Below are 72,089 nucleotides of genomic sequence, written 5' to 3' on the forward strand. Positions count from 1 at the left end.
GTGAAAAACGGAGTGAAGTTTACTAAATGCTTTATAGGCTTTTGTTCGTAAACGTGTCATGCTTCACATTAGGATTACGACTCTACTCAATGCGGCTTTGTCTAATATTTGAGAACCTTTTTCTAAACCTTGACGTTTTGAATACCAAGTTTATTACGAGCAAAGGTACACCTAAATTTTTTTATCATACAACCAATATTTGAATAATATATTTGATAATAAAAAAACAAGAACTCCAGAAGAGTTAATTATTTGTACGGTAAGTAGAAGCACAATGAAATCACATACCACATTAAATTAGAAATTTATTGAATAATAAAATGTATTGAAAGATTCTTCAAAAATTCTTTTAATTCCTCATTCTTATGATAAATTGATTACACCAGCTAATGTTGGTGTCAAATCCCATAAATTCTACCAAGAGGTGAATTTGAGTCCCATTCACCGATCATGTAATATTATAAATAAATACATCTATGCAATTGTCACATGATCTTTTTGTCAACCGGTTGTTTGACATTGACAAGTTGCTCGCTCAAATATAAATTGAGTTACGAGCATAAATGTCAGATTATGTAATTAAGATAATATATCTTGATAGTATTGATTTATTTCCGAATTGATTATGCACTGAATGCCTACAAATGCATAGTTGAACTATGTTTTATGAGAACAAAGATTCACGTATTGATCCAACATATGATATTGCATGCTTCAATATTGATATACATCAGACCAATAAACTATGATTGATTCTCTCCTTTCAATTGGTTTAGGATCAAGGAGAGTAAACAAGCAACTAAGAAATATGTTGAATTATCATATGATCTTCATTTAAAAGATATTTCATGTCAATTACAAAAGCATTTGCTGACCCAAAAATAATCTCACATTTCAACAAAAATGCTCCTATCTAATGTCCCGGAAGGAGAACGTCTGCATCATGCATGATGCAGAGTAGACCAATCAGTTCCAATTGCAATAATCAAGGAGCAAATCATCATAATGATAAAAGCAATGTGCTCTAAAGAGCCTATGATATAACACTTCATGAAACCTCAAGAGTGTTCAAGTAACTGAAAATAATAAAGTGATAAGATCTCAAAAAGCTATGTTGTAGTATAAACTGATATGAAATGACATCTTCTCAACAATATCTATAGTACAATATAGCATACAGCATTGTAAAGTTTATGAAAATTTGTATTCTATGACATCAAGCTTATTTGGCCTGTAGTCAAGACACTAGAAAATGTCATGCTTTTAATAATAATGGATGTTTTCATTGAAATGATGCATCTTGATTAGATAAAGATTAATTTGACCTACATTTCTGACACCAGAAGAAGTCATACTTTAAATATTAATGGATATTGTCACCTGGCAAAATTTGTAAGAAATTTTTTTAGGATTCAAAATGCCTGCAGCATTTACAAGTCTTTTCGCAAGCTTGTTCATAATCCTTGTATGGAACAAGTCAAGCAAAGGGACTAGTGACCTGAAGTGTGATACTAAAGTACCCACAGTCTAATACAAAGACAAATGTTGCAATCATGACTCTATTAAAGTGTGGCTTCATAAATTGAGGCAAAACGAAGTACATTTCACCAAAATTATTCTTCATGAGTAGTGATATTGACGTCTAATAAATTCTTTCAAGCGATAACCCAGTAAATTTATTCATCAAATACTTACCAACTTCAACGCATGAGAAAATGGTATACAAAATTAAAATGCAGAAACTTCAACAACTAAATTGTGGTCCTTACCAAGGGGAGTAAAATACACGTACCCCTTTTTTCTTAAACAAAGGTTTTTGGCACTAGGTTTTCCTAGTAAGGTTTTTCATGAGCCAGCTAGCTGATGCGTATGACTATCTGTGTACTCTCTCTTTCACTGGGACTTTTTTCCCATTGAGTGTTTTCCTTGTAAAGTTTAACGAGGAACATTTATCTATTAATGAACATCCAAGGAGTATTATGTGTACATTGTATTATAGATGTCTATTCAGTACTACTAGCAGGTCCTACAAGCAACTTACAACTAGTTTCCTTCAAGCAGGATGCAATGAGACAATAAGCAATGCAAATTATTCGAATAACTCTGTACATTTTCTCTACATGGACATCTAAGGAGGATTGTTGTAAAAGAATGTAGATGATCCATGTGAAATCGGATCGACTCATATTTCTGCGGCCAAGGAACAACATAATAATAGCCTTTGTAGTTATCAAAAAAGAGAATTATGAATAAAGAATATAGAGACTACACTTGTCTCCTCTCTTCATGTTTTATTAATTTAGTTTATTAATTAAGATGAAGTAAATTAACAAAGTGAGGCATGTCAAACTAGATTAAAGCAAGGAACCACCTAACAGTAGGAGCAGATTCTTAAGCATTGTGGATGATTTTTGCATAAACCGAAGTGTTTACATCAGTGTTGAGGTGGGAAAGAAGATGTTGAACATCTGGACGCAAATTTTCTGCTGCTCTTCCAAAAAGAGCCAAAATTTCTGATCTGGGTTTACTAGATGCCACCTCGTAATGAATAACATGATGCCTGATTCAGGTATGAATTGGAAAAGTGTAAAAAATAAATAAATAAATACATCAAATCAATTACCAAAAAACAAGAAGTTTCTTTTCTTACAGGAAGTCGATAAGATCACTTATTTCCGTTGCTTCAATAGGTGCTGACAGCTGTGAGTTCTTCCCAAACACATCCACCAAAATATTCAAAAGCAGCGACACTGTCTGTTTTCCAACATATGAAACAATTGATCAACATCTCCATACAGACACATATTTATACTTCCATGACACTCTGTCTTTGATGAAATCCATAATCAAAAATCTATATCAACTTAAATCTTTATAATAATGTTGATAAACTTTTATGCAAGTTCAAAGCTACACTAACTTTAATATTCATTTCAATATGGCTTAAGGAAGGGGAACCTTGGAATAACTGGTAAAGTTGTTGCAATGTGACAAAGAGGTCATGGGTACAAGTCTTGTAAAGAGTCTCCGACATATATGCAAGTTAAGGTTCCGTACATTAGACCCTTTTTTCTTATATATATATATATATATATATATATATATATATGTTCTTAAAAAGTAATTTATTTTGGTAGTACATATTTTTCAAAAAAATGATAAAAGCCAACTAAGCCAATAAGCCCGACAAAGCAAGAAAACCAACATAATATGTTTGATTTGTTTCCAATATTTGCAAAGGTACCTTAATTGGTTTAATTTCCATTGGGGAAAATGTTTGACTTAATCAGAACCTCAAACACCCCTAGTCGTAATAATCAACGCTGGTTAGGATAGTAGAATAAGGCTTTGATCCCTCTTGCATCTAGTGAAGATAGGATTCTAGTTTCATTGGTCTGAACTACGACATTTCTTTTAGAACATGAAGAACAAGATGACTTTTTTTTGTTCTACTTGCGTGTGAAATTAAGATGTTTTATTTGGAAGGAGATAGTCCTATTTTTTGATCAAAACAGAAGTACAAGAACTTTTGGATAAAAGAGAACCTTTTTTATAAGTAGAAAAAGAACTAGAGAAAGAAGTAATAGAAGCGAGACAGAAATTTATCAGATTAAAAAGAAAGAACTTTCAGGGTAGGGACTCAAACCCTTGGATCTAGTAAAGAAATTTTTAGAGTAGAGAATAAGAAGTTCAAAGTAGAAATTTAAAAATTTGACTCTGATGGAAATACGATGAGAGGAGTGACACCGATCGCGTATAGTAATAGCAGTGTCGGTCGTCAATGAAATAGTGGTGCCACAACACAGTAATAGCAATGTCAGTCATCAAAGAAATAGTGGTGCCACAACAGCTGCCAGATAGATGAACAATGCTTGAAAGGTGAGAAATGCATCGCTTGTTGGAGAGAGGAACTGTACTAGATACCGAAAGGAAGGAGAAGAGACAAAAAAAGAATAAGAAAGGGTTGCGGCAGCCAGTAAACAAAGAAATCTCCTCTTTTTCTTAAGATGCTGAAATCCCAAAGCTATTATAAATAGTTGTTGATTCAATGGAACTTCCTCCTAGAGCAGGACATATTATTTCTTACTTCTGATTCACTCCGCTTCAAAGGAAGCTAACTTCAATAAATTGTCTTCATTTCGGATTGCAAGATGCAAGAAAATTGTTGGCAATTGGTCGGCAATGTCTGCTGGTAGTGGAAGCTACTTGTGTCTCCATCAAGATCTTAGAGGGCTTAATTATATGTTAAACAATGAGAAAAGAAAAGATGTTGGCAATGAAAATGATGAATTTCTTGATAATTCCCAGAAGCATGCTGGGGTTTAATAAATTTATAAAAGTAATCCTGAAAAGTAAAGTAATTCTTTCTCTAATGACAAAATTTTAGGAAGCATTTGGACTTAGAATTTTACCCTTTTTTTCCTGAAGAATTATTTCATTTTTTTCAAAATCAATGTTTGTCCATGAAAATTCCAAATACAATTTCATGTCTTTTTAGGAAAAGAACATTCAAACAACGAAATATTATTTACAAACATTATAATCACACAAATCCATCTTCAACTCGACTTTAAAATCCCAAATAAAGTCAAAAATATTCGTAATAGCATGTAGTAGCTCGTGTATGGATCTAATCTATGACATTATGTGACTATCTATTTTGAGATATTACTCTTTTAGAGCAGATTTGAAGGTATGTTTTAGGATAATTAGTCAAGTTGGGTGATTTTTCTAGTTTGTAGAAATTGGGGAGTATAAACCATATCTAGAAAAGGTACATGAATTCTAAATATTCTTTGTAAAACGTGTGCCCAAACACAACTCCAACTGCAAAAACTACAAATAAAGTAAAAACCATTTGTTACACAGCCAAACCCCAACTTAAGAACTCTAAATCATTCCGATATATGTAATGAATGGGGACTTCCCACAATAATAATTTCCTAATTTTTAACAATTCTGAAAATGCTAACACTATAAATCACTTCTTTCTTATACCGAAGTGCCTTTGAGAGCAATTTTTGTTGCACCACTCAGCAACTTCTTTGTACCATATTTGAGACTAAAGCAGGTGTGGTGGCTAATTCATCTTAAGATAAAATATAGGCAGCACGGTGCTTAAAATGGGCATAATCAGTTTGATATGTTGGAATGTAAGCTAGGCTTGTATAACCCACGTGAGTATGAGGTGAAAGGGAAGACAACACCAGCACCTTCCATCTATTTTTGTTTGCTTCCAGAGATGTTTAAGAGGTAATTATCCGGGTGAAGGGATGGACAGGGGACAAGGGTAGGCAAGGGATTGTGGAATTTTATACTTCATACTTGGTAACTAAGTTAGCTCTTTCATGTTTTCTTTTTACATGGCAAAACAAGGACTATTATGCAGGAGAACGGTCAAACATGAGCATATAATATCTCAGCCTATGAAATTAAGAAAAGATGAGAAAATAATCTAGGTTTCTTGGAATACTGTAAATCAAAATTCAAATCCCCTTAACCCCCTACTGATCCTACATTAAGAGTAAAATGAACATAAACTCGAAAGAAGTTGTACCTTACTGAAAAGGGTATGAGCGTTTACCAACCTCGGAAGCAAGGGACCCATAATGCGAAATGATATTCTTAATACTGCAACAGATGTCACAGGCCTAAGGTGCTTAATGATAAGATGAGTTCCCTCGAGCCATTCTTGTGGGAGGTTACAGAAGAAAGCATGTAGCAGTGCGACAATATTACCTAAAAGACCAACGATAAAATCAGTGGACCGAAATTCCATGAAGCAAAAGACAATGTTAAGAAAGGCAAATAGCAGCTAAATTGTAAGTAGAAAAGGAAAAAGAATACTGTTGAAAGAAAAGCATGATGCAATAATATAGCTACCTCAAATGCAGTGTTATGAAACACAATCACTTTTCGCTTAAAACGACTGAAGTAAGGTGAGGGTTAATGCACTTCAGTATGTCAACATAAGTTGGGTCCAATGATGCGATCACATTTGCGCTCAAATGCAGGTAACTTGAGGCGAGAAGCGGATGTTTGTTCGAGCATTTTTTTTTCATTGAGATGATTGTTCAAGGAACAAAACCTTGAACTGCTTTAGGGGTAATATTTAATGAAAGATTAGGAAGAGACTAAATTAAGGTCCCCCTAGAATGATGCTTAGTAATGGATTGGAGTGTCAGTTACGCCCGAAATAATTAAAACCTATGCTTCTTAAATCTATCAAAATCATCATCGTGCCCGTGTCGAAACTACACGATTTGGGTGTGGCTATGGGATCCACACTAGATATGGTTAACCTAGCTTGGGTGCTTTGACTACATCTAAGACCTTAGAAATATAGTTCGACTAGAAATATTGTTAGGATAGTAATAGGTACATACAATCCTTAGTATGTAGTGTCCAACTTAGAAAAGGATTGTATTGTAGTGTCCTAGATGGAAAAGGTGTCTATTGAAGTGTCTATACATAGGGTGTCTCTGTAATAATCTAGAAACAACAATTCAATAATATTCTTTTCCTTTATTTCTCGCATATATCATATTATATTTACATAAAATAGAAGAGCTTTGCTATTATATGGATAACTTATGAAAAAAATATGAAGTGTTCACACAGATTTTAATTATACTAGTGTCAATTTAATAAATTCAATAAACTGTCAAATACATACCAGGCACTTTAATTGAGATCTGTCAGCTTTTAGCTTAAATTATTCAAACTCAAGGTTTCAGATGGGTGGATCCGGCAAGGCTCCGGACCACACCCAATAGGGGAGGATATCATCTATTACAATGCAGGGTTCGAGTCCTACGACATTACGAGATGCAAAGACGAGGGTGGAAAATGGTTTGAATGGGTGGAGCGTAAAAGAAAATTAATGAGAGGAGTGAAAGTTAGCATTAAAGTCCTGAAATGGTTAGTTGCAGTATTTATTGAGGCTTTAAAGACACACGGAAGGACAGTAAAGAGGTGGAACATGAAAGACCACTTTGCAGAATTTTATTGCACTCTTAAATACAATGCAAGTGGAAGATACATCAGCTTTATAGCATTACAAGGTCAAAACAAGTCTGTCATAATAACTCCGGAGTCCACACCCAAAAAAGGCTGGGGGAATATAGCTCACAAGATTGTTGGGTTCATTTATGAGCCAATCAAAACACAGGGAACAGCAGTGAAGGACAGAAAACAGCTTCACAAGTCTTAAAAAGAAGTCCTCTTCCAAGATAGATGGATGACGGAGGCAACAGATAAGGCCGAAATACAGAGTACAGCGAACAAAGTAAGAATCACAGGTGGTGAATCGCAACCATTCAATGATCTCTTGAATAGGTGCATCATAGGAAAATTTCAATGCCAAGCAGACGAAACCCCTAGTTTGAACGATGTAAGAAGATCGGCTTGTAATTCGTGGAAGTTGGTGATACAAGTCAAAGTGTATGCCATGCATGATGGGTATTTCATGTTTGAATTGCAATACAAAGTGGTAGCAGAGCATGTCTTAACAGGTAAGTGGGTGTGGAGGAAGATGAAGTGGGGCTTGAATGGTAGAAACGAACGACAGGCTGCTGGCCGGCAGAGGTAAGGAGAGATTGGGTATGGATTAGGTTGCTGGGTTTACCTATGAATTTGTGGTCACAAAAAGTATTCAAGGAGATCGCTACTATATGTGGAGGCTTTATCAAGACGGAGGATGAGACTTCTCTAAAGAATCACCTTCATTGGGCCAGAATCAAAGTACGAAGCGATGGTGAGAGGATTCCCAGAGAGGTAGAAGCAACATGTGATGGCTTCACTTACATCATCCCGGTGTGGTGCAAAGCTCCAGTTACAGTAAGACTATCAGAGGAGAGGAGAGAGGAGAAAGGCAAATACACACTGGTCAATACCCAGGATCAGCGTTTGCAGAAGATAAAGGAGGCTCAACCGGCGAAAAAGGTGGATGGGCACGTGGGGACTTCAATTGAGGGGACTCGCATGCAAGTGGGCCTGAGATTTACAGGAGGGGAAAATAATGTGTATAGCAGGAAAAAATTAGCTCAAAACGAACTTTTGGGCCCAAAAACTTTGGGCCAAAATTTTTTGCACCCAATTGTTGTGGAAAATTCTAGAGCCCCAACATCAATAACGTATCTTGTAGATAAAATAAATATCGAGATATCAGCAAACAAAGCAAAGGAAAATAAATTCAACGCCAGATCACGCAATGGAATAGAGGCCGAGGGGAACTGGAAGTCGCGAGACAGAGTGTGGAAATGGCAGTCATGAATAGAGAAGAATTGGGGGAGAAGAGTATAACGGTAATTGTACAACCACTGGAGGAGGAGAATTTAGAAGGAGCTACGGAGGTATAGAGGAAGCTATTCCATTAGGTATCCAATTTCAAGAAGAAGACATGAGCACTTCGGATTGGATACAGCAAAATATAATCAAACTAAGCTCGGAATTTGGGGTTAATTTCAAAGGGTGTGAGGAGAGGCGAAGGAGTAGTTTATGAATATCGATAGCAATAAACAAGGAAACAGGGTAACAGAGTAAACAAACAACAGAGAAGAGGAAAGGAATATTAGAACTAAAAAGGCTGCAATTGGATTCTAAGTTCTATACCAATGGTACTAGAGGTAAAGGAAAGGGGGGGGGGGGGGGGGGGAGGGGGGGGGGGAAGGGTTTGGCCATTATGGATCAATGAATTTAAACATTGTGTCATGGAATGTGAGGGTCTGAATTGTGGGAGGAAAAGGAATATTATCAGGAACATGATAAGAACTTGGAAAGCAGATGTGGTATGTTTTCAAGAGACAAAAATGGAGGGGAAGGGTTTGGCCATTATGGATCAATGAATTTAAACATTGTGTCATGGAATGTGAGGGTCTGAATTGTGGGAGGAAAAGGAATATTATCAGGAACATGATAAGAACTTGGAAAGCAGATGTGGTATGTTTTCAAGAGACAAAAATGGAGGGGGAGATTGCTAATGAAGTTAAGGAAATCTGGGGTAGTAGGTGGGCAGATTACGTGCAACTCGAAGCTAGTGGGACCAAGGGAGGCATAATAATTATGTGGGATAAAAGAAGATGGGATGGGGAAGTGAGTAGTGTGGATGCGTATTCAGTTTTTGTTTGTTTCTCTAGGGAGAATCTGGATTTTAAAATGGCATCTAACAGGTGTCTACGCACCGAATGATAGAGCAGAAAGGGAAGAAACTTGGTGGGAGTTAAGGACAACAAGAGGTCTATTCACGGGCCCTTGGGTCCTATGTGGGGACTTCAACATTGTGAGGTATCCTTTTGAGAAGTACAACTGTAACAAAATCAATAGGGCAATGATAGAGCTATCAGAGTTCATTGAAGACATGGAATTAATGGACTTAGATTTAGCAAGGGGGAGAGTTCACTTGGAGAAGAGGTGACAGACACTCCACAGTAGCAAGGCTAGACAGGTTTCTGATCTCTAAAGAATGGGACTCAAATTTCAGGAACATTAAACAATTTGTCTTACAGAGAATGGTCTCTAATCACTCCCCATTAATCCTACAATGTGGAGAATGGGGACAACCAAATCATATTTCAAGTTTGAAAATTGGTGGTTGACTACTGATGGATTCAATGATAGAATTATGATCTGGTGGGAGTATTTTCGCTTCCATGAAAAACCAGACTTTGTACTTGTAGCAAAGCTAAGGGCCTTGAAAGCTAAGTTGAAAGAGTGGAGCAAGACCACTCAAGGCAATCTGAGTCAACAGAAGCAATTGGTACTAAACCAGTTAGTGGAATTTGAAATGATACAGGACCAGAGAATTTTGGAGGAAGAGGAGATAGCTTCCAAATTGGCTCTTACTGTTGGGTTTGAGGAGATAGCAAAAAAAGAGGAAACAACATGGAACAGAGGAGATCTAGGGCAATATGGCTTAAACAGAGGGATAGGAATACAAGCTTCTTCCACGAAACAGCAATAGAAGAGTCAACACTATTGATAAGATTAAAGTCGGAGATGAGATATTGACTGAGCCCGCTGAGATACAAAAGGAGATCACAGAGTACTATGAGAAGTTATATGCTGAAACCTAGGACTGGAGACCAGACTTAGAAATGTTAGGGTGCCCTACGATTGATAAGATGACAATAACCAATTGATGGCCCCTTTTGGAAGCACAGGAAATCCTAGAAGGCATCAAAGCCTGTGTCGTTGACAAGGCCCCTGGCCCAGATGGTTTCTCCATGGCTTTCTTTAGCCAATTATGAGAAGTCATCAAAAAAGAAGTGGTGGAAGTAATTCAAAACTTCCATGAGGATAGGGTATTCGAGAAGAGTATAAGTGCTACTTTTGTGACCTCGATACCAAAAAAGACGGGGGCTGTGGAACTAACACTATGTTTGGATCATTGTTATCCATTGTATTGTATTGTATCGTTACTATACCTACAATGTCTGTTTTGATTGTTACTTAAAATATATTGTACTGTATTGTTAAATTTCGTTGTTACTTAACAATGGAACTTCCTATTTAATGGAACAACCAATTTGGTGTGTTCCCATTGTTACTTAATTTATTTTTCCAATTATATATTTACATAATATTTCAAGATACTATTTTACCCTTTACCTTAATAATTTAGACTTAGTCAAACCTCTTACCTTAGAACAATTAAGGATATTTAAGTAAATTTATAAATTACAATACAGTACGATACAATTCAAACCAAACAATTAAAATGTTATTAAACAACAATAAACAATATAATCTAGTCAAACATTGTATTTACCATACAATACAATGCAATAGAGTACAATATAAAACAATACATTATGAAACAATGAGTAACAATGATCCTAACAAACTGTAAATGACTTCAGACCAATAAGTCTAATATAAGGAGTGTACAAGATAATTGCAAAACTATTGGCCGGAAGATTGAAAAAAGTGATACATAAGCTAGTGGATAGTCAACAAATGGCTTTTTTCAAGAAAGGGATGCACTATTTATAGCCAATGAAAGTGTAGACTCCAGGGAGAGAGACAAGCAACAAGGGTCCTATGTAAATTGGATATCCAGAAGGCATTTGATCATTTGGATTGGAACTTTTTGATGAATCTATTACATAGGATAGGATTTGGACCAAAATGGCTAAAATGGACTCTATTCTGATTAATAGAAACCCATGTCATGAGCTTTTTCTTATCATATAGAGGTCTGACATAAGGGGACCCCTTATCCCCCTTTCTCTTTATCTTAGCCATGGAAGGACTAAACAACCTATTCCAGACAGCAAAAGTAAAGGGCTGCATAAGAGGTTTCCAAGTGGGAAATAACACAAGAAATAACCTAGAGATTACTCATCTACAATATGCAGATGATACTCTAGTTTTTTGCAGTAGAGGAGTAGATGTTGATTTTGAAGGTCATCTTCAATATTTTTGAGGCTGTTTCAGGTCTGCACATAAACTGCAGCAAGAGTTTCATCTATCCGGTCAACATAGTGATCAATATTGAAGAATTAACCAACATACTAGGAGGGAAAGTGGGTGAATTACCAACAACCTACTTGGGAATGCCTTTGGGGTCTAAGAGCAAGTCAAAAGAAATATGGAGTGGAGTATTTGAGAAATGTGAAAGGAAGCTTGCAAACTGGAAGTGTCAATATTTATCTTCAGGTGGCAGACTAACTCTAGTTAACACTGTCATAAATGCCCTTCCCTCGTACATGATGTCATTATTCCCTATACCAGCCAAGGTAACCAGGAGGTTGGATGTGATTAGGAGGAACTTCCTATGGCATGGAAGCGAAGATAAGAGAAAGTCCCAATTGGTCAAATGGGAGGAGTTGCTGGTAAGTAAGAGAGGGGGTGGACTCAATATCAGGGAACTGAAAACCCAAAACAAAAGTTTGATGATCAAATGGTTGTGGAAATTTGTCAAACCAGAAGTATCTCTATGGAAGGAAGTAATAATAGAAAAATTTGGCATGGAGGATAAATGGACGAGGTGTTCACCAACCCTTACAACTGTAGTGTATGGAGGTCTATCAGGAACCTGTGGCAGCTGGTTAAAGAGAGAACAAGCTGCAAGGTGCGCAATGGAGAAAAAGTAGCTTTTTGGAATGACATTGGTGTGGACAGGAAGCACTCAAACATGCTTTCCCTGTACTACATAGTTTGAGCCAAGGACAAGAAGCAACAGTGGCAGAGTTATGGACAGGACAAGGGTGGAACCTGTATCTAAGAAGGGGCCTAAATGATTGGGAGATGACAACCATAGCAAGATTTCATGATACAATGCAAATGACTACCAAGCTGACAAGAGAGAAAGATTGACTAGTATGGAAGAGGGAGAGTTTACTGTAAAATCAGCATACAGAGAACTCAGGTCTATGGAGGAGCAGCATGCAGACGGCCCTGGAGGATGATCTGGAGAACAGAAAATCACAAAAAGGTGAATTACTTCACATGGCTCTTGGCAAAGCAGGCACCTTGACACATGAAAACTTAAACAAGAGGAAACCCACTCAACGTTCTAGTTTCTATCTATGTGAACAACAGGTCGAGACAGTCAACCATCTCTTTTAACATTGCAAATGGACTAGTGGCAGATGTTCATCCAAAAGAGGAAGATTAAGTGGACAAAGCCTGGGAGTATTATAGAAGTCCTACAATGCTGGAACAAGGATGGAAATGCAAGAAAAAATGAGAAGAGATGGAGTACTGTCCCAGCTTGCATTTGGTGGACAATTGGAAGGAAAGGAATCAAAGATGTTTTGAAGGAAAACAGAACAATATCCAGAAGATAAAGACTAATTATTGCCTAGGGCTTTATTATTTTTGGTGTAAGCAAGTAGTGATAGGAGATGCTGAAAATGTTCTTAATATTACTGACTGGTTGTACCTAGAAGACCCTAGGAATGATATAAGTAAAACTTTTTGGAGGGGGACTACACTTTGATGTAGTATACCTATGGATATATAAAATTAACATTACCTTTCTCAAACAAAAAATGTTGTAATATACAATACATAATTTGTATCTTAACACCCATAACAATAGTCCCCAATTCTAAAGACGGCAAGGTTATTCCGAGCGAGAATCTTACAACCCAACATACACTTGTCATTGGATTTAGATGCCATGAGGAAGAGGAAGAAGGAGTAGGAGGTTGCATGTAATCAGCCAAAGATTAGATAGGGAGGCCTTATACTAGGGTTAGAGCTCATGAGATTGGGACGAAGTTGGTGGCAAATGGGCCTTGGGAGATAGCAAAACCGCTAATAGTAAGTGGGCTACAATAGATTGTTGTGTCAAGGAAGCAAGTACAGAGGTATTAAGGGGTATTGAGGGGCAACTCTTGTGGGCATAATAGTGAGCATCAAGGGGATTTTCGGTGGAATGGACAGGTCCACGAAAAAGTTGGAGACCAAGAAGTTTGCGTACACAATACTAGTGGAAAGGTTAGACGAGGAGAACAAGAGGAATAGTGAAAGGTATAAGAAGACAAAGAAGGGAGCAAACATGACAGCTGAAACAGAAACTTATACCATATGAGAGAAGAAGATGAAAGCCATCCTAAAGAAATTATTTGTTTGCATCAAAGTTCATGGTCAAGGCCGACAATGTGGCCACTAGCTATTTCCAACCACAAGAAGTTCATAGTGAAGCAAGGTAGGTGGCAGGATATCTTGGTTATATTTGATTATGTATTGAGTACAAGCAAGGCAAGGACCACGTTGTGGTTGATATTTGGAATAGAACGTCTGAGCTTGTACCATAGCCAGTTGTGACATTCGAGATGCTATTAGCTGCTCAAGGCAAGACAAAAGACTGGATGGAAGAACAATTTTTCACCACAAGTTGTTCTTTTTCTTTTCTTTTTTTTTTTTGGGTGGGGGGAGGGGAGGCACGACATTCCCAAAGTTAAAGTTTGAAAAATTAGACGGTAAATCATAAAGAAAGCCACAACACATTGTAGGTCGAGCACCTGATATCTCAAGATGACGATGTTCTTTCGAACTTGATGTTATAGTGTTGGCACAAGCTTTTTAGAAGTATAGCAACCTGATTGGCTTGCCTCTAAATTTTTCCAACTACATAACATTTCTATTCATTCAACTTCCAGCATCATGGGCAATCTTGATAGATTTTCTACTGAAAAATCAGAAACTGGATTATTTACAAATTGACAGAGGATATGATTATCTTTGTTTCCTAACATTCTACTAGTAAGCAGATGTTTAGTTTGAATAACTTGAACATGTTTTCTCTGGTGAAAGCAGTAGGAGGATGAACAGGAGATCGAAGAGAATCAGCAAGGGGAAGGTTGGAGGAGAAAGTGGCGTATCATCAAGTTTTGCTACTCCTTTTCTTTTACTTTTTTTTATTTTTATAATCAAAATTCTGTTAATAGAAACATTTTCCTCTGGTTTCTGTTAACTTCAAGCAGTAAAAATGTCTGTATTGTTCTTTTGAAGTCTACATATGAGTAGTTAAATAATATGGAACTAAAACCGGTATGACACATTACTTCAGAGTCCAAGATCATTATTTTTACCTACTTTTTTTCACCTAGAATTTTTGGATTTTCATGATCAGCAAACTAATCAATAGAGGTCAATCGATAGAGAGAAAAAAGGGAGTGGGCAAATAAACAAGTATAGCTATACCAGATTGGTTAAGAAAGCATACCAATGGCTGTTGAGGTATTATCCTGTGCAGCCCAGGTGGGATCTAGTAGAGCATAACTAACAGCCGATTCTAATTCACCCACAGACCTTTTAGCATCAGTAAGCCACCAACTTTCTTTTATTATGCGTGCAGCTTCAACATATAGCTGCACATGAAATTCTGGAGGAAGTTGTGCCAAAAGAAGACCACATGCTTGGATTAACAAGCAAGACAGCTGCTGGCAAGTATAACCACTGCGTGAAACAAAATTAGAAGTATTCAATCCTGAAAGTGATGGAGTCGTCCTAGTTGCACCCAAAGAATCAGTGCTTCCTCCTGAAGGAGAAGTAGGCAAAATAGAGCCTTGTCCTGAACTACCAGGAGCTCCATGAAGCCCATTGCTGGATTGAACAAGGGTTGGTTGTATGTGAACAACAATTTGAACTAGAGATGAGACAATCTGTGATGGTGAAACAGGAAGAGAAAGTAATTCTATGACAGCTGTTTCAAGAGTAAGCTGGGTGGATATCCCAGGGTCTTGCATCTGATAATAAGGTTTCTGCCCGTCAAAAGAATTAGTTGTCCCAGATTGTGATGTTGCTGGGATCTTTCCATGGGGAGCACGGGTAGAATTATTTGCAAAATCTCCCATCACTGCACATTTGGAGCTATTATTTAAAGCGGGAATAACATGATTCACCAGTCCTAACAAAAGAGTAGCGAAGTAGTCCAATGGTGGGCACATGGCTGCATTTGATGAGTTGATATGTTGCGGGAATGACTCTGAAAATGGTATCTGCATAGAAGAAAAGAAAAAGAGAATGATTCAATAATTACTAAAAGAGAAGGTAAAACAAACTAGCAAGTTACGGAGCATCAACCACCATCACCTTTTTAATATCTAAGATATTCAGTATACGGAGTATTAGCTTTCCAGGAAGATGACCATAGAAATAAGAAAGTATATCACGAACAAACGTAAAGTTCAGAGGATAGTAATGAAGGAAGGGTGAATAAACTTGAAGAATTCTATCAGCCGCATCCATAGCGTCATTTTCAATGAGTCTATATATGATAAGGGGGATGACTGGAAGCAGGCGTGCAGCAATATCATCAAAAAATGTTGGATACCTGAAACCACAAGCAAATCAAGTATAAGTTGGAGTTTTAATAACAGGTTTTTTTAACAGTTTTAGCACCAATTAGAATTGTTCATTCTATTTTCCTAGAATAGAAATTATAACCACTACTGTTGGCTGCTTTCTTTACTCATCTGATAATTTTAATACGAAAGATAACCTGCTTATCTATGACTACTAAAAAAGGGGAAGTTATTGCTCTGCACAGGCCGAATCACCATAAGCTGAAGTTTCGTAGTTTCTGTTGCAGTATTTAATATTTTTAAAATACAGTGATATTCACATTTGTCTTCTCTAAGAACTGTATTAGCAGTCAAACTTTAGAAATCAAATGCCATTTATAATAAAAAGAACAAGAAATAACATAATCAAATGTATTAGTGCTTAGTTAGGATAAAATATGGGAGAATTTTGAGCAATAAAACAAATGGTTTTAATTTAAAGCATCATAGATATCTTCTAATCGCTTTGACTGATCACTGCATAAGAAATTCACTTTTTCCTAAAAAGATGAATATGTTCTAAATTATCCTTGATAAAACTGTACCCATTTAATATGATTTTTTCATTATGTCAAAATTTACTTATCTAACTAAGGGTATTTCAAAAAAATGAAAATAATGTTTTCTTGATTATGTAACAGAACATTTATATTAGAAGTAAAAATAAAAGTTAAAAATACCATATAATATGGATCATAGACAATAAAAAGAAATAAAGTTAATTAGTTAAAGCCTGAAGGAGAGCTCAAGAAGTTGCTAGGTGTAATAAATAAGGGTTCATTTGGTAGCTGAATTGGAAGTGAGTTATGCAGGTATCAAATATTGCATAACCAATACCATGTTTGGTAGTTGGTTATGAGGTAAGTTATTCATGTATCAAATTAAAACGGTGATTGATTTGCGATTTAGAAACATGCATAAATAATACTCGTATAAGTTACAAGAGAATCTAAGTATTATTTTATGCAAGTATACATAAATTATCTCGTTGTTTGGTCATCAAAAAATACATAAATTACCTTGTAACTAATTCATGCATTGCTAATACCGGTATAATTCTAATTAGCTACCAAACAACCACTAATTGTTTTGATGATTTATTTTTGAATTTTTTGATGATTTTGAATCAGCTCAAATGTTATTAAGCCAATCATGTGATTTTATATCATCTAAAAATGACCAAACTGCATAGATGTAAAAGCCTGCTTTGGCATCAAACTCGTCTTATAAGACAGTGATAATTTTGAAAATCAGATAGTTCCTTGAGAATTTACCTTTAAACCCTTTTATCCTTATGCATTTGGACTATATATTTAAAAGACCCAGTAAGAGAGAACAAGTCAGATAATTATTAATGACAAAAACACTCATGTATCTTCAATCATTTTGAAAACTAGGGTTCCTTAGGACTCATTTTAACCCTGTTAATCCTTCACACTCTTCTACTATTAGCCTGCTAAATATAAAAGACCTTGGAAGTGCATAAAGTTTGTACTCAGAAAACAGTATCATACGTGGATTGTAATTCTATGGATGACTTCAAACTGAGCTATCCTTGAAGTAAACTCTTTTCAATAAAAGATGTGTCTAGTTTTCCGATGTCAGCAACTAAACATATCTGAAAGAGTGATAGTCTTAAAGTATGTGATATTGTCGTGGCTATAGAGGAAAACATTTGCAAAAATCTCAAGGGAGCTGAACAAACTGTACTACAAAAACTAGAAAATTTATCACTTGTTCATCTCATTGAACTAGAAATAGTGGAAGAATGTGTATCCTGAGAAGTAGTTTTCTGAAGAAGTCTTTCCGCATCTTATCAAATTTCTAAAGGGAGAAGAATACATAAGATATGGACATTCAGAGTCCTCATGTGTCCCATATGTGTCTGATGTATGTGAGATGACATGAATTTATGTACCCCAAAAATTTACAGTATTAAATGAATCGTTAGACGGACAGTGAACGCGTAATACCCTGAATCACGAACAAGTTTCAAATGATATAAAGATCAAGTTCAAGGCAACAAACATGTGTTACAGGATGTTTGGCGGAACCAGGGTCTAAACAAAAGGGGAAGCCGGGTGCACCACGCCTGGGTTTGGGGAAGACCGAACCACATTAAGTCCATTGTGAACACCCTTACCAACCATTACTGCGAGAGTGAGTTTCCATGGCTTGAACTTGTGACCCTTTGATCACACAACGACAACATCTACAAAAACAGGATGTCAAATAAAAGTAAAACCAAGTTGCTAGTACTACTGTGGGCCTCCTATGACATGGACATATTAAACTTCGTACTTCAGGAAGATAGAGGCAGAAAGTTCATATTGATAAAGCAGTGGAAGAAATTCCCATGCCGTAGAAGATGCAGAAAAAAGCTGTCAGTGAGCCAAGTACAGGTAGTTTCTTCTGCGACGCATACCACGGCACAAAGGGTTTTGCATACTTGTAATGGTCTCCTCATTTAGGTTCAAAAACTGCATTTTCATATTGGCTCACGTTTATGGAAAAAAAGCCACATAGTATACAGCTACTTGAAAAGATTAAATTCGGACTCAGTAATCTACCAAGAAGATTTTAGCAGACAGAAGGAAATAGACAAATTTTCATGAGTAAACTTGAATTTAGTCTTGAATTTTGAACCTGTAGCCTAAGAACTGAAGTTAGTTGTGTAAATAATCATGGGCAGCAAAGGGTATGGGAACCATAGTGTTGAATTCACGATGTTTATTATGTTTCCTTGCTAGAATATGGAAGGAACTACTATTGATGATTAGCAATAGCTTTGGTAGTAGAAATCAAGGGATTAGGTGTGCAGGCACCTAACCTTCTTAGACTTGTTCTCAAAGGCATGATATTGTAGAGAATAACAAAAGAAAATATAATTGGAAAAACCTTCTGCTAGCCAAGATCGTTAATTATGGTAGGAAGATTCCACTGAAGAGAGGAAGCTATGAAAGGAGAAGGAAGAATTAAGATAGTAGAACTTTGTTATGGATGAAGACTTTTTGAATTGGCACGAATTGCTTCGAGGTGGATATTTTTCTTTTGGGTTAACTACAAAGGACTGCCACCCCTATTTATACTTGTGTAGGGATGCTCTAGATACATCTACAAGAATAATCATGACAACTTAATCTTCTAACTATTTAACAAGAATCTGGAACTTCCAAACATATCGTAAAGATATGTATCCAAGACACTACATTAGTTCATTCTGGAAGCTTTCTTAAAAATATGTTCAGAAATGCAAGAAAGTTGTTGGATAGGTCAGAAGCTGCTGGAACTTCTCCGGAAAACGAAAAGTAATTGGAACTTGGCAGCAAGCAGATAGGAAGTGCTTGGAAGAGTAGGGCCATCTCAACGAAGTAGGAACAGATCAAAACAAGTTTCAAATTCAATAGTTTGTGCATTAGTAATTTTAGAATCATATTTACTCGACCACCATGAGGCCAAGCAGTAATTCCAATGGCAGCCGCAAAACACCACTACCAGCATAGAAACAACAACAATCATCACAAAAACATGCAGAGCAGAGAAGTGGAGTGTGGGGGCAAAAAGAAGCAAAAACTAGTGGGGAAGTGAGTGGAACATTGGGTATAGCAAGTGGGTCAACAGATTCTTGCAGAGAATATGTCGATTAGATCTCATAAATTCAAGTTCGTATGAGAAGACGGTGACTGAAAATTAACTCTTGCTGGCGTAGACTGTCGAAAGTTGAGGATTTAATCTAGTTGGAATTAGTTTTTCAATTCTTGCTTGAGTTTCAGAGTGAGCGTTCATGGTGGTTGAGGCCTGATAATAATGAATGTTCTAGATAAAGAAGATGACTTAAGAAAATGGGTTTATTTGTGTGTAATGGGTAAACTGAGTGGGTTAAATGGGTAATGGGTAAATTGAGTGGGTTAAATGGGTAATGGGTAAATTGGGTGGGTTAAATGGGTATGGGTGGATATTGAATTTTGGGTTAAATAATTAATTAAATCAGGTTGAGCGGTAGGATTGCGACAGGTGTACTAAATAAGGTTTCCGTTAGTGGGAGGGGTAAATGTGCACTGATTTTCGGACGGTAGGGTATTAATGAACGAAAAGTATGACGAAGGGTATTTATATACTATTAACGATAGTTCGGGGTTATATTTGTCCTTTTTCCCTTAAAAGAATTTGGAGTTTGCTACACCACTTGGGTGTAAATGTGTGTGATAATGTTATTCAAGGACTTGATAGAACAGTGATCACATATTTAAGAGAAGTGGTAACAATAAGCATGTGAATAATTTAAATATAACTAGAGGAATTTTTATGCATTTTCCAATGATCAGAGCTCAAAAGATGTGTGTTGCAGCAAATTATGTTTAATTGGATCGATTCTCCAAGATAAATGTCAAGTGGGTTTTGTTGTACTAGTCAACCAAGTTAGCCAGAGCCTCAGAAAACTTCAAGGATGACACTAAAAGTGTCACTATAAATTTTTCAGCACCGTGTGTACTTCTACACAAAGATGTAACAAAGCACCATCTCCATGTCAATTCAGACAAGATAGTAGGTTATTATCTTGGGTATCTAAATGCAATTCTAATACATCAAACAGATGAAGTTGAATCTCAATTGATTCGATCAGGAGAATCATATAAATCTGTCTGATCCAGTATCAGAAATACATTTGAACAAAAAAATGTAGAACTTTTATACTGATGATAAAACATTGAAAACTGAATCTGAGCTAAAAAGTTCATTTTGATCCAATTGAAGTTGTATCAAGTCAAACATGGGTGTATTTATTTACTCACTTTTACATAAAATAAATGTTAGTATAACAATGGTAATAGAAGCTATGCATAAGCATTGGACATAACCAAAGAGATACTTGGTTTGACGATTAAAATTTCGACATTCACCAACTATAACGAACTTTTTTATTGCACATGATAATGTCCAAGATGTTAAACAACATGTAATACCACAAGTGGGGTATGGGAGGTTCGAGTTTACACAGACCTTACCCCTACCTTAAGAGGTAAAGAGGTTGTTTCTGATAGACCTCCGGCTGAAGTATAAACATTTCAAACAACCAAACAAAAGAAAACACTGAAGAACAAAAAATGTTCACTTTGTTACCTCTCCTTCCATGACAGATAATTTCCAAGAGCTTTCTGCAATTCCACACGCTTGAAAGGTCCAGGGGAAAGCCAATGCTCAGGCGGGCCACGATTTAAGAGATAAACTTTCACTCTTTGTTGGAGCTCCTTACTGTCAAGTAAGTTAATCTGTTTGGAATTTTAACAAAATAAGTCACTATTCCAATAAATTGCAAATAACTACAACACTTACTTGAAAGTGATCACGGTGAGAAGGAAAGAGAAAATGAGAGAGAGCAAAGCTTGATTATTCTCTAAGCCATTGGAGTTCTAATAGAAAAGTGTGTGTTCTAAGAAGGGAAATAGAATTAAAAACATAATTACAGGAATAAATCAAGCTATAGTACATTTACATGATCTTAGCATATTCTAGAATATAAGGGATTCTAAGAGCATTCTTAATGTGAATGAAAAGCCCTTACAATCATGGTGAGGTTCATAATTAGAATGACCGCATATGCAGGAAGCGGAACATCCCATGGGAAACTGCAAACAGAAATGTTATGCAAACTGAACATAAATAAACTATTGTTTTCACTCTATAACACTTGAGATTTTTTCAGTCTTCTTTTTCTCATTTTTTGGATCATAACTCAAGTGAATTTCTCTTATTCATGCCATAATGAAGGAGAAACGGATATTAACACAGCAATTCTCTGCAGAAGTAAAATATCACTCTCTGGATACTGTAACGCCATTCCTTTTGTTCTCATTCCATAGTATTCGTCTTTCTATCATACTCAGAAAGGAGACGGAACATAACTTGTTTCAATAGGTCAGACAATAATTTGCAGTTGTTCTACCACTGTAGCATGAACCATGAAAATGGATTAGATTTTCCCTTTCTATAAATGGAAAGACAGACGCCAATCATTAGGAGAAATAATAGTGTTGAGCTAAGACTTCAAATAATTAGCAAAATGACTACATTCATTAACCTATGGGTGGAACTATGACGTTAGTGGGGCAGAAAGCTCAAGCTGTTGATGTCAACAGCAATAATAACCACTCACGAATAGTATGGACCCACTGCGAGCCAATAAACCAGATAGGCCTGGTATTATGCATTATCATGCATGATATAGAGAAATGAGATTCCATAAGCTTGGCATCTCATATTAATCAAATTCTTCAGAAAATTATTTATTTTTAGTAAAGGAATGAATATACTTTTGTTTCATTGAAATTCAGAGCCAGAGATCCCCCTCCCGCCTCATTTAGTTCTTCTCCGCAGTTCTTAATTGTGGAAGATAAACTTTCATACCCAAAATAAGCTGATTGGAATATAGTAACTGTGCAAGAAGAGTTACAGTTTGATTAGCTGAACTAGATAGTAAGAAATCATAGCCAAAGTGAAGATGATATCTTCTTCAAGCAAGCTAGTATTACCAGTTTGTCCTCATAAATGATAGCTTAAGAATGGAAGTATAAATTCTTATTGAAAAGGAATGAAACCAAACCCAAATCTAGAATAGAAAGCAAAGCATGACACCAAATACCATTTCCCCAGAATACAAACTTAGTATTGAGAGCAGAGAAAAAGTCAAAGAATACTATAATATAAACAAATAATGTAAAAACATCAACACAAGAATTGATGATGATATGCTTAGACCACTGTTACCAACAGACAGATGAATTAAGACAAGAAACTAATTGAGAAAGATCATAGACAACATACTACAATGCGCAAAGCATGTGGATCATCATCACGGTCAATAAGTGCCAGCAGTAGGATATCTGGAGGCAAAAGCTCATGGTTCCAGATGAAAACTGAAAGGTTTCCACAGGCTTTTAGCATAAGATCCTGAGGAATAAAAAGTGATGGACGACATAAGGCAAAAGCAAGGCAAGGAGAGTAGATCCTCCATGAAAATCTGATAGGAATAAATAAACCTGCAAGGGATGTCCACGCTGTAGTTCCAAGTGAATATGATGAAGCAGGACATCTACCATTGTATAAATATTTGCAGTCACCTCTTCAGGAGAAAACTCTCTCAAAACACGTCCCTGTCCAATTATTAGCAGGAATGCCATCATGAGAAAGATGTAATTTTTGTTCGGGATATCTCCATATGAGAAAGAAGTTGATCAGCACTCATAAGCTTCTGATAACTTAAGGGAAAACAAAGTCGAGCCTTACAAGGTTTGTGCAGTTAATATTTTCTGGATGCCCATGCATTAGTATCCATGCACCAGCACAGAGATACTGGCGGTGCTGAGGAAAACTATGGTTAATATAAGTCACAACATATGAGGGATCAGCTGAGGGAGAAAGAAGCTGTGTGCATTGATTGATAACAGTTGTTTCTGCCTGCAAATAGAACACCTAGAAGTCAACTGTGAGCTTTCAAAATAATAGCATATTCCGGGAAACATCTTGTCAAGTATTTGCAAAGCCTCTATCCAGGAAAATTTTATCTCTCTCTTTTTCTTTTTCTTTTTTGGTTAAGATAAAATTGTTTAATGATGCAAATCTATCATCTAAAACCATACTCTTTTCCTTTTTTTAATTCATTTTTACCTCAGGGATCACTCATCAAATTAAATCATACTTGTTTTTTTTTTCAATCTTTTTTACTTCCGGAGATCACTCATCAAATATAGCAATTTGAATCCTCAATAAGCAGCCTCGAAAAGATTCAATCATTAAGATTACAGCTTCAGAGCTGTTTGATAACTGATACTAACATTTCAAGTCCACAGTCTAAAACAAGTGTGACTAAACAATTTTAAAGCTTTGAACGTTGAGTGCAGAAATAGAAGCCATGATTTCTGAAATGTATCACTAAATGCAAATTTGAGCTATTCTCTATGATTAATAAGCAACTACAACGATACAAATTTAATAAGTACTTCAATTTCCATAATAAACAATTCAATGGTTCTTCAGAATTTTGCCATTTAACTCTCTAGTCATGGACAGTAATGTGGTAAGGGGCCGTTTGGTTACTTGTTAGAGTTATGAAGATATTAGTTATGCAGGTATTAGTTATGCATAGTTATGCGGGGCATTAGTTATGCAGGTATTAGTTATGTACGGTTTAGTTATGCAGGATTTAGTTATGTAGGTATTTGTTATGCAGGGTTTAGTTATGTGAGTATTAGGTACGCATTATTAGTTATATAAGGTATTATTTAGTTATGTAGAGATTGCATTCCATGAATTATTAACTATTGAATTTACTATCAATTAATTTATATTATTTACAAATACATAAGCAAGCAAATAGTATAAATGTGTAATTTACCATTTAAACACATGATAACTAATACCCACATAACTTATTCCACCTTCCATCCTGCATAATTTATACATTGATTCCTTCATAAGTTATGTAGGTATTAATTATGTAGGAGTACAAAAAAATGCAACCAAACACCGTATAAAATTAATACATAAATAACTTTTATAAAATTTTTAGAACTTATCAACCAATCATAGTATAAGTCATGTTGACTTTTCAATCTAATAAAAAACTTCTACCAAACATAGTATTACTAATACGATGTTCTATACATGAATAACATGCCTGTTATACCGTAAGTCTGTAACCAAACGGCCCCTAATGGATTTCCATTTTACATTGCCACAAAATCTAATTGCTTAACTTGTTCAGTTTTAAGTCCTGATAAAAGTCTGTCTTCAGGGTATCAAATAAATATGTAGACTTTCTGCAAACAGTTGACATTTGAATATGGCACCTGCATGAAATGCACAGGTAATTTCTGAAGGAAATAAATTTTGATAAACTTGAGTAAAATAAGTAGCAAGTAACTAGATAATACAAAGAATGAGCTTTATCATCTATATCAACTTTAAAAGACACAGATTATGTAGTTATGATGAGATATTTCATTTCATCTTTTTGTGCCATATTTCCTACTACTGTTGTTTTTGTTTTTTTGACAAGGAAATCTCAGACGCTAGCATTTGTGTATGCACAGGTTAAAAATCTTGCTCCTATGCAATAACTTGCACACCACATAGGAGAGGTATCCCGCACTAGGAAAGCCCGGTGCGACGAGCTCAACCCAGAACGGAAACCCCTTGCTTTTTTCGCTGGCAAGGGGTTTCAAACTTGAGGCCTCCAACATGGAAGTTCCAAGCCCAAACCACTGGGCCACCGCAAAGGATATTTTCTACTACTGTTTTTAAGGCTATGGAAATGCAGTTCAGCACCCTTCTCTTCTTTTTTCTACTTTAATTCAAACTTTTCTTGACTATGGTTTTCCTTCCATTACATGAACTAACATCCATAATGACCTTATTACCAAAGTGACATGGAGAAAACTTTGAAGATAAAGCAAACTCTTTGGGTTTGTTCGGTTTGCGGACAAAATTATCCTGGGATATAGTCCTGCAACTAATTTATCCCAGCTGGGAGGTGGAACAAAATAATACCAAATTGGTTGGGATAAGGTGGGATATCCCAGGATTAAGTTCGGGAGTAGATTTATACTATGTTTGGTTGATAGTTTAACCATCAACCAAACACAGTATTCTATTTACCCAAACTTAACCATGTGATATCCCATCTTATCTCGCGTACTAAACTTAATCATGGATAGCCTACCTTAAACCACAGAAAACATGGACCTAAGAAATAACTTATAAGAAGGTTTACATCTTTAGATAATTTGTATGAAGAGGAACTATCTCATGTACCTGCTGCCATGCTTGGATTGCCAAGCCCCTTTTATCCATTCGCCCACTCAAGGCATCACGTAAAATTGAAGGAAAATAGCGCAAAGTTTTCTCAGACCAGGTATGCTGGCTAGTTGCTAAGATTTGTTCCAGCATTGTTTGAAGATACAGTAACTGTTCGAACTCTCCAATTCCACGAGTTTTAATTATGATTGCAAGAGTAACAATTGTTATCCTATTTAAAGTCTCAGTAAACTCAGTTGGACCCTGCATATGGATTTAATAGTTAACAAAAAGTTCTAATTGGAGATACAGTGCATCCACAAAAGCTCAGCTGGAGGAAATATTCCCACCTTCCCTTCCCTCTTCACAAAGAAAAAGTCTCTCAACGACAAAATCAGATTCATACATAAGTTCTCAGCCAATCTGAAAATGCGATGATCTCCGCGTTTTCCCTTCAGTGTAGAAATCATTTTGGTGACATCATACATCAATGTCTTGCTCTTACCTTGGTACCTAGAAAAAAGCAGAAGTTTATAGACCAATTTACTTATTATCAGTTATCAAGTAACAGAATCCGAATAATTAACGAGATTCAGAAAGATGGTAACGTTATGAGCACTAGAGACATCAAACAGACCACAGATGTTCTAGCATAAAAGTAGCAATGTGAATGCACTTTTCTTTAGTAGAGCCAAATTGAACACCATTTGCAAACACAAGTAGAGAAGACAGATAATAGAGAAGAAGCTGATAAATTCAGAAGATGAGTAACTTCACTAACCTGTAGAGTGAAAGGAAACGATAATTAAGAATCTCAAACACCAAGATTGTGTTTCCTGGCTTGGTCAATGTGGTGGGATTCCTCGATGTCAGATGCTGAAATAGAAGTTCACATCAAAAGCAAAACAAAATGAACTCCAGCAGAAAAGTGTGCAAACAAAAACACGAGTTAGACTAACGAATTTTTCTACAAAAAAGAAAAATAACTACATGGACAGAAATTCTAGCAGCACTACATACTGGAAAGCCACAATCATCTGAATTTGCAAGAGACAAGAGGAAAGGATCACTAATATGTTGCACCGACTCACCATAAAAAATGAACAACCCTCCAATCAACAGAATACAAAACTTAAGTGATTCTACAGAAACACAAGAAATAAAGCAATTGAAGGCCAAATATATTGTCGCCATTCTGCACTAAAATTGACACAGTTTGCAAAGCGATGGCAAAGGGAGTTCCCTACAGGGAAGTTGCTAATTACAGGTAAGTGACAGCCCAAGGAAGGTCTATACAACAGTCTAATTCTGAGTATCCTGTCTTATTTGATATAAAACTGCATTATGAAGCTAGTTAACTATCATACAAAGGAAAAGCACCTCCATTGAGTAATGCTGGTGTTGCATGCATGCTAGGCATTTGTGAATCTCATATGTCTATATTTTTCGATCTCCTTTTTCTTCCCACACTTCAAAATTGCCCTCCCTCATCCAGTACCAAATTTCCTCGTACCTATATCAGTTGATTCCATCCTTACAGTCTTTTTTTGTTTCTTCTTGAACCTCCCAAAGTCTCGTCCTCCTCTTGACTGGTTCAAGCAGTGTAGTGACATTATTGTTGCCCTTCAATATGTAAAAGGTTGCCTGCTTTGCCAATGGCATTTTAATCCCTTCTTTTCAGCTGAGAAAAAGTTGAGCAACTACTCCCTGAACCACCCTCTTATGCTGGCCTTTATAGCCATTCTTTATCATCTTCTGTAATTCTACAACAATCTGAATTATAAGATCTCCAAGTCTCATTTTCACACGCCAATTGACGTAGTAGCTAATTGTTTCCCTCTTGATTACTTCCTGATCCTCCTTCAGTTCCCCATTCACTTTTAACTTATCAATCATGCAGTACCTTCTATTTGCATTCACGAAATGTGAAAGAATTTTGTATTTATCACCCATTTTGATCCATAAAGACCTGAACTTTTTCCTCCAAAAGGTTTCTTCAACTTTTGCCACATCCAGTTCTCTTAGTTTTTCAATGCCTTTTAGTGCCTTCAATTATTAAAGTACTGCAAACTTTGTTCTTTCTAGGTTACCAAATGAATTTCTGCTCCTCTCCTTCAAACTAATTTTTAGCACTTCAATGTTGGCTAGAAGAAAGATGATTACCCTAATTAGCAAATGAGACACACCATCCTTTTACCATTGCAAGAAATCCTCATCTCCATACCACGTAAATTCAAACTTGAAACAAGGTTTATTTTCATTGCCAAACTGCTGCTCTGTATACAATTAGGATCATGGTCTGAACAGGTTTTAGGTACCATATATTTGCATTCACTTTTAACTTATCTATCATGCCGTACCTTCTATTTGCATTCACGATCATGTGAAAGAATTTTGTATTATCATCCATTTTGATCCATAAAGACTTGAACTTTTTCATCCAAAAGGTTTCTTCAACTTTTGCCACATCCAGTTCTCATAGTTCTTCAATGCCTTTTAGTGCCTTCAATTATTGAAGTACTGCAAACTTTGTTCTTTCTAGGTTACCAATTGAATTTCTGCTCCTCTCCTTCAAACTAATTTTAGCACTTCAACGTTGGCTAGAAAAAAGATAATTACCCCTAATAGCAAATGAGACCCACCATCCCTTTACCATTGCAAGAAATCCTCATCTCCATACCACGTAACTTCAAACTAGAAATAAGGTTTATTTTCATTGCCAAACTGCTGCTCTGTATACAATTAGGATCATGGTCTGAACAGGTTTTAGGTAGCATAGATTTGTATTCACTTTTAACTTATCAATCGTGCCATACCTTCTCGGGCAGGGGGAGCCACTAAGTAATCCTGGAAGGTAAAGACGGCTGGTTAATTATCTCATAGTGACTAGACTTGACATCTTTTTTCCCGTGAGTGTTGTAAGACAGTTTATGACTTCCCCTTGTGATAGTCATTGGAATACAATTGTTCATATTTTGTGATATATAAAGTCGTTCCTGCTAAAGGACTACTCTTCAAGGATCAAGGCCATGAGCATATCACTAGATATACAAACGATTGGGCAGAATTTCTTCACCCTCTGATAGATGTTCGACATCGTATATTGTGTTTTACTAGGAGGTAATTTGGTGTCGGGGGAGAGCAAGACGGTATGGTTGCTCAATCCAGTGCAGAATCAAATATATTGAGCAATGGTTGCAGCAACTTGTGAGCTAGTTTGGATCAAGAAACTTTGCTGAGAGAGCTAAATTTTGGTGAAATTAGTCCAATGGAACTTGTGTATGATAGTCACGGCCCTTTATATTGCATCAAACCCAGTGCTTTCATGAAATTTGTGAAATCAAATGATCAGCTTGTAGATATGTTCACCAAGTTTCTAACCGGACCTCGTATTAATTAGATCTGTAACAAGCTAGGTCCATATGATTTGTATGCGCCAACTTGGGTGAGTGTTAAAATAGGAATAAGTTTATACAATGTTACTTAGAATTCGGAAGAGAAAATCCTAATTGGAAAAGGATTCCAATGTACTGTTTTTATATATTTTTAATGTAATAATGTAGATACAGAATTCAGTAATATTATTTTCCAATATTTCTCAGGATTCTCACGAAGTTTCTTTGCTTACTGAAGGTTAATACAATGAATGTAATTCCACAGAATTTGGGTAACATGCCAGAAAAATAAACATCAAAAAAGAAATATTAGAAGGGGGGAAGAGATGTTACGGTTAAGAGCGAACGAAACAATGAATGAGGGGAAATGAGCATCAACCTACAGTATGTTTCAACCATAGCGATGCTGGGCACAGCCTGCAATGAAATGAGAGGATGATATTAAACATTTTTAACGGGTGCAATGAAGCATCAAAAGAAAATAAGGTGGAAAATGCTGGCTACCTCCAGTCAAAATAGAGTTAGTATAACATTCCACGAATCAACATGACCCAAGACAAGAGTTAGTATAACATTCCACGAATCAACATGACCCAAGACAATAAAACCATAAGAAAGAGTGGGACAAGATTGACCTCCAAACTTTCAAAATTCTCAGCGTAGCGCTTACTGAAGTTTTTTTACATAAAGAAGAAATGTCATATGAGTTTATCAGTACCTGTCCAGAAAACATTGATTCTTCCAATTGAAAAGCCACTTTCAAGCATAAATTTATGGACAATCCTGATAACAATGATATCGGCAGGGGGCAAACTTCACGCATCACCATTAATCTCTCATTGGACTGCAAATTTGGTCCAGGTAAATGCTCAGTAACCCCCGCGGAGGTTAACCAGTTCATCACAGTTTCACAAGCAGGCTGAGCCATTGTGTAGGACACAACCCAAAACATCCCAATTGATCTATCATCCAAATTCATATAATCCATCATGCGTTCCCCTGATTTTATGCAAAAGATAAAACCAACAATGCTAATCATAAGAAATCTCAACAGAGAAGGGCTTGGGGAGGCAAAGTAATACTCAGTAGATATAAACTGAAGAATGCCCCGTTCCAGCCAACCTAGTTTAAACATAACGGCCGATCAGAGTTCACTAGAATTGGCTGCATGAAAGCGCAATGGAGAAGAGACTTGGACAGGAAAAGGCTATGCAACATTTAATTTAACTCATAGAGACAGGAAATGGTTGAGTAACATTTAATTTAAGAACACGACCTCAACATCTACTCCACAGAGACTTGGACGGCTGCATATCAATTGAACCCAGGTGATTCTGCTCAATTGCTTATTCGTTACAAACGTAATGTTACCTGAGCTCCTAAAATTATCTTCAGTTAAGGTTCAGCAGTTTCATTGCTGCTTGCCCTAGAAAAAGTGGTACTCCAACATCACATGAGAAACAAATTACCCTCAGTCTCCTCTATATGAGGTCACTTGACTAGATAATGAATTAGTTGGCCTTTAGATTTTTCTAAAATTAAGTAATAAATTTCATTAAAGAAAGGGCAAAAGCTTGCGCGTATACTACAAGTATAGCAAAAAAATAGAAAACCTTGCAGCAGACCTGTTTTTTTACAAATAACGCTCAATCATCTATACATGTAGGAATCTTATGGTGGCACCAAAAAGAAAGAAGGGAACATAGGGTACTCCTCAAGTGTACAAAGTATTTCTTTACTCCCTCAAAAGCTCTCATATTCCTCTCTCCATATGATCCACATAAGTACTAGAGGGGCAACATCTCATGCCCCGCGTCTTCTTTTCCTTCTTCTAAATGCACACCTAAACATTGTTTCTTTTTCAAAGTGTTTGTCAGCATCCACTCATGTCCAAACCATCTTAAATTTCCCATCATAAACAAGAAATTTCCTGACAATATAAAAAAGTGATACACATCTTCTCCTGATTCATTGCACATGAATACCAACTGATACAATCTGGAAGGAAAGAAATTATAGATGTTTTGAGGATATTACTAATCCAATGCAAAAAGTAAATAAAATTGCATTCATACTTTATATCTTTGGTGTAAAGAAGAGGGTATAGATGAGATAAAACAGCTAGTAGACTTCTTAGGCTTTCTGTAATTATGATTACTTCCACTGTAATTTTTTTTATGGTTGCTAGCATACCCACATTGCTGAGGAATACAACTTTATCCAGCTCAAAAAATAATTAACCTCTTCCTGAGATTTTCCACCTATAAGAGCACTCTCCTCAAAGCTAGCGAAGTGAAAAGGACACCTTTTTTGGTACCCAATCGATCCATACCAATATATGTGGAAAACCATACTCTAGTCAAAAGCTTCTCATAATACCAGTTTCAGAAAAAGCTTCTCATAATATGACTTCACCAAAAGAATGCAATTTCCATCCACCTGTCATCTCCATACGTCATGGTTATCCATAGTACTTTTTTGTTGAACCAAATCAATCAAGTTTTAATTCTTAAAATCCAGTCTTGCAAATTTCTCCTAAACAAATCCCAATGCACTTCTCCCCTTGTATACTCCATAACAATTGAACTGACATTTTTTTTGGAAAGAAACTCTATATACAAGTTAGAAAATATGATTATCAAGATGGTGTTCCCTCACAAACTAGATTCCCATAAACTCACCTTACTCCAATCACCTACTCTGAAATATACACACATTGAGCTCTTAAAAAAACACTTTTAGTCCTCTCCCTACTTTCAAAACCTCATACGTCTTCGCAGTCAACACTTCTCCAAAAAGCATTCACCTGTAAACCAAATCTTCATAGCCACTTTCGAAGTAGCGCCTTATTAAAGACCCTAAGATCTTTATCCCCAAGCCCACCCCAACATTTTGGTGTGGTGACAATTTACCAAATAACCTTTTTATCCCATAAGAAATCCCTCTTATGTTTTTCAATCTTCCCTATAACACTTACTTAACGATAAATGAAATATGTGGGAAAGCTCAACAGTGTATTCATTCACCCCCCCCCCCCCCCCCCCCACAATAAATTTATTTTATTTTTTGGTAAATTGTTGTGCATAACATTTCTATTTTCATTGTTTTAGTGGCTTCGGTGAAGTTAGTTACAAACCATGAAAATTCTAATGACTGATAGAGAGGAAATGAAGACCTTACTAAAAACTGAAGCAGACAATAGAGGGGAGGCAATAGATACACTGATGGTCAACACCTTATTTGTGAAATCATAAAAAAAATCACAAAATGAAGGAATTTGTTTTAAATTTGTACATTGTTTAACGTGTCGGTTAAAGGGTGAAGGCACCATAATTTTAGAGGTCCAAATTTTCCTAATGTTGTATATATTAAATTAATATTTTTATCATCAGCATGAATAAATTTTTTAGACAATTATGTATCTAATGGATATCGATATGTTAACCTCCTCAAATGTGATATTTGAAATTGTTACAAAAAGATATGTTAACAGCTACAACATGTAAATATAATTTAAGGGTGTAAAAATTGTTTACATTGGCAGTTAACTACTTAACTTAAACACATATATATTAGGTGAAATGGCATAATGAACACTTGTACTTGTATAATGTATTATGGACCGTTTTACGAAACCCTTAAATTCAATGAAACTCAACCTATTAAACCCCTCTGACCATTGACCAAGCTTATGTGGCAACTTAATTATTTAATTGGAGCAAATGCATGATTTCATGCACAAAAAGAGAGTAATGTAAAATTTTAGACCAAAAATAATTGAAAGAAAAATAGAATCAAAAGACCAAAAAAAAAATATATGGAAAATTAATTCACTTATTTCCTCTTTTCCCCACCCCACCCCTCCCCTCCCTATTTTTTTTTTCTTTCTACCATCACCCACACCATTCTTCCGCACTAACCCAAACTCACATTTCTCACTTTCTCCCCTTCCCCACCCTCTCCAGTTTCTTCTTCTCTTTTGTTTTTTTTACTTTCTTTTCTCCCCAAATTGCAATTGAAATTGTGGTATAGTTTGTGAGGTGACAGATCTGATCATTTTGGTAGGCAAAAAGTAACTGTTATATGCCTTTGAGAAATCAGATGGAGAATGTTGTGCAAATTGTGTACAAAAATTATGATTTATTAAGGTATTTTAGTGCTGATTTGTTGGCATTAATGTGGAAAAAGTGGTAAAGAAAATACGGCCGTAAGTTATGAATGATGAAAATATACAAAAGAAAGGTGTTTTTATGTTTTAGGGAAGTGGTGATAATGGTGAAGATGGAAGGTTGTGGTGATGAAGGGTGAATGAGGGAGGAATGGAATGTAAAAGAAGAAAAAATTGTATTCTAAAAAGAATAAAAAATAAGTGATATGTCATTTAAAATCTAATGTGGATGATGTGTCATTTAAAATCTGACGTGGATAACGAAGTGTCATTTTTGTTGAGCGTTTGAAGTTTACACAAACCCAAGGGGGTTTAAAATGCTAAGTTTCACTGAGTTTATGATTTTGTTAGCACATGGTCAACTAGAAGGGTCCAGATACAAACTCATACTATTTCGCCTATATATTAATTTGTTTTTTTAAAAAAAATAGTGTTTTAATGAAAAATGTAAAGTTTTTCATAGTAAAAAAGAAATCATTGAGCATAAATTGTGAAACAAAACAGTCTTTTCTGAAATCCCTAAACCATACATGAAAAAAATATTTCCTTGCCTTGTTTACTGATGCAACCAACATCACCAATGGGTCGACATTATTTTCATTTTCTTTTACCATTCTCTTTGAATAACATGTAATTTCTCTTTTAATCTTTGATATTTCCTGACCTTTTTCCAAATCACAGAAACAACTCTATAAAGTAAGAGATACCAAAGTAAATTGCCAACTAACTTCTAAAAAAGACAAAGCAAAAGAGTGATTTTATGCAGGCCTTACCACTACTTATCCGACGTAGAGAGATTTTTTCGAAGACCCTTAGCTCAAGCAAAATCAAAGCAATAATTCAACGAGAAAATGTATGTGGGCAAAACATGACAACTAACAGCAAAGCAATGAGGAGCAATATATGCAAGGAACTGTAACAAGAAGAAGGTATGATCACCTAAACATAATAAATCGCAGATTCATTTATTTTTAATAGCATATCCAATTCCACCCAGCCCAATTCAGTAGAAAATTGGATTTTTCAAGATAAAGAAACACAGTTCTGCCCAAAGACAATGCAAGGAGCAGAAAAGAATACTAAGAAGGAGATAACAGCTGATTCAAGCGGTATTTTGGGTGACGTGGCTATGCTAAATATGGGAGAATCAGAGGCGCAAGTTCCAATTGGGGAACTGATGATTGGGAGGGAGGAAAAGAGGCATGCAATATTGAAGACCAAAGAATATCAACCTCTAAAAGCAGAGCTACTATGTACGGAACAGCAACTTTTAATCACAGAAAAAAAGAGAGAAGTTTCTGCTTGGGTGAAACAGAATTTGATCAAACCGGGAAAATTGTTGGGGGCTGATTTCCAAGGTCATGAAGAGGAAGCCATGCAACTGTTACTACAGGTTGACAGGGCCATACACCAAAAAGTTGTAGCAGTATGCAAGAAGACAAGGTTCAAAGGTTCTAACGAATTGAAAAGTTTAGTAGCTTTTGCTGTGAAGTTCCAAAGTGGGGGGTGTAGAGATACGGGGAGAAACTTCCGAAATATTTCTTAATGCAATTGAAACTTGTCTCATGGAACTGAGGAGTTTGAATAGTAGTGAGAAACGGAGGGTTGTCAAGAACATTATGGGGGATTAGAAGAAATAAAGAAATATATCAGAGTTTGAATTTCAAAAATGCTCCCAGGCACATTCCCCAAGAATATGACCTAACCTATCTTCCATTCCCTTTCCCTCTCCGGTGATCCTTCTGATCACCGGAATCAGCCCCTCTCGTCCTCCTTCTCTTCTTTATCTCTCCCTCCTCTTTCTTTTGATACCCACTTCTCCATTTATTTTCATCCCTCTTCTCTATCTTCTGTTTCGTCTCTCTTCTGAAACCGTTTTCACCATTGACCTGATGGAAGAAGACACCATTTATTTTTGCTGTGGGCGTCAAGTCTTTCAATGTCTCAAGAATTTCAGGTACACAGGGGGACTTGTACAAATGGACCGAAAGGAATAGGAGGTGCGCCACTAGAACCCAGTTTACCAAGAGAACAATATGGTTGATGCAAAGGCTGAAAGAAGCTTCTTTAGTAAAAGGGAACTCGGTCAGAAGGTGGAAGAGGCGAGAAGTTTTCTCTGAAACTTATTGTGCAAGGAATTTCAATGTCTGGACCATACATCGGCATCATTAACTTGAAAGGCAGAAGAAGATCAGTGTTGGTAATCCCTGAAATAACCTTTAACTCAGGCTGGATGCTCATTGCAGCAAAGGTGGAAAGATTTATTATTTTCCACAAGAATGAGAAAGTTCCAGTGGAACCTAGATTGACTGACAAGAACATCCCTTACGCTCATGCCGTTCGAAGTAGTAAATGGTCCAATAGTGGGGGAAAGTTCGTTCAATGCAGAAGTTACATAGGGGAGAGTTGTAATACCTCAAAAATGACTTAGGCGAAGCTAGAGCCTAACATGGTTTTCATGAGTTTTTAAGGTTCTAAATTGGTCTATAATGTGGTTAATGAGGCAGTGTCTAAAGAGTTAGGTGCATTGGAAGTCAAACGTCAAGGGATGACTAAGACGTTCGACGACTTAGTGTGCCTCATGTGTGGTTATGTGCCTATATGTTTGTTTCATGACGTTAGAAAGGTTTGCCTTGAAACAACCTTGTGTGTTTTGGCATGTTTTGTCGAGTTTTACGTGTTCGTTTTGGATGAAATTCATGTCTTGGCATGTTCGTTTTGGATGAAATTCGGGTGGAAGTCCCCAAGGACCAACCAAGGTCCCTTGAGGAAGGACCCTTTCTTTGAGCCAAGGTTGTCTAGACCAGGCCCCAAATGACTGAGGCAAACGACGGCTCGTGGGACAGTCGATGCCCGTCGATGGGTGTCGTGGGTCAACATTTAGCCTAGGGAGCTCAAGCTCCACCAAACAACGAGAGGATAGGACGGTCCGTTTGTGGACAAATGGTCCGTCGACTGCCCAGTCGTCGATGGTGCTGTCAACTACACAGCTTCACTGTAATGTCTAGGGGTGAAATTGTAAATTCACCCCACGTCCAAATAAGAGAAAGGGCGGTTACTTGGGGGTACTTTAGGTATTCTAAACACATTTATAAGCCTTTAGCACTTAGGAGAATTCATTCTTCAAAATCAAAACTCAAAACCTCTAAAGAGCTCTCTAGAACTCCATTGAAGCTTGAAGGGAGATTGAAGCTTGAAGGTTGATTTCTCCACCAATTTCTCTCAAATTTCGGGGATTAGCTTCAATAAGGTATGGTTTTTGATCCTTGAAACTATATTCATCAAGGAGCCAATCGTCAAAGTGATTTTCAAAGAGGTCTTAAAGGATGAGTTTTCTAAATTGAAATATATCCAACAGTTCTTGCATTAAAGGTTTTAAAGCATTGAATATTGATTGAATTGTTATTAATTTGATGATTTTAACTCAAACCTATGAACCCATGTAATTGATGAACCCTAGTTTTTTACTACTATATGGGTTAAGTGATAGTGACTTAATACTTATGAATTCTAGTGTAGTTTTCTATGGGCTATTGAATGATGTAATAGTTGTATTCAATTGATGCCTAATTGTTCTTAGATTGATAAATCTATATTGAATTGACCTAGATTCATTGAGCATTATAGTTTATGTATTGGATTGATGTTATGGCCATGGATAAGGGCCTGGTGGTATTGAATTGGATGATTTAGACATGGATTGAAGTGGAGAGAATGGATTGATGGTACGCTGCCCTAATTCTCTTTATTTCATGTTAATTAGACTTTAATTATGTTGTGATTGGTATGGTCCACTTATGGTGGCGGTGCTATGTCCCTTACTTGCAATTGATGTGACCTTGTAGGTGTTACTTTATGGATTATGATGACCATGGCCTTGTCAGCAACTACTTGAAGTATTATGATGATTTGTGTACTTGATTTATGTGGAGTATGAGCATATCTATCTACAAGTGATTAAGTGAAAGTATGAGTTCTTCTATTGTTCCTAGGTGATCATGTTAGACAATGACTATGTCTTATGTGTGTAGTCTTAGAGTTGATGCATGATAATTCCTAATTGACTATATGAGTTTATGATGGTTATATTGATCATGATATAGTAATGTATAGGATGACATAAGGATGATAAGGGTCATTCCTAAGTGCTTCAAAGAATGATATGCTAATATGTAATAAAGTAAAGTATGTTGTGTCTTGTTTTGGTAGACTTGTGTCCCTTACTTGATACGTGTAAAAATGATATGTGAATATGAGATGCCTTGACTAGGTAAGCTTAGTGCACCCTTGTCATGTATGAATGAATGATATGTGAGACCTTAAAAGATGTTCATGGACGTGGACCTTAAACCTAGTGGTAAGGTTATGTTATGAACTTGGAGTTGAGAGTCGTAATGGTATCCTTCTTGTAATGAATGATGGACTTAGGGTTGATAGGCTAGAACGGCATCATATCATCCTTAGGAAAGTCATGATGAGCTATCCTCCTCACTATTTAAAGGTAGCCCTAGTGGACCTCTTTGGTAGGGTGAATGTGATTGGGTTATGAACTAGATATGGAACCTCTTCATGTGATCCTTTAATGTCAATTACTCTACGAGAACAAAGGCTAGCACCAGGTGATTATGTTATGGGAAGTAGCTCTACTTGAGAAGGAGACTAGAATACAATGTAGCTTTACTTGAGAATAAGAGTAGAGTACATAAAAGCCCTTCATATTCCTTAACCATGTGCCTACATAAGATGTGTCCTAGTTCTACCCTTAGCAAGTAGAACACCCTAATCGGAGTAGGTTAGAACTCCGGGTTCCATGTTTAGCTATCATGGTCTATGTCGGGGGATACCTACTAGCATTAGGGAAGTTTTATGAAGTTTAGGTGGTGGTATAGGACGTTATCTAGACATTGCACAATAGGCTTTGAAGATGTTAGTGAGAGTTCTTCTCTAAGACCATTACTTGAATGTCCTTGTGTGATGAATGAATCTTGAATGAACTAATGAATGTAATGACTTAAAAGTTAAGAAAGCATGTTAAAATGAATAAATACTTATCTAGAGTAGTTAAGCTGTGAAGAAGGCATAGGAATGGTCACTTAGTATCTCACCTAGATAAGTCTTAAGAATGACTCTAGTAAGGGAAGTTGGTTGATTATGTAGACATGATCTAAGCGTTCGGTAGTCTTAAGAATTATTTAGGTAATCTTGAAGAGGTCAATCATGGTCGTTATCTTCTTGATTTACTTAAGTAAGTCTTTTGATAACCTTAGGGAGGAGAATGTCATATTATATGTATGTTGTTGTATTAAAGGTAAATGATTCTATCTTAGGTAGTCTATAGGATCTCTTAAGAGTGTGAGAGGGATTGTATGGGTGGTCGCTTCACAACTCACTCAAGTGAACCTTAGAATCACCTTTGAAAGGAGGATCTCATGTTCATGTGGTTGATGTATTGTAAGTGTGTGTATCTCATTATAGGTGGTCTTAAGAATCACTTAGGTGTGCCTAGAGAAGGTGGGCGGTCTCTCTTTGTCTTACTTAAGTGAGTCTTAGGATAGCTTCTAGTGAGGGAATTGCATGCTATAAAGTGTCTATAATAAAGCTAAGAAACTTCACTGTAACAGTGAAGTATATCTGTAAGTTTTTTCTAAAAATGTGCTAAATTGATTATGTGATTTCTTATGTATTTCTAAGGTGTTAAATGTTGTTCTTATGATTATATTATGATATTTAAGTCAAAAAGAAACATATTTCCAATAAATGTCCGTTTTCATGATTTTATGCATTATGTCATACTTAGTACATGTGTTTGTACTAATTCCATGCTTTTATCTATCGCAAAAGTGATTCATAGGCTAAGGTTCTTTTGAGAGCTAAGCTTGGATTAGAAGATCGTTCAAGCAAGTTGAACTATGTCCTCATTTGACTCGAGGGCATAGATGTCTTTTATTTCTCTTATCGAAGTACTTTAATAGACTTAGAAGTACTTATGTCTATTGTGTATGGGTCGTGTCCCAAAGTATTCTTGTGTCTAAGCTAGCATTCATAGATTCCAAATATTCTTGGCAAATATTATTTGGGCGAAATTCTACCATGTGTTTGACCATAGTATTTGGGAAATATATTTCACTTTTTTAGAAAAATATAATTTATACCCATAAGTTGTAAAAATATCAAAACTAACCATAAGTTTGTATTACAAGTCAATTGAATCTTTGTTACAATAATAACAAATAGTGTTCATGACACTATAGCAATGTGGTAATTTTGAGTGAGTGCAACAAGCATCATTTCATACATCATGAAGTAGACCAGACACATAACTTTGTTATCTTGAACCGATTATTCATCATTTTCATCAATAATCATATTATCATTTTACATTCACAGAATATTTAATCACTACATTGGAATTAATGTAAAAAATTATGTAATACAACATAAGCAACAACTATGAAATTTGGCCCAAATACTAGAAAAAACTACTATTGGGGAATTTGGGATATTTGCCAAAATATTTGCCAAATAATGGCAAAGTGTATGGACAAACACTATTTGCCAAGTTTTAGACTCATTATAGGGATAGGTCAGTATTATTAGAGCCTCTTATGTCAATATCGTTTCCATTAGAACCTATGTACTATTCTACAAAAATAAAACAATTACCATTTTCAAAAAAGATAAACAACAGACTATATCAAATAACAAAAGCCAAAAGACTACATGAAAAAGCTAATACTACAACTGACACAAAACTCTATACTACCACCAAACCAAATACATGAATAGGCTATTAATAGGACAACTTTTAACTACCGACTAACCTCCGTACCCTACTGTCTAAGGTCATCTCTTTGATAAGCTGCAGATGTGTCATATGTAGTTGAATCACCTCCCCAATAATTCCTCTGCCCTACCTCTGCCTCTCCTCGACCCACTATATTAAATCTCTCACAACTCCTCATTGGGCCATCTACACATACCTTCTTCCAATGCACAAACCATCATTGTCTATGTTCCCTCATCTAGTCCACACGAAGGTCATTCCCACTTTCTCCTGGATATCCTCATTCCTAATCATATCGCTCCTAAATCCTAATATGCCCACAGATCCATTTCAACATTCTTATTTCCGCCACTTGCATTTTTTGTACCTAGGAGTTCGTAATTGGCCAACACTCTGCCGCATAAGAAAGCCTGTCTAACAGCACTCAATTAAACTTACACAAAAGTTTTAAAAAAAAGATGGAGAGAAAAGGATTGGAACTTTAATACAATCCCAAAAAGAAGCCTGAAGCCCTTGATAACTTCTTAACAAATAAGAAAAATCCAAAATTAGAAAATTTGGAATGTTTCAAGAGAGATTAAGAGGATTATATATTAGAAATTTGGAAAAGAATTACTAGAAGAGACCTATTAAAGTTATTTTTTCATAACTTAGCACATAAAAAATTACAAAAATAGAATTCAAATGAAATTATGTATGTTAAGTGTTCTTTTCTCATTTTTCTACAAAAACCTTAAAGCTTCTCATTGAAGTATTGTTTGAAGCAACACATACTTGTTGAGTCACCCATGCAATTTAATGAAATGAGTACCTTTGTTAACTTGTCTCCACCATTCATCAATTTGCTTTCCTTTTTGTAGCTGCTCGTTATTCAGGTATTCTCTTGTTGCTGTATTTAGTGTCCAAATGCGCAAGTTCTGACAACTGCTAATGAAATCAAGTAGGATACTTTGAGGATTATTGGGATCAGAGCTTTTCTCCTCTTTATGGAACGAAAGAATTTTTCTGGTCGTCTCCACCTAACAGCAAATTGTGAAAATCATAAAAACATACAACGATAGGCTATAACACCAAAAACATAATTTAATAACTTATATTCTCATGAAGAACAGGAAAAGAAAATAAGAAACAAAAATTATACAAGAAAATTGATATACAAAGCTTTAAACATGGAGACGAAACTGCAATGACGCATTTCTGGTTCAGCACCTGGATGGGGAATTTTCTTCTAAAATAATAGGAAACCTCAACCCCCACCCCCACCTCAACCCCCCACCCCTTCCAAGGAGCTATCAGTGGCTTTTCCCACTTGCCCCTTGATGACTCGAACCTTCTAACGGTGGAGGCCCCTTTCTCCTCCACCATATTTCCCAGAAATTCTTGAAATCGGAGACAGATAAATATGAAATCAATGCAATTAACCAGCACCTAAAACATCAAGGTCATTACCAAAACGATTATATTAAAGTTCAATCAGTTTGTATCTTCCTTAGGTGTAAAAAAGTAGTTATATCCAAGATGGAAAACCTTTCTTGAGTCTGTATTTAGAGCATTCATCACTAGTTCAACCCGAATAATTTGTGCAAGTAACCACGTAACATGGTTCGTCCTAAGTATTTGTTGATCACCCTCTTGAAGTCGAAATACTAATTTGTCCACGAACTCCACAAAATCAACGCATCCACTTTTCATGAGAAAAAAGAATATATCAGAGAATATAAGCCACTCCTGCCAGCAATTGATTTCTGCAGAAAGTAAGGAGAGTACATTAAAACTATCAAACTATGCCAATCATATAGGAGGAGAGAAACTTACTAGGAAATAGAGCAACTCATTAATATCAACAATATACTTATTAATGTATATAAGGCGTATAGGAAGTTTTAGAGTCAAAACGTCAAGGAACGTCCATGACGTCCGGAGACTAGTGCAAAAGGTGTTAGTGTGACTTAGCCTATTTCACGGGGTTTTAGGAGTTGGTATTTGATGAAATTTAGTGAAAGGTGTCTAACACATATTAGAGTAGGTTTAGGGTCGAAACAACTCCCCAAGAACCACCCTAGTGGAGGACCCTTGCATTTGACCCAAACCTGCCAAATGAGGCAATGCAGGCAGAAGCTACCTATGCTTGCCATTGACGGGGCGTAGGTGAAACAACAGGGCATCGATGCCTCCGTCGACGGACACTTAGCCATTTTCCAAAAATGGCCAAAATGCATAGTCTCTGTCACAAACTATGGATGGGCAGGACGGTTGGGGGGCATGGGCGTCGACTGACCTACGGACCGTAGGTCGGGGGTCTCGTAGGTCAGTTCTGTAATTTCGCTGGTGAGTTTTAATTGGTTCATTTAATTAGTAATTAGTTAGGGGTTTAATTAGGGGTTAAGGGGTAGTTAATTAAGTTAGATAAGTCACTATATAAACTACCCTAAGCCTAAACCCAAAATTAACACTTTCAATTCCTAAACACAAATTGCTCTTCCTTCTCCCTACTTTCTCTCTCCCAAGGAAGACTCCATAGAAGACCAAGGTCTAAGGGTTCTAGGGCAGGAAGAAGATCACTTTTCTCTATCGATCTCAAGTAATATCAAGGTATGGGAACTCTTCACCTTTGGGTTCTCTTTCCCCAAAGGGTTCTTCAGAAATTGGTTTTCAAAAAGACAATTTCATATGGGTTTCTTCCCAATTCGAATTTGTTCTTCTAAATTTTATTGTATATGTTTTCCTTTGGTTATTATGTTTGGATTATGATGTATTATTGTGCAATTATGCTAGTTCTTGATAATTTAACCTAGTATGAGGGATAGATCATGAATTGACCCTAATTCCTTAACCCTAGGTTATGACTAGTGTTGAATTGATTTGTAATGATACAATTGACTTGGTTATTGTGTTAATTACTATTGAATGATGTTATTACACCTGTTATTGGATGAAATAGGTTGGTTGATGGTAAGACCATGGATGATGACTATGGAAGGAGATTTGGTAAGTCTTTGTGATCTCAAACCTTTATTTCAATTGTGATGGCTTGTACTTGGTGATGAAGTTCAATTGAAGTATATCTTGTGATTAGACTAAGTAGGTGTGGTACAATGATGCAATTAGAATGTCTTGATTATGTGATTGTAAAATTATGCTTAAGATGTAGAGATATAAGGTTGGTTATGATTGCCTATGTGCATTATTACGACATAATGATGATAATGTGCAAATCTCAACACATGAGGGTTGTATAAAAGGATATTTTCATGCAACTCCTATTGATCTAATGACTATAACTTTACAAGAAGTAGTCTCCTATGACCTAAACTAAGTTATGATTGTTAAAGATATACATTTCAAAAGGGACTCTAGCTTAGCACCATGTGAACTAGTAGTGAGGAGTGTCCCTTCCCATGTAGGGAAGGTAGGTTCACTATTGTACTCATGAGATAGGAGACAATAATGCATGGTGCATAAAGAGGGTCCCATGTACATCTCCTAGTTCATAAACTATGTTGCCCCCACAGGAATACTAGCTAGTGGATCCACCTAGATGCTATGTTCATGAATGGTACCACCTTGGCGAGTAGTCCACCTTCTTTCGGTGTAGGGTTACATGGCACTGGATTCCACATTAGCTCGGCTAAGGAAATATGTTCCCGAGAGTAAAATGAAGTAATAAAGTGAACTCTAACTAGGAGGACTCAAGGGGTTTGACTTAGACTAGGTAAGGGTATGGGACTCTACCTATACATTGTACTAGTTGGCCTTGAGGGAAGTCCTAGAACAATGTTCTTATGTTCTTATGCTCTTATGAAATAAATGACATGCTTATATTGATTCTTCATGTTAATGGTCTATATTGCTAAATATGATGATGAATAATCATGATGCTATGTTATGTGAACTTAGACATTATTCATGATCCTTTGCTGGTTTGCTTGGTTGAGTGGAGTTATGGGGCTTCACTTGATCATTGCACTAGTAGGCTTAGTAAGGGGTTATGGGTAAGGGTTTTACTTGTGTTATAATTTTGTGAACTCATGAACATGCTTTGTTGTTATAACATGATGTTGGAGTTGCTTTGGCTATGAATTCAAATATGCTATACACGTGTTAACTTGACTATATTTGATGATGTTGGTCTTAAGTTGAATATACTATTGTCTTAAGGAATATATGATTATTGTCTTATTTGTGTTCTTGGTTGTGCATAGGCTTTTTAAAGTAACTTGGCATGGTTTTGAACAGATGTCCCCTTTAGCATGATTTCTAAGTTGTGTGTGCATATGTTTTCATACTTAGTACAAGTGATGTACTAACCCCTATTTCTCCCTTTTTACCAAACATTTTAGGTTCCAGTCGTTGAAGGGTTCGTGGCTAATTTGTAAGAAGGCTTGGATCATTTCTCCAAGTCTGGGTATGTCCTCAAGATCCGAGGATGGTACCTTTTCTCATTCTACCTATGTGACTTGCTATAGTCTAATGAATTCGTTTCACTCTTATTTTTCACGACATTGTTGTAAGCCCTGAGTGGCCATTATACATTTATGTAAGGGCTATGCCCGAATTGTTTCTATTCCGACTTAGATGGTTTTATATGGGACATCTCTATTAGACTCTATATTGTGTATATTGTATATGTGTCATAAAAACAGAAGCCTGTGTAAGCTTCCTATGCGAGGAGTCTATGTAAACTTCCTATGTATAGATTATGTGTAAGCAAGAGGTCTATGTAAAACTCATGTAGTAGGTGTATGATATGTAATGACGAATGCTAAGAGGCTAGTCTTAGTCCTCTTCGAGGACGCCGACGCCGGTTACATCTAAGGGGTGCTCCCCGGATGTGACAGTTCAAGAGACCATGTACTCCTCTAATACATCCTGGTTTCACCCACGTGATCCCCTTCAGGCTAGTGAAAATTCTCCATAGTTGTTCTGTCCATTTACAATGTAACAAGAGATGGTTGACTGTCTCAGCTTGCTCCCCACACAGATAACACTTAGAGGCCAACTGATAACCTCTCTTGTTCAGGTTCTCATGTGTTAGTGCCAAGTAAAGCAGTTCACTTTGTTAGGCACCTTTGGCTTCCATATCATCTTCCATGGATAATCTTTCTCCTGTCCCCCTGTCCTGTTGATGGCCTTGTGAGCAAACTTGACTGAGAAGTCACCTTTGTTGTCATCCTGCCATAATGACACATCATTTTCCTCGGGCATCGGAATTTTCCTTTATGTCGTGCCCTTGGATGGAGCTTTCTGAATTATCTGAGAAAACATTAATCTTTTATTTTCTATCAGATTATTCACGCGGCAGTGAAGATTGAGTTTCAGTCTCAATGCCAAAGCACTATGCTGGAGATACAGTACTCAACTACTAATATTAATAATAACATTAAAAGAAAGAAAAGGGGAAATCTGAGAAATGTACAAATTGGCAACTCGTATCACAATCTCAAGCAGAGTTTGAAGTATGAGAATATTGCCTGAATTCGTCAACTTCAATAATTCAACAATTCTTTCAATAACTGCCTCGCAAACCATTTCCGATGTAAACACAGCACCCGGAGTTGGAGCCTGGGCATGAACCCTGTGACAGGGAGCCACAAGAAGCACACGTCTCCACCAGTCTGGTGATGGAGTGTTCCGAAGTGCATGCTTTAAACAACGCAAAGCTCGCTCCCAATCCAGGCTTCCTTTTTGAATGGAAGCTGCAAGATCCTATTTTCCAAATAAATGCAAGTACATTTAAACAACAAAAATATTATTTAACCATAAAACAAAGAAATTATAGATAACAACTGGTCCATGTAAGATAAATAAAGTCCTCAACTGGTCCATGTAAGATAAATAAAGTTCTGGCCTGTATACCGTATGTCCCATGTACATATACATTAGCAGAAGGGAATAGAGAAGACTGATATGGGCATCATATGCCGTAGCTTTTTTTATTCAAGAACATCATTAGCTATAGCCTACAGTAATTTTATGCAGATTGAACCTGCCTTTGAGCCCAAGTTACATACTTCATCTCTTGGTCAAACACCTCGTGTGAAGCTCTTCTGAACTGAGATAAGCAGCGCAGCATCCATGAATGTTCCTCAAATATGAACAATAAGGCTCTGCTCAGTAGATAACGAATATTAACTGGATTTCTGGGTAACACCTACAACCCCCATCCTAAAGATAATGATGAATATACGTCATTGCAAGGACTTGAATGGATGACAATAACGATAGCATAAAGGCTATTTGGAGGCAGCCTATACTCCTTATTACCTTAAGCTACGAATAATCTGACTCCAAAACCACGCCCAATAGAGACGAAACACACTAAGATATTCATTCCGATATGCCTAAGCATGTAGGAAAAGTTGACTGCTACATGTGCTTCTAGGAAGTAGCAGGTTCCTGATGGACTAGTCAAAATGTGTGCAGCCTGACCTATGCACCACTGGCAGTTGGGGCAGAGCTACAGTTTTAGTTACTCGTTCGGCAAAATCCAGTAGCTTTGGCCTAAACCCTGTATTTGTATTAAAAGCCTACTAAATATGTATAAATAATTTAACAAGAACCCAATAAGTGCGTGCATACACGATTCTGGTGCAAAGTCTTCTTCAATGTTGACTATGGGCAAAGTTGATTATTGTGCAGTTGCATTAATTTCGCAATTCTTTTGTGCACTGTAGAACTCTCAGATTAAGAAAACTGTTTACTACACGAGCTTTTGCAGTAGTCTTTTCACATTTATTTGCTTTTATTATTTTTTTAAAACATAATTATTGGTCTCCTCTTATTAGAAGGTTATTCAGTCCCTATTCATTTTTATTAATATTAAAATGCCTAAATCTAAATAGACATCGAATATTAAGATCAGAGCCCGTTTGGATTGGCTTAAAAAAGTAGCTTTTAAGTCAAATTTAAATGACTTTTAAGCCAAAAATAAAAAGTTGTAGTAATTGTGGTTGGCGGTGATGATTATAAACAATGGCCAATGGTAGTGGCGTTATGTTGGTTGATGTTGCTGGTGGTTTTGGATGATGATGATGGCTGTGGTTGGTGGATGATGGGTGGTGATAGTTGATAATTATGGGCATTGATGGTAGTTGATTATGGTAAACGGCAGCGGTAGTTGTTGTTAGGTCAAAGAGGATGGAGTAGTGAAATGTCTACTTTGCAGAAATCCTTGAACGAATAGCATCTTATTGATATGAAGACTTTGTTATAGGTCTCAATAATTCATATCTGCTCAGACTAAAAATGCATGTAAAAAAGAAAAACAATACTCAATGATTCAGATCCGAAAAATCCAGACCTACAAAACAAACACACCTAAAGACAAAATCTGAATGATTCAGATCCATACATGCATTAAGTGAAAACAAATGAGAGTTTAGACCATCGTATGACATGGCAGATTGTGCTAAGAAGACGGAAAAGGAGAAGAAGCAATGGTTTGGCTTGATGTTTCTCCTATTCGGGCTAAAATTTAATAATTTGGAAAAATTGGCTAGTTTTTAAATAGCGCCTATAAAAGTGGATACCTGGTGTCATTTCTACATTAAAAAGCACCCAAATTGACATGTGAAGATGCTCAACATTGGTTCATGTGCATGCAAACTAACTGGTAGAGGTCGCTATTGGTTCCCAAATTTTATCATAGTTGTTTTGTATGGCTTAAATTTTGTTCCACTGCCATTACATTTTCATGCTGGTCCAAAATTTCACTAAGGGGTTCAAAAAAAATATAGCGCCTAGAATTTGAAATTGGAACGTCAAGGTGAGTTTTGAACTCACTAAATCACAAAGTCAACGTCTAGTCTTGTGTTTAAGACATCAAAATCTATATATCTACACTAAAAAATTTAAAAAGACCTTATATGTACCGTATAACTTTATGCCAAGGGGATTTGGCTGAACACCCTCACCCCCTCCTAGATCCGTGTTATCACTCCTTAGTTATCCAATTGTTACAGCAGTAATTTCTTTTTAGTAGTGCAGTTATTTTCCTGTAATGGTGCAGTTATTTTCCTGTAATAGTGCAGTTTTTCATTACACTTAAGTTAGGAAGTCATATCCTAGTTTCTAGGGGTAGTTATTTTACAAGTAATGCAGTTAAACTATTTGTGTCTCAGGAAATGAAAGGCTGAAAAGTAATTTAAGTTTTTGAATACTTTAACTCAAGATATTGCAGGTTCTCTCTTAACGAACCAGCAATAAAAAAATAAACTTCAGATTTTATCTTCCAGTGTCCCATAACTAGATCCATAACAGGGGCCATAACTTGGTATTGGAATTCAACATCAACAGGCACAATTGGTGAACTTATTAACAACTTGGTATTACAATTCAACATCAACGGGCACAATTGGTGAACTTATTTCAAGAAGAACGTGCAACCAATATAGCGAGACAGGAAGTAATAAATGCACGCTTAGATGCACTCACAAAATATCTAGCGAATTCAAAGGTTGATTCTGAACCAACTAAACATACCAGTCAGAATCGAGGTTGGAAGGTAAAAGTGGAGCGGCAGAAGGGTCAAATCAGATGCAGGAGGAAATTCCATCATTCTTAGGTATACAAAGTTGGATTTTCCACGATTTACTAGCCAAGGGGACCCTTTGGGATGGCTGAACAGATGCGACCACTTCTTTCGCCACCAATAGACTCCAAATGAAGAAAAAGTTGGAGTTGCTTCTTTTCATTTTGTAGCTATGTTAGTTCATTACAATTTTTGTGAAGTCCTTACTCTTCTCTTTAGGTGTAACCTGTAACAACATTCTCTTCATGCTGCTTATTTTACATCAACTATAATTCTTATTTTACCGATTAAATGAAAAAAATTGGTCATGTTAAGTTTCATCCCCAAAAAAACACTTAAAAACTTGAAGCTGGTGTCAATGTTCGTGAAAAAAAATTATCAAAAACATGGGAACATAAATTAAGGCATCCATGAGCTGAAGATAGAATGATTAGATCGTCTTTGTTTGCTCAGGGCCACCATTTATCAGGACCTAGATGGTAAGTTCAGATTCAATAAATTCAAGAAAATAATCACAGGAAGTCCTAAAGAGAACCACTGGACTAGGAAACAACAGACTCCCCCCAATCAACTTAAGAGAACTAGATAAGGAAGACTCTACCCAATCAACTAAAGAATCAGAAATGGCCAGAGCATGAGAAGAATTTATCTTTCTCACCCATAGCCAACCACATAAAAAGGCATTAGATATAGGCTTTAATCACCATAGAACGGATCAGATACTCCAGCCTAAACTCCACAAACTACCATCAAAATCATTTCTATAATCCAAAATCCCACAATCAAAACCAAGACTATCCCTTTACCCAAGGTACATTCAATTTTAGGACATCAGAGCCCTTTCAACTCAAGATTTAAAAATTGTAAGCAAATCGTTTAAACACCATAAGCGAAAAATCAAACTTAAAGTAATAGCTGCCCCAATCCATTGGTTTAGGCAAAACCACCGGAATGCTATAATTGAATGTGTTATGAGCGACAATACAAATACATTTAGAATCAGAATCCTGCAACATTTTCTACATTTAGTATAACTAGCATAAACTCCCTTAACATACTACTAGTCACTAGAATTCATATCATAATCTTCGAAACTGCCCAACTTTTACTGGCAATTGCCATTAGAATCAGTAGTAATTGATTGAAAATCTATTAAATTTTCCACGCTTCTGCATTTCTCCACAACAGTTCCTTTATTTTTTATCTTTTTATTTTCGATAAGTAACAGGTCCATGACTAATTTAACCATACTTTGGCATTGATAAATGTATTAAGTCAGTGTTTTTAATAAGGTTCAGCAATAAAGCACGGCAGTGATGTTCTAGATCTTTCTTTTTTTGGGATAAGTATCATACTAGACCAAAATGGGCATTATTCTTCCTAGACTAACAGGCATTTTTCTTCCTAGACTAAAGTGGGGCACAAAGTATAGTTGTACTTGAATTTATATCATACATAAAACATATATAGTTGTTGATGTCAAGGACACCAAGAGGACTGCCAAAATATGATGCTAAAATGTTCTTTCAGTCCGGAAGATGTCTCACCTGCTCCTTTTTTCTCAAACAAACAGATTCCTATTTACACATTTTATCAGTATGCTTGTACATGATATTTTAACATGGTTCTAATAATATCACATATACATACCTCTCCATGCAATGGTTCCCCAAGCACACTAGAATATGTAATTGGTGAATATCTCATGTTAGCAACTGCTTCACCAGACGAATTTGCAGAGGCTTGAGGAAGAAGTCGAGCGGTCCCAAATGTAGGGCAGTGAAGGTGCTGATCCAACATTTGCATATGCATAGCCATCATATCTCGCCTCCGATGGATCTCCAAAATAAGAGTGAACAGAGCTTCATCATCTGGTATATTTTCTAAAAACTGCAACCCACTCCGGAGAAGTTCATAAAACGGTATACGGCATTTATCATTCTCAACCAGCAACCAAATAACATCTAAACAACTGTGTAGCCACTTAATTAGGGCCTTATCTGGTTTCCAATATTTCGTACTGTCTAATTCATCAATACCATGTAACTTTTGGTCCCAATTAATCAACCAATTCAACATATGGTGGAGAACTTCGGCATGTGTTACTGGCTTAAGATTAGAATCTAGACCAGTTAAAATAATTTTGCAACATAACTGACGCAGACTGCTTGTAGCATTATCATTTAACAACAAATTCACTTTTGCAACAGACTGTTGGCTAGTACCATTAACATCAGAAGACTTCATGGGAGACAAAGCAGCAGAAGATGAGGGTTCAGCTGCTGAATGAAGAGGGGACCCAATACCATGGACAGCGGGCAAAGGAGATGCAGGATTTGATGAGTGAAAAATGGAGGTAGACGCTACTGTGGTGGAAGAAGGGAGCAATCCAGATGTTAAATTAGCAGAAGAGACAGCAGCAGATGGTAGATTAGCCTGGCTAGCGGATATCTCAGTTGATGAAACGGAGGAAAGAAGAGAAGGCAAGAAAGAATCCCAGTTTATGAATCCTATACTAGACAAACTACATATGGCAAATTGAATAAATTCTGCACGAGGTGCGTGACTACTGCAATGAATAACGAGGGAAATAAGAACAGATTCTGCCACTGCACTTAGCTGTTCCTTGTCCTGGAATAACATGTCAGCATGCGTCATTACACAGAAGATAAACAAAAGCAAAGATGTAACATTTCCAAGTGAAAAACTTACAGTAAACTGGCTCTGCAGCTGTCCAAAATCTAAGAGAAATTGCTCATTTCGTGGAGGAAGCTCTCTGTTAAGAGCAGTTACTCTCTTCTGTGTCTTGTTCCTGTATATCTCTAACGAATCATAAGACTTTTCTTCTTCTTTTTTTATTCTTTGGGTCAGTGCAATGAAACATATGACTTTAGGCATCATAAAGCACAAGTTTGAAATGAAAAGAGAAGTGAAGCATGCATAAACTGAATGTAGATAGCTGATAAGAATTATGTGTCGAAATCAATTGCTGATAAATTTCAATTTCAGTAATTATTAATAAAAGAAGAGTAGACTTACGGTGGTTCTCTGATAGAATCATCTGATTTTTGTCCAGAATTTTTCTGCCAAAGAGAAAAAAAATAATATAATTTATATTTACAGAAGAAGGGGTTTGAAATTAAAATTGATTACCAGTCCTAAGTATAAATTGAAGAGATCAAGGATGGCAGGTCGAGAGGGATGAAACTGTTGGTGGGACCGAGACCTCAACTGGTGTGTGTTGTTATGCTCCATTTCTCCGCTGCTTGGAGTGGAAACGGGAACTCGCAGCATACTTTTCTTCTTTTCCCCTTCCGATTTAGACTTAGACTAGACAGTCCAAAATTAACTGCAAATATAAAAGACCAAGGAATATATGCTCCACGAGTTTCCCCTGAAAATTATGTCTTTTTTATCACATTGGTCAAATTTATTTCAAGTAAATTTCGATCAAAACTAATAATTATAAAAATTTTATAAAATATAAAAAAACACTTCGTTTTTTAACTTTTATAATTCAATCCAAATAATTTTAAAAAAAAAAAAAAATCTTTCTTCTTCTTCTTCTTCTTTCAACTTTCTCTCTTTTTTGTTCTTCTTCTTCCTTAGAAATCCAACTATCAAAACAAATATTCTCTCTATTATCTTCCTCCTCATCTCTGGTCCTGAATCTCTCCTCTTACTAAACTGAACTCGTGCGACTTAAAATGGATAAGTCATTAATTAAAAAAAAATTACAAATTTCGAACAATACTAAATTTTTTGTTAGATTAATGAACAGTAAATCGTTCTATAGATGTGAAAATTGAATAATGATGTAATGGTACCTATTATTTATTGTTTTTGAAAGAAATTCAACAAACCCAAAAAAACTTAATTTTGAGGAAATGTATATGTATTGTTAATATTCGGTGAAAAGTCATTCTTTGTTGCTTTTGTTAGTCTTTTTGTGACCATTTTGTTGATATAATTTTAGAAATATAGTCTTGTTAAGTTGTTCAACATATATTTTATTTGTTGAGGGATGTAGCCTATGTTGCCACATGTTAGTGATATATTGGTGCATATTCCAAAGAGTTGTCATATGTTGGAACATCTCACCTATGCGTTAGGGCAACAAAATGGTGATATGTGGCAACAGAACATTTATCTGTGGCAATACAAGATCCATTTGTGGCAACAATAGGTACATTTGTGGCAACAGTGTTACAACACTTAAAATGAAATAGGACTAACTAGAACCTATCATGGGTTCTCTGAGTTAATAAGGTGTTAAATGATGAATAATAGCTTTAGGAGACGTTTAAACAGTTTGGAAGTCGAACTTCAAACCTTTAATTCTTTCAATTCAGTCAGAGTCATCCGGTAAGGAGGAATTGAAATGGGTTTCGTTTCCGGCAACAAATCTATGCTGAAATTTATTTCCCGTTAATGAGGAATTGCGGGCAAATCATCGGGAAGGACTTTCAGAAATTCCTTCACTACGGGTACCGACTCTAAAGGAGGAGCTTCAGACCCAAGGTCTTTGACCCTCACAATATGGTAGAGACATCCGTTATAATCATCTTACAAGCTTTTAAACTCTAAATGATTTAACCTCTAGGGATTGAGTTTCCCCCCTTCCATTCTAAAATGTGTTCATTAGGCAATTGGAATTTAACTACCCTTTTATTACAAACAATAGAAGCAAAACAAGCATGTAATCAATCGATCCCCAATACGACATGAAAGTCCAACATATCAAGTTATACCAAATCGACCAATGTAACTCTATTGGACAATAATATGGACAACACCTAAATACTCTTCTAGCAACAATGGAGTCACCCACCCGGTAGTAACCGAAAAAGGTTCAATTAAGACATAGGGTAGCACATCAAACTTCATGGTGACTAAAGGAGTTACAAAAGATAAAGTGGCACCGAGATTTACTAATGCATAAACATTAATGGAAAATACTTGTAACATACCGGTGACAATATTGTGAGAATCCTATTGATCACCACTAGAGCGGAGAGCATAGAAGAGGTTCTTCTTAGGAGCACCGGAATTTGGACCGCTTGTTTGTGCTTGGTTATTCTCATTACCTTGAGCCTTGGCCACGGGACAATCTCTAACCTTATGTTCATTCTTTCCACAACCATAACAAACATGTCACATCCGGGTCTACCCCCTATAAATAACCGGCGGCGGCATCCTCTTTGAGGACTAAGACTAGCCTCTTTGCTGACATCATTACATTCATAGGTTAAATGTAGTGAAAAATTTAAAACATTTCATTACTGCTACTTGGAGGTTTACATAAACCTCAACGTATACATAGTATATATATAGAGAGAGAGAGAGTAGACAAAGGCCATTCGTATAGAAAGATTACTTAGTCATCTACTTTTATTGCACGTAGATATATAAAAAATATAACATAGTCATAATAGTTGTCTCATCTTATAACCATGTAATAAGAGTATATCAAATTGGGTCTAGACCATACATCAATTCAATAAGACCACATATAGGTCATGCAATAATACTCAATTGAACGGAAAGAAACATAAGAGTCTTATGTAACACCTTGAAAATCCAAGGTGTGTCGTAAAGCCTAACATAGGTGTCATGTGGTATATGTACTATTTTTTTAGTACATTTTAATTAATATAGGTTATTTAGGAATATTAAGAACCAAAACGTCCAAAAACGTCCATGACGTCCGTAAGTTGGTTCAAAGAGGTACTAGCGTGCTTTGTCTATTTGACTAACTTTTAGGAATTGGAAATGTATGAAAATTGGTGAAAAAGGTAGCTAATAGGTGCTAGAATTGTTTCATGGTTGAAACTTTCGGGTACGACTCCCCAAGGATAAACTAAGGTCCATTGAGAAGGACCCTTGTATTTTAAGCAACACTGTCTGGGCAGTGTGCAACGACGGGACCACCTACGGTCCGTGTGTGGACTGACGGTGCATCGATGCCACTGTCATCCCATACTTAGCAAAGTTGAGGAAGTTCTGTGCTTGCACAGTCTCTCAACTCATTGATGGAGTGCAGGATGGAGGGGTGAGGGTCGGTAGGTTCATAGACAGCCCGTCGGCGGGGTTCTGTCTGTGAAGGGTGAGTTTTTTGGACATTTTAATATTAATTCATTTAATTAGGTTGTTTAGGGGTTAGTTAGGGATTAAGGGGAGAATAATTAACTAACTTTAACTCCCATATAAAGGCCCCAACCCCAATTAATCTAATTAGAACACTCAATACAAACTCTCTTCCTTCTCTCTTCTCTCTCTCTCTACTTGAACTCACCATTGAAGACTAGCAAGGAGCAGCATTTGTGGGCTGGAAAAGGGACAAATTCACCATCAATTCTTCATCAAACATTAAGGTATGAGATCTTATTCAACTTTGAGACTCTTTCCTCAAAGGATTCCTTCAAAATAGAATTCTTTCCTAAAAGGGTTCCTTCAAAATAGATTTCAAAAGTTGAATTCTCTTATGGGGTTCATCCAATTACGAAATTGAAGTTATCAATTGAGTTGTTGATGATTTCTTTAGGTTATATTGAATATATTAACATTTAATTTAACTTTTTTCTTGTAATTGTTAATGGTTTGGTCTAAATTGAAGAATATGGTCCTCAATCCCTAACCCTAGGTTGTGATCTTGACCTATATTGTATTGTGATCATTCAATTGACTTGATTATTGGTTAGATTACTATCCTATGGTGTTGTATGAATAAATTAAGATGAATTATAGGACTATCATGCTAGTTCTTGAGATGTAATTTAGGTTATTAAGTATATTGTGAAATTGGCTTATGTATCTTGTTTTAAGCTACAATCTAGTGTTGAATTGTGTTATAGAGATGAAATTTGCCTTGTTATCTTATTGTTTTTCATTGTGTGATGATGTTACTCCCCTAGTTGGGTTGAGTTATAGGTTGATGGTAAGACCTTGATGAGTAACTATGAGGAAGACTTAGTAAGTCTTAGAATCTATATCTTTACTTCCAATTGTGATTAATTGTGGTTAAGTCATGATATTATATTGGACTATGCCTTGTATTAGGATTGATAGGATGATATGATAATTGAATTGAAATGTCTTGATTATGGTTGTGAGGTTGATTAGGATGTAAATGTTATAAGGATGGTGATGTATACCAATGTGCCTTAATATGAAATGTTATGTAATGTGTTAACCTCACTTATATGAATTGTGATGAAAGGACTATACTCACGCAATTCTTATTGTGATATTGATGATAATGATTATACAAGGGATAGAACCTATGACCTAAAATAAACTATGATTGTTAACTAAATACTTAAAGACATTTCAATAGAGAGACTTAACTTAGCACCGAGTGAACTTGACAATGGGAGGTAATGACTTTCCAAAGATGAAGATTCGCCCTATAGTTCTTTATGAGATGTTGACTTCCCAAAGTGGAATACTCATCCAATGGATTCCCATGAGAGGAGACCCCAATTACCAAGTGGTATCGAGAGGGAATATATTATCTCTTAGTTCTTGAACTATGTTGCCCCATAAGAAGACTAGCAAGTGCATCCACCTAGAAAGCTACGTTTGTAGTTGTTTGTACTTTGGCCAGTAGACCACCTTCCATCGGTGTAAGGTTTTACAACACCGAATTCCACACTTAGCTCATGTGGTCTATGTCGGTTAAGGCCAGTGTTCCCTAAAGTACAATAAAGTAATAAAGTATAAACTAACTAAGGTGACTTGAGAGGTTTAACTTAGCTTAGGTAGGGGTATGGGACTCTACCTATGACTTGCACTAGTTGACTTTGATGGAAGCTTTAGGAAGTTGATATTATGTATGCATATAATAATGATGTATATGATGATAATATGTTGATGCTACAATGTAAATGTCTATATATGATGATGATTATCCTCTTGATATATGTAGTTGGACTATATTGTTAAGTTGGACATTGGTTATGTTTTCTTGTTTAGTCTACTTGGTTGAGTAAGGTTATGGGGCTTTGCTTGGTCATTTCACTTGTTGACTTGATAAGGATTCATGAGTAGTTGTCTTGCTTATTATTATATGATTGACTCTTATTCATTCTTGTGATATTATTCCTTGATGATAGGGTTGTGGTAAATCATGGTTTCAAGTATGTTGGAATATGTATTAATTGTTGAGTTAGTGAGCATGTTTGGTTGGTTGATATCACTTGTTTGGTTTTGCATTAGGTTCCTAAAAGGGTAAAATGGCATGTTTGACTAAAAGTCCCTTTTTAGCATGTTTTGCTTGTATATGTGCATAAGGTCTCATACTTAGTACATGTGGAGTACTAACCCCATCTTCCCTTTTTCCCAAACATTTTAGGTTCCAGTCGTTGAAGAGTTTGGAAGGCGACATTGTTAAAGGCTTGGATTCTTAAGTTCATCTAGCTTACGTATTTGTTACGAGCTTAAAGATTCTTTCATTTCTTTCCTTTTAGATTGAGTACTATACTTTTGTATGACCTATATGTGTTCTTGTTGGATTAGTGTAAGGTCTATGCCCTACTGTGATAATCGTTTAGATGGTATGAGATGAGATAATATTTGAGACTATTTTTCTATTTTATATGTGTGTATGTGCAATAAAAGTAGAAGGCTATGTAACCTTCCTATACAAAGAGTCTATGTGTACTCGATACGACTATATATATGTGTATGTAGATGTCTATGTAAACTCCAAATAGTTGTAATGAAAGTTTTAAATTTTTCCGCATTTTTCAACATGTGAATGTAATGACATGAAGCTAAGAGGCTAGTCTTAGTCCTTAAAAAGGACAGTGACGCCGGTTATGTCTAGAGGGTAAACCCAAATGTGACATCTTAAACTCAGAACAAATCCATTAGCTAGATAGTGGCATCACCCTCGGAAAGTAAGGACCTACCCTACTTGGATGATCAAGAAATCCAAGTCTTCTTCAAGTCATCTTCAAAAGCTTCAATGACTGAAACCTAAAATGTTGGAGAAAAGGAAGAAATGGGGTTTGTACGCCACTTGTACTAAGTATGAAACCATGTGCACACATATTATCAAATCATGCTAAAAAGGGACCTTTCTTGAAAACATGCTATTTTACCCTTGTTTGAAAACCTTATGCATATTCAAGAAGACCATACCAAATCAATAAGACATATTCATAGAGTTATAGGCATGTACATCACAACCCAACAACATCAAAACTTAGTCAAGTTAACATGCCTATCATATAATTGCATACATAGTCAAGTAACTCTATCATCAGGTCATAATCGCAACATGCATGAATAGGACCATATTTCAACATGACTAAAGTAGGACAACTACCCACAACCCTTATCAAGTCAACAAGTGCAATGACCAAGAAAAGTTCCATAACCTTACTCAATCAAGTAACCCAATAAGAATCATGACTAACCTACTACTTGACATATCATAACATTTAAGAGTACATAGCATCATACTTTAACAATATAGACAACACATATTTATAAGTGACACCAATCAACATATAATATCAACAATGTGAAAATTCATCATATACATGTCATATAGCATTATAAGCAATTTCATACGAAAGAACATCCTCCTAATACTCCCTTCAAGGCTAACTAGTGCAATGTTTAGGTAGAGTCCCATACCCCTACCTAGACTAAGCTAAACCACTTAGGTCAGTTTAGTTAGAGTTAATTCCTTTAGTTTATTTTACCTTTTGGGAAAATCTTGCCCTAACAGACATAGACAATATGAGCCAATATGGAATCCGGTGTCATAGAACCCTACACTGAAAGAAGGCGGACTACTTGCCAAGGTAGTACCAAAACATGAACATAGCAACTATGTGGATCCACTAACTAGTATTACTATGGAGGCAAGGTCGTTCAAGAATTGGGAGATATAGTTGGGACCCTCTTTATGCTGCACTCATTTTAGTCTCAAATGTCAAGAGTACATTAGTGATCCTACCTTCCCTTTGTGTGAAGGTACACTCCTCACTCTAGTTCACTCGGTGCTAAGCTAGAGTCTCTTTTTGAAATATCTTTAATGTCTCATCATAACTTTTTGTAGGTCATAGGGTCTAACCCTTGTATATTCATCATCATCATAGCTCAATAAGAATTGCATGAGTATCGTCCTTTCTTTACAATTAATATAAGTGAGGTTAGCACATTAACATTCTCATATCATGATAAGGCACATTGGTAAATCATTCACCATCCTTATAATATTCACTTGTTAAGCCAAAATCTCACAAATCATAGTCAAGACATTTCAATTTAACATCATACCATCCTATCAATCCTGACACAAGTTATACTCCAATACAACATCATGACTTAATCACAATTAACCATGATTTAAAGTAAAGGATAGGGATCATAAGACTTACCAAGTCTCCTTCATAGTTCATCATCAAGGTCTTACCACAAACACTCAATTCAACCCAATTTGGGTATACATCATCATAAGTCAATAATCAACATGATAACAAGGCTAGAAGAATCACTACATCACAATTCAATACTAGATCATAGCTTAAGATAAGATACTTAGGTCAATTCACAACACACTTCATTACCTAGATCATAGGTCAATTCACAACACACTTCATTACCTAGATCATATTATCAAGAACTAGCATGAAAAGACTAAAATTAACCCTAATTGATTCATGATTAGTATAAACACATCATCTAGTAGTAATTCATCCAATAACCAAGTCAATTAACCCAATACAATATAATTTATATGAAGATTACAACCTAGGGTTAAAAGATAAGATCATCTTCTACAAACTAGACCTAACCATAAAGATATATCATAATTATGTTAGAATACATGTTAATCTATTCATAATATATAAAATAAAATATAAACAAATTAATTCATAACATCTATTTCATATTGGATTAAAACCCACTTGAAACTCAACTTGGAAATCAATTTGATGGAACCCTTTGAGGAAAGAGGTCTCAAATGTGAATTAGATACCATACATTAATACTTGATGAAGATTGATTGAGAAACTTGACTCTTTTCATCCCTTAAACCCTCCCCTAGATTTTTCTTCAATGGAGTTTTTCAAATAGAAAGAGAAAGAACAGAGAAAGAAGAAAGTTTTGTGTTTGTGAGTTATAGGTCATTAATAAACTTAATTAGACTTCCCTTAACCACTAAATAACAACCTAACCACTTAATTAATTAACTGGAGCTAATTAAAAACGTGCAGTAATTCACAGTGACCACAGACGATACCACGATCGACGGATTGTGGGTCAATCAACGACCACTGTGCCCTTTCGTGCTACACATCCTTCGTCTTGTTCAGAGACTATGCAATTGAGTCCCTCCAATGATTTGTCCATGTTTTGGTCTATGGATGGTATCAACGCCCCGTCTATCAACAGAACATTTCGTTGTTTGCCTTCATAGGTGAACACTACCCAGGTAGTCTTGACCCTAAAATGCAAGGGTCCTCTTTAAGGGACCTTGGTTGGTCCTTTGGGAGTCATACCCAAACTTTTGGACCATGAATGAACTTAAACACATGTTATACACCCTTCCACAAATTTTCATCATATTCCGACTCTTAAAAGCTAGTCAAATAGGCTAAGGCACACTAGTACCTCCTTGCACTAGTTTTTGAACGTCATGGACGTTCTTGGGAATTTTGGTTTCTAGACTTCCTAACTGACTTAATTTCATTAAAAGGGAACTAAAACAGTGTCTAGACCTCATGACACTTATGTTAGGCTCTAGAATACATCTTGAATATTCGAAGTGTTACAAAATATTTACCCACATTAGGTACAAGTAGGTTTCTCACTTGGTGAATCACCAACTTTTCCTCTTTGGAACATAGGGTTAGACACCCTATTGTTACGAGCCTTGGGAAAATTAGAAGGAACTTGGTTGGAGAATCTCTTCTTGAACTTAGGTTGGTCTTGAATTTCTAACTTACCATTAGAAGTACCTTTTTGTTAGGACTTTTCCCTCTTAGCTTCTCTATTTTTTCTCTTGAGCCTACTCTCCTAAACTTGTTAAAAATGCACCATCAAACGTGAAATGTTCATGCTGTCATGAAGCATCGTCGAACAACACTCTTCTACAAGATCATCGGACATACTTGTAACAAAACGGTTCATTCTGTCTCTAGGATTAGTTTCACCCCCAACCCTAAGTGAAGTGGAGAAGTACCATATGATGACATGCTTTACAAGTGATCTATGATGAGAAAGTAAACTACGATGCACATAGATTTACTGATGAAAAACTTCATATACATACAACACATATTGACTATCTGAACCAATATATGTGACAAATAAAACTATGAATACACAGGATAGCTTTACAATGTCTACAAAGCCTCTCTTGGAATCCATGACGGTACCACTATGAAAATATGCATAGTAAAGACTCTTTAAAGCCCAAAATCAACCTAGAGCTCACCAATAACCGCTGAGTATAATGTGTTTCTATTGGGGAGGTCTACTAGTTGAGTACTTGTACCTGCAGTGTAAAATGTAGGTCCCCAAAGGGAACATCAGTACGAAATAATTTACTGAATATGTAAGGCATAATACAAACATAAGTAAAATGAGATCTCAAGTGAAACCAAATACCAATAGATAAGGATTAGATACCACCTTTGCTTATACTTGTGGAATTGTGTATGTTACATTCTTTTCTTTACTTTTATGTATGTTATAATCTTTGTAGGGCATGTGATACAAGTGACAAGTGGTAGAATAGTATGACTCATGCTAGGCATTTTAACCCCTGGGATGTTATCCCTGGGATGTTATACTCATAATTCCACAAATTAGGATCGGCCTATGCTAGGCTTTTGCCTTAGAGATGCCACCCTCTTATACCAATTGGGATCGGCCCATGCTAGGATTTCACCCCTGAGCTTCCACCCTCTTATACAAATTGGGATCGTCCCATGCTAGGATTTCTCCCCTAAGCTTCCAACCTTCTATACCAACTGGGATTGACCCATGCTAAGCATTTTCCCCTGGGCTGCCACCTATAATTATACAAATTGCTTCACTTAGATTCATATTGTTTTGATGTTCATAACTCTTCTATGATTGCTTGACACACTCGTAAATTTCCACAACTTATACTAGAGACTTTTATGTTGAGTAATGATGGTTTTAGACCCAAACAAGTATAAATAACTCGTTTAAGAAGTATTATATCAATAGGATTAAAGAAAAGCCTTAACGTCCGGAAACTAGTGAAATATCACTAGTTGATGTCCCTATGTTTGGTAAAGGTTTCAGAAGGTCAAATGAAGTCCAAAACTTGTAAAAATACTTTGGATAGGTATAGTGTAGTATACAGATTCTAAATGTCTAATAACAACACCCCAAGGACCACCAGAAGGGTCCTTAAGAAGGACCCTAACATGGGAGGGCAGGCTGCCAAAACAGCCTGTATAAATAAGGATTCAGTGGGCTGCTTCGCGACGCGCAACCCACACAGACCTCACTGGTTCAGTTTTCATTTGCCAAATAAAAAGTGTCTGTTGGACCCGCGACGCAGAGCCACTTTCCAGATTCATAGAAAGTTGTATTTTGGTTGTTTTGACTTCACAAATAAATTCATTTAAGTGAGGGGTATTTTGGGTAATTTAATGGGTAATTATATAATTTATTAGCATCAGTTGTTTGTCAATTCTAACACAAAATCAAGTCCCACAAGTTGAACAAAAAAATCTCTCTCTCTCTCTCTCCCAAATTCTCTCTTCCTTCAAAACTCCATTGAAGACCCATAGAGCTCCAAGAAGAAGATTAAGGCTTCATGTTTTTCAACCCAATTTCGTGTCTTTCTGATTTATAAGGTATGGTTTCTTTCACTCTTGGGAATCCTTTCCCCAAGAGGTCCTTCAAAAGATAACTTCTAAATCCCCCAAAATAAGAGTTTTTCTCCTCACATGGGTCTTCTTTGTAAAACAAAATTGTGAATCAATTGTTATGAATTATGTTTTTTGAAGTGTGAATTAATGTTTAATTGATGAATTCCTATTATTTTTCCCTTGACCCATGTCCTTTCCACCAAATCTTTGATTTCTTGGATTGATTAAGGTGAATTGATGAGGGTGATGAACATGTCACTTATTTACTTTGATTTTAGTTATGTTAATAATTCATGAATTTCCTATTTCATATGTTTGTTGTGAGTTATTGGGTATTGAAGTATGAATTCTTATGAAGGCAATGAGGTATGGTCTTGATTCTCCATTGATCTCAATTATGCAAGGTGAAATCTACTTATGTGATAATGATGCTATAGTTACTTGTGCTGTTGTTATGTTAGTGACAAGGATACCTCATACCTAACCTAGATTCATAAATTGTCTATGAAGTATGTAATTAGGTTATGATATGATTATTATATGATCGAATGTAGTTTCTCATGATTATGATAATATATCTAAAATAAAAGGATAGTTCTCACTTGTGATCACCTATGAGCTATTATGATAGGATGTTTACGTAAGGGTCTAAAAGATACTAATGTGAACTTTTATGATGTCATATGATGATTACTAAAGGGAATAATTGATTAGCATCAAAAGGTCATGTAAATAAGATAGAGGTCTCACGTTAGTAAGTCCTATCTCCCACATGGGTTTCCTCATGTTAGTAAGTTCGGATTCCCTAATAATGTGTTGTTTCATGAGATGGAAACCTCCACGTTAGTAAGTCAAGGTTTCTAGAAATAATCTCCTTGAACCTTAACTATGTGCCCACATAGAACTCTTGCTTAGTGGATCCACCTAGATAGCTACGTAGAATGGTTTCACCTTAGGCAAGTGTTAACCCTCTCTTTTCGATATGGGAGTAGAACACCAGATTCCATGAAGCTCACATGGTCTCATGTAGGTTATCAAACTTCTTTACCTAATGTAAAAGTAAATGAATAAGTTAAGTATGTGAACTCTTATTAGGGTTGTCTTGAAGGCTACTATATAGGGCAATGAAGGGTATGAGACTTCTCTTATTCATTGCATATGTGGGATCCTAAGGGATGATTCTAAGTAGTGTTTCTTCATGATTATGATTATGATAACGGTTATGATTAATAAGTTATGAGTAAGAATTGATGTATAATAATGTTATGAAAATATGTTGTAAGTATGAAGTGGGTCGCTTAATGTGATACTTAGCCTTGGATGGGATTATGGGGTTATATCTTTAGCATTGCACAAGTATTACTAGGATGATTTACGTGTTGGGTTGTTATTATGTTGAATTGACTTATTATGCTTCTTATATATGCATGTTGAATTAAATTTATAGAAAGCATGATTTTGACTAAATTGTCTTTTTCTCATGCATTGGTGATTTTGTGCATAGGAGTCATACTTAGTACATGTGTTTGTACTAACCTATAGTTTATTCCTTTTTCCCAAACATTTTAGGTTCGGGCCATCGAGGAGATTCGTGGTCATTGAAGAAGAATACTTGACTCTTTCCTTAGTCAATTGGTGAGTCCTCATGAGTTCCAAGGATAAAGCCACTCATCAAGCCTTATTAGTTTTGACTATGTTTTGAGACAATTATTCCATTCTCATGTTGAGACATTCATTTTAGACTATATGGCATATTATAAAAGACTAAGGCCTATGCCCAAACTATTGTGATTCACTTTATAGATGGTTTAATGTGAGACCAAGTATTAGACTAAATTTCCTATATAATGTATGTTTTTTATACGAGAAGCCTATGTATGCTTCCTGTGTAAAAGTCTATGTAAACCTCCTTTCTGTATAAGAAAAAGTTTTTATTTTTTCCGTATTATCTTACCCATGATGTGCTATGATGAATAACAAGGGCTTGTCTTAGTCCTCGTAGAGGAACTCGACGCTGGTTACGCCTATCGTAACATTTCTCTTTGGATAATCATAACTCTTTTGAGATTGTTCTTTTGTTGATAATAACTCATTTGGTATTGCTGTTTTGGTGGTCGTAATAATTGTTGAAATTTGGAACTATGGACCAGTAGTAGAAGACATGTAAATATGGACACACGATAATAACAATGTAATGGGAAGCAAATGTGACATCGACGTGATACTTAGGAGCTTATATGACTCGGTAAGCATTTTGACATCTCAAATTGAAGCACATCAAAGTAAAGACATTTAACATTCAACCAAGAAATTGGAACTCTATATGAAACACAGTAACTAATATCAAATACAAGGTGTAAATGAATGTGGGACCAAGGGGGAATTCATGACAGATACATATTCCAAGTAAGTAAATATAAAGTGTATAATAGAGCAAGTAGACATGTTGTTAGGCAACGTAATAGTCTAACACAATGTGGAGTGATAACCAATAAAGGGAACATATGAACATGTGACAATATGACATATATGATGTACTGGACAACTGAAGCAAGTTTACAAGATTTGGGCAGATCGTATATCCAACATATAAACATATGTATCATGTGTAGTCTAGGATCACTTTGATTTATATAAGGGAAACATGTGACAGGTGCATCTTGACGATGAAACAAATTTAAACCTTGTATGTTACCACTTAGTAGAGTAAACACATACATATAGTAACAAGATCATATTATAGTATTCACTTTAATGATTTAGGGTGCAGGAACTGCATTTATGGATCAGTCACTACCAAGGGTACTTAGAAAGCTTACAAGTGTTTGGGTTCATTCCAAATAAATAGGATATTGAATGTCCTTACATACCTTTGTTCACAACAATGGATATTACAATGATTCAACCATTATTCTTTCAGATTATTTATCTACAAAAGAGTAAATAATAAAAACTAGCATTAGTAGTTGATCAACAAATTTGGGCTACTTGATCAAGACCAAAACAATACTTGGCAGTAAATCTATAATTGATACCATCAAGGGTGTTTTCCCACCCATTCTCCTCTAAATTTTTTTTCTTTTACTATAGAACCTTCTTATAAGGTCCTCTGAAACTCCTTTGTCTTCACATGTTTGGAAAACAATATACAAAGGGATGGCAGTAAGTAAGGTCATGCAATACTCAATTAAGCGTCATATATCTACACTTTTCAATGTTCAATCCTCTAACCAATTCTCATTACTTCTCTCCACATATCCATCCACCATCACAATGTTGAAATAGAAATATGAACTCATGACTTCTGATCAATATTCCGTGAGTTCCAACTAACATTTAGATTCTCAAAACAAGCTCACAATCAAAATTTAAGGGGACTCCACTCCATGTATATCTCAACAAGAAACTCCTTCCTGAACATTCACCAAGATCACACCATATAAAGAAGAACACCTCATTTCATTAACAAATACAAACTTTTACAAATAATGCATCAACAAGAGAGGGATGAAAATTTCCACAACTTACCTTGCTAGACAGAAACTTCATTTGACAAGACTTGGATTCTTCAAGGTTTAGGTTGTCCTCTCTCACTTATCTTGATGTTAAATCAGATTATTCACTTGAATTCCTTAAGATGGGAGATGTTCTACCAACTTGTACTTTTGAAACAATGGGTTCGCTTTAGATTTTAATGGTGAAGCTATAGACCAAAACTCTTAGAGCATCCATGGCTTTCCTTGGGAGTAATTTTCTGGAGAATAAGTGATTTGAAAGAGATATGATAAGCTTGATGCTTTAGAGTCTCCATTTTGGACGTTTTTCCCTTTAATAAATTGGGAAATATTATGGTCTCTTACTTTAAGCAAGCAGGTGCATCACCTCCTTAATTTCTGCCACAAGTTTTCAAGTAGCTGCATTGGCTACTTGCTCTTTTCACTTAAATTTAGTCCACTTATTATAAGTAGGTGCATCACCTATTTTATCCTTTAACTTAAAATTAAGTCCACTAATACTAAGTAGGTACATCACCTACTTGTCCTTTTTCGCTTAAAATGTAGTCCACTGATTATAAGTAGGTGCATCACATAGTTGTCACCTGCTATCATAGTTTCGTCAAGCAAGACCTCAATTATTTTACACCATTTTCCCCATCTTGGATTCTTTACAAGACCGTAGCACTAATACACACTTGACCACTTTGAATTTTACATCGAATACCACCTTTTACTATCTCGAGTTTGAATTATTTTTGAGTTTAGTTATACGTATATGTGTTGGAAGTCACGGGGTATTTCAACTTTGAACATATTCTATTGTCACTAGTTGTATAAGAAACCGAGTCCATAACTATACCACAAGGAAATTTTTAAAAGACATATACATAGAACTATTACACGTAGAATGCAGGTGTTACAGTATTACAACTTTAGACATATTCTATTGTCACCAGTCACATGGTAACCAAGCCCATATCTATACCACAAGGAATATTTTGAGCGACATATACATAGAAATAGTATATGTAGAATACGGGGTATTACATCCCCCCCATTATGATCATTCATCCGTGAATGATAGGTGAAACTTATAGTTTGGTTAACCTAGGAATTTCATTTGGAGACTCGCGTGAGTTCCCATCATAAATAGGACTATGCAAAATTCATAAACTAATCTAAAACATGTATAGAAAAGCCTATCATGAAGTCTCAGTAGATATGCTTCATAAAATAAAAATGACAAATTAAACCCCTTTCTTGACCATATAATTCACCAATGATACACAAATAGAACTCATACAAATAAGGAATTTAATAAACCTACAAAACTCAAGACATGCAAAGGACATATCAAATGAACAAATGCTAGTAGGACTTATGATCGTACACGAGACCACATGATCTCAAATCCTTATGTTGATGTTTAGAATGAGAAGGGTATTAAGGATCTCTACCATCTTCTATTACCAAGTACCTTGTGTTATATTCTACTCCTTCCATAATACTTCAATGGAGTTTACACCTTTTGAGCTTAGCTTCTGGGCCTTAACATGAAGAATAGCTATAGTATTTCCCATTGAGACAATTATATGGAACGGAATCATAGGCCTAACCTATCGAGGCAGTACTTTCCCTTCTCTTTTATCTCATGACGCTTTTCAGAGGGAGTCTTATGAGAATGCATAGCTGTTAATACACACTCTAAAGTTTTATGCCGCACCTTCGGATAGGGAATTAAGCTAAGTTATTTATCTACGGTTGGTTAAATTTACATATATGCCCAACCTTTTATGGTCAAGATCTTCACTACATAATGATACAAGGAAATGATTTGCAAATATGTTCAAAACTCAAGTCAATAAACAAAGAGGGGCATATTATACAGATAAATAAGTCAAAATGGGTATTTCATCTAGGCAAATTAGCACAAAAGGGAGAGCATGCTATACGTGCATTAAGCTATAGAATATGTGGTGCATATGGTTCATGGGGCGGCGTGTGAGCAAATAAGCTTTAAGTCATGTAGGAAATGGATTAGATGAGCACATGATGCATGAGTACTAAATCTCTAAATTATAAAATAAAATATGGAAGCAAGTAAACTATAAGACATGTAGACAAAACATAAATTGAACTATGGAACATAAATCACATTGAAAAATTGAGTTCTGTCACACGGATAGGTGGACTAATATGTCAATGAGTACACATATGAAATATTAGCAAGTGAGAACATGACACATGGTCAGAAAAGCTATAAGGCCTGTAACGTTTAAACAAGTAGTCTACGAGGAATGTAAAATATATGAAATTGGTCATATAATCAATTATCCTGAAAATTCTCACCGTATGGACAAGTGATATGAGGAATGTAACTAGTGCAATATATAACATGTAGGGAAAAGTTCCTACAAAAACATATAGTAAAAACAAGGGTACTTCAAAGTGGATAACACTTACATGCGTTCTAGGACATTAGGTAACCTATGAGGAAGTAATCCACAGGGAATGTCACATCCGGATTAACCCCCTAGACGTAACCGGCGTCGTCGTCCTCTTTGAGGACTAACACTAGTCTCTTAGTTTACATCATTAAATTCATAGGTCAACTTTAGTAGAAAATTTAGAACTTTTTATTACTACTACATGGAGTTTACATAGGCCTCTACATACACGTAACAACTATATATCGAACATACATAGACCATTAGTATAGGAAGATAAATTAGTCTTCTACTTTTATTGCACATATATAAATAGAAAATATCATAGTCATACTAGTCATCTCATCTCATAACCATCTAATAAGAGTGTAATAACTTGGGCATAACCCATATATCAAAATAAGAATACCTCTGATTGGCTATACAATGTTTCATACTAAATTAAAAAGAAAGAAGCATAAAAGTCTTTAACTAATCAACCCCATAAGCTAGATAGTGGAATTTCCCTTGGAAAGTGAGGACCTACCCTACTTGGATAATCAAGAGATCCAAGCCTTCTTCAAGTCATCTTCCAAAACACTTCAATGACCGGAACCTAAAATGTAGGGAAAATAAAATTTTTTTGTTAGTACACCACTTGTACTAAGTATGAAACCATATGCACACATACTTTGAAATCATGCTAAGAAAAAGGGACATTTTGATAAAGTATGCACTTTTTATTTAAAACCTTTATATACATTAATCAAGACCGTACCAACCAATAATTCATGTTCATTAAGTCATAGGCATGTAAATCACAAGAACAATAACATCAAGTCTAGTAAAGTCAATCATCATATCATATAATTAGATACATATTCAACTAACTCTATCATCAAGTCATATTAACAATAAGCATGAATAAGAGTACATTTCATTATAAACAAAACAAGTCTATTACCCATGAATCCCTATCAAGTCAACAAGTGCAATGACCAAGTAAAGCCCCATAACCTTACTTAATCAAGTAACCCTACAAAAATCATGACTAACATCCTACTTCACATAACATGTCATTTAGGTGTACATATCATCCTACATTAATAACATAAACCAACATATACATAAGTGAAATAATCAAAATATAGTATCAAAAATGTGCAAGTTCATCATGTATATAACATATACCATCATAAGCACAATCATAAATAAGAACATCCTTATAAGACTCCCCTCAAGGCTAATTAGTGTAATAATTAGGTAGAGTCCCATACCCCTACCTAGACTAAGTTAGACCCCTTAGGTCATCTTAGTTAGAGTTCAATCCTTTAGTTTATTTCACCTTTTGGGAATATCTTTCCCTAACCGACATAGACCACATGAGCTAAATGTGGAATCTGGTGTCATAGAACCCTACACCGGAAAAAGGCGGACTACTTGACAATGTACTACCAAGACATGAAACATAGCAACTACGTGGATCCACTAGCTAGTATTCCTACGGGGCAACATAGTTCAAGAACTGGGAGATATACTTGGGACCTTCTTTATGCTAGATGTATTGTAGTCTCCAATCTCAAGAGTACATTAGTGATCCTACCTTCCCTATATAGGAAGAGACACTCCTCACTCTAGTTCACTCGGTGCTAAGCTAGAGACCCTTTTTGAAATGTCTTTAATCTCTTTACTAATCATCATATCTTTATATAAGTCATAGGGCCTAACCCTTGTATGACATCATCATCATCGTAGTTAAATAGGAATTGCATGAGTATTGTCCTTTCATTACAATTCACATAGGTGAGGTTAGCACATTAACATTTCACATCATGATAAGGCACATTGGTAAATCATTCACCCTCTTTATAACATTTACATCTTTAGAAAACACCTCGCAATCATAATCAAGACATTTCAATTCAACATCATTTCACCCTATCAATCCTAATACAAGGCATACTCAAATAGAACATTATTACTCAATAACAATTAACCACAATTTGAAGTAAAGGATAGAGATCATAAGACTTACCAAGTCTCCTTCATAGTTCATCATCAAGGTCTTACCATAAACCCTCAATTCAACTGAATTTGGGTATACATAATTATAAATCAATAACCAACACGATAACAAGGCTAGAAGAATCGCTACATCACAATTCAACACTATATCATAGCTTAAGAAAAGATACTTAGGTCAATTCACAACATACTTTATAACCTAGATCATCTACTCAAGAACTAGCATGAAATACTTCAAATTATCCTAATTTTGTTCATGATTAGTGTAACAACATCATTTAATAGCAATTCAACCATAACCAAGTCAATTGGACCAAACCAACGCACCATAAAACATGAACTCGAATAACATGTAATGTCAGGTGCCTATAAAGTTATATTATGATTCATTAAATCTTAGAGTAAACCCCTTTTGGGCTTCACTAGATAGAGGTCTGGTCATACTAATAGATTTACTCTCTTTCTATATACAAGTGAAGGTGCTCCGACTATTTTCCCATGCAAGATAGCAAATAAGAACAACTATTATGTGATCACTTCCTCTCCCTTAACTAGACTATGATTTATGAATTACTGCATGCATATATCAAATGAATCTTGTAATATCTCTATTCAATTTTATGGAAGTCTATACATGTGTATGATGTGGATAAACTAGGCTCATTTATCTTCTATATAGGTAACTTTTCTATTCATCTCTTTTATCTTGTTCTTATAAAGACTTCAATCAATACTAAATTGTCTTCTCTGTATAATAAAGGTTTACAAAGTTGTTCCCAGGTTCACCATCATAACTCGTTAGGGTTGAAAAATTGATAACATTTTTTTGCCTCATACACTTAGCAATCACTATTTCATAACCACCTACCGCACTCCTCTATAGCATCACCGTATCACCCCTTCTCCTATGTTTAGGGAATTTGACATATCCCATCTCTCAAACTTCATGCTTATATGCTTCCTGTCTAACAAGTACTTTTTGATAAAAACTAGTAGCTTCATGCACTCTAATCCCACTATGCATAACCTGACTAATCACAACTTCGGTCTAACAATAAATTTTCCTCTTGTAAACCTTGCCTTTTAGTCACATCCCGATTCTGTGTAGCAAAAACATAGATCATAATAGGAACTGTCATACATATATCATTTTCAGAAATTGGCACACTTGTCCTAAGTTTTATAACCATGAAAAGAATACAAATGTTATTAGTAAGTATTCGGGGCTGTTGGCACATACCATATAAATGCGAAACCCTAGCATGCTCGAGAGAACATACGGTGAGAATCTGAGCATTGTGAACCAATTAGGGATATCTCTATTAACACTATTGCACTGATAACTAAAAGAAACTGGTTTAACTACATCAATTTCGAGAACATGTGTAACACTGAAACTTCTATGTATATCGAAGACTAGTAATAGGTTTCCTTTATAGGAACATATCGTGTAAGTATGGAGGAAAGATAGAACTCAAGAGCTCGTTACATCCTCTAAAGACCATGTGCCTTAAAATGCTACAACAAGTATATGTAACTAGGTAAAAAATTATTTTTGAACCAACATGATGCAAATTGTACGAATGCATCTTTAGATGCAAATAACATAAATGCCTTTACATATCTTGTGGAGTGAGATGGTCGAATAAAAAGAGCTCAATCTAGTCAAACTTTTGCTAACTTGAGTTCCTTTCTGTATGATACATGCTGACACTTCAACAACCGTTAGCCTTAACCATAGAATATATGAATAGCATGATCCGATACAAGTAAAAATTGGCTTCTTAACGTTTCTCTATCTCAC

The 72,089-nt window shown here is 35.9% G+C and overlaps 1 protein-coding gene across 2 annotated transcripts; it reads right to left on the reverse strand.

Moving 5' to 3' along the window:
- Positions 1–2,220: 2,220 nt before the first annotated feature.
- LOC101257965 (mediator of RNA polymerase II transcription subunit 23) lies at positions 2,221–52,081 on the reverse strand. 2 transcript variants are annotated; one of them, XR_002027831.3, is made up of 21 exons: positions 51,620–52,081; positions 51,506–51,549; positions 51,179–51,278; positions 50,117–51,097; positions 45,408–45,642; positions 41,464–41,681; positions 40,748–40,955; positions 29,703–29,983; positions 29,318–29,401; positions 26,371–26,465; positions 25,940–26,102; positions 25,608–25,853; positions 23,082–23,252; positions 22,835–22,948; positions 22,620–22,745; positions 20,919–21,067; positions 15,547–15,787; positions 14,678–15,452; positions 5,589–5,739; positions 2,651–2,754; positions 2,221–2,560 (listed from the first exon to the last, which is right to left on the reverse strand). XR_002027831.3 is itself a non-coding variant. In XM_010322740.4 (21 exons), the coding sequence occupies exons 1-21, from the start codon at positions 51,758–51,760 to the stop codon at positions 2,392–2,394; spliced, it is 4,827 nt and encodes a 1,608-aa protein (XP_010321042.2). In that variant the 5' UTR covers positions 51,761–52,081; the 3' UTR covers positions 2,221–2,391. The 2 variants fall into 2 exon arrangements, 1 of the variants encoding a protein (XP_010321042.2); XM_010322740.4 differs by having other exon boundaries at positions 5,558–5,739.
- Between the last annotated feature and the right edge of the window lie 20,008 nt (positions 52,082–72,089).

This window comes from Solanum lycopersicum, chromosome 5, assembly GCF_036512215.1.
Source record: "Solanum lycopersicum chromosome 5, SLM_r2.1".
Taxonomy (NCBI): Eukaryota; Viridiplantae; Streptophyta; class Magnoliopsida; order Solanales; family Solanaceae; genus Solanum; species Solanum lycopersicum.

Bases quoted from the DNA above. Each gene is read 5' to 3' on its own strand.
- LOC101257965 (XM_010322740.4), bottom strand. From the start codon at position 51,760: ATGCTGCGAGTTCCCGTTTCCACTCCAAGCAGCGGAGAAATGGAGCAT. The intron at 29,984-40,747 runs GTACTCATTTCA...GCATAAAATCAG, and splicing joins GTGGAGACAAGTTAACAAAG to GGGAACGCATGATGGATTAT. The intron at 15,788-20,918 runs GTAACAAAGTGA...TTGTGGTTTCAG, and splicing joins TATCTGTCATGGAAGGAGAG to GTATCCAACATTTTTTGATG.